The following is a 59,717-nucleotide window of genomic DNA, read 5'->3' on the forward strand; positions in this document are numbered from 1 at the left end:
GCTACTTGTGCCCTAGGGCGCCGCTGGGATGGGGCTGCATTCTGCCAGTGGCATCAAGACAGCTTCCTTGTGTAGCTCTCATCTGCTGCCCTATCCTGCTTCCCTCCTTCCCTTCTCCTAAGAGCACTTACTCAATAAGTCACCTAAAAAAGAATTTGTGCTCCAGGCATTGCTTTTAGGGAACCCAACCTAAGATGCATTGACTCAATGGACACGAGTTTGACCAAACTTCAGGACATGGTGAAGGACAGGGAATGCTGCGGTCCACGGGGTTGCAAAGAGTTGGACAAGACTGAGTGACTGAACAACCACAACAACCTAAGATGCACTGGGACCCTGGACCTTCACTCAACATGTCTATTAGCAGCTCCCTCACAGGCAATGTGAAGATGATAATACACATCTCCAAGCAAGATAATACAGCAAGACTGCTGTTCAGGTTACATGAGAAAACTAGTGTCAAAACCTTTGATCTACTGAAATGCTATTTGACTTTAAGGATTATGATGATTTACTGTAAATGTATGACAGTAGGTATGTTACTTGTCCCTTGGGTGGAGTGGAGCGGAGCTGAGTATACTTTCATGATAAAAGAGGTTCTTCACTTCACTTCTCCTTCTCCTCTTACTTCACTAGGTCCACACTGCTGGCTTCTATGTCCCAGCCCCACCTCTAAATCCAGACAGCACTGGCAGTGAGGGAAAAGCACAGGCCACCTCCTTCCATTTCGAGCACAAGATGAGGCTCTCCATATACTGAAGACTCGTCCCAGCTCTGACCTCTCTCTGGAACTCCAGACTCACATTTCCTGGTGTCTCTTTGACAGTTCCATGTGGCTGTGTGGCAGACACCTGACTTCATATGGGCAAAGCGTTACTGTGGACTCCCTATCTCTCAGCTGGCTTCCCCACTGCTGCTCACCCTCCTCAATGCTGTCAATGGATGCCTTCCAGAGAGCTGCTCAAGACAGAACTCAAGGGATTGTACTTGCTTCCTTTTTTTTTTTCACCCTCTGTGTACAATCCATCAGTAAACTCTGCCAACACTTCTTCCAAACTCCTCTTCCCTCCATTTCCACTCGCAATGATGTAATCCAAGTCCCCATCCTCTCTTACTTGGACCACTGTACACAAGACGTTCACAGCTACATCTGGGAGAGAACAAGGCCAAGCAGGACAGTTGGTCACCCTCCTACAAGGCGGAACATCTCCAGCTCCAGGGCAGGGAGCACCATGGAGGAACCTCAGGGAGGACAGGAGCATCTGAGTGGTGAGAAGACTTAGTTAGGAACCTGATGGGGCATGGTGCTAAATACAAAATGTCCTTGGACAGGCTTTAAATCTTGGTGGTCTCTCTTATTATTGTTACTTAACTTCTCAGTTTGGAGAAAGTTTCAACCAGAGAAATCAGTGAGAATAGTACAAAGAACTTCCAGACGCTTTTAACCTTGATTTGACCATTTTTAACATTTTGTCATATGTGCTGTGTTATTCTTTCATTTTTTCTGAACCATCTGAGAGCAGACTATATCTTTACGCTTCTTAATCCCTTAATATTTCAGGGAGTATGTCCAAAGACCAAGATGACACCGTTATCAAGTTTAGGACATTTAACACTGATGCAATATTTTCACTTAATCAACAGCCTATATTCCAAACAAATTGTTCCAACAATGTCCTTTATAATAAAAAAAGAAAACACTTTCATTCCAAGGTCACATTTTAGTTTTAATCTAGGTAATAAAGAAGAAAGAAAAAAAAGTGGACTTGATGAGATACTTCTCTGTAGAAGGATTTTAAGTTTAAAAATGTATACAAGGGAACCACTGTTAAAGATTTGAGGTCCATTTCTCTTATTATCTGCTTTATTTTTACTCATTGAGAAAATATGTATGAGTGCCTAGAGTGTGTCTCGAAACCTCAGCCAAGTTTCTTCTCCTACCTCAAAGTTTACAGTTTTATCTGTAAATTAAGGTTAGTAATAATATTTTCAAACAATTTTTCAGAAGATTGGACAAGAAGGATATAGATCTTTGAGCAGTTTCAAAACTAGAAAGGTTTGCACAAATATAAATCAACATCTGTGTTCTTGATAATGATATTCTTTATCAGGGCCATTCAGGTAGAACTTCAGAAAGTGACAGAAAAACCCGTGATGAGGATAACAAAATTATGATTTAAAATAGAGTTGTGTATATGATTTTTCTGCTGAACTTAACTGTGTGGAATCCCCACTGAACTAACTTTGTGAGAAAACAGGGTGTGGATATATGAGGACAGATGGAAAACATAGCAGGAAGCGTTTGACATAATGGCACTGTGGAAAGGCAAGACAACGCTGAAGATGAAGGATTTGGCTTTGAGCACATGACCATCAAAGATATTTAGAGAATAGAGGAGATAATGGTAGTGACTTCAGAGCACTTGAGTTAGATTCAACAAATGTTTGAGACAATACTTCATCAGAAGCCTTGCTGTGAGCTTGCAGACGACACATATATCTCTATAAGACCCCACAGGTTTCTTTTTCCCTGGAACTCAAGGAAAACAACCATATAACCCCCTCTCTACCTCTACACAGCATTTTGAGCCAGAAAGACCTGGGTTCAAAGTCCGACTTCCCAAGTGGCTATCTGTGTGAATGTGAGAAATATATATTACTTGTGTAAGTGGATTTTCTCATCTGTAGACTAATACCTAGCTCAGAGAGTTGTTAGAATAAAGGAACTTTCCAAGTGTGGTCACACAGGAGCAGCTGCAGGATCACCTGAGCATTTGAGATGCCAATTCTCAGACCCCCATCTGAAACCTACTGAATCAAAACCTCTGAGGGTGGGGCCCAGATGTTTGTACTTTAACAAGCCTTACAGGGGGGTACTAGGCAGGCTAGAGCTTGAGAATCACTGTTATAATGGACTAAACAATGTAATGTATTTAAATAACTCTGGCATGAAGCCAGGCAGCCACATCACAGAGTAACTGAATAAGTGTTAATGCCCTCCTCCGCCTCTCCCACCCCCCACGACTCAACCAACATACAAATGCATGCTCATGCACACACACCCCAATCGATAATGGTTTGGAATACTGTACATGAAGGAAAACACCACTGTATCAAAATTATATACACTAAGACTTGAAAGTATACCTATAAAATGATGTTTCAGGACAATTAGTAACATCAGCATTGTCATACCTTGCCTACTTGATAGTAGTAGGCCCATCAAGATAGTAGGCTTACTGGGAAAATAGTCCATCAATAAATATTTGTCAAATGTTTATCATATGTCTAACTCTGGTTGCTAGAGAGGATATAAGAAAAGTAGAAAAATTGTTGCTGCCTTCAAAGAGCTTAGTGGGGAAAAATGAAGATAATTAAAATTGATTGAACATCTACCACGTGATAGGACTGTCGTGGTAGGAAATTATCTTGATGAATTAGGAGACTCCACATACACTATCAGAAAAGCCATCCAAGAAGATAAAGAAACAGAAAAGCTCAGAGATCAAATTATAGTGTTCAAATTACAGGATTTGAGTTGACTCAAAATGTACAGTGAGAAGGAAATGGAAGGAGATAGTGAGAGAGTCAATTCCTAGGTAGGTTGATAAGAAGTCCAGGGCCCCCAAGGAGGAGAAAGGGGTGCGGAGTCCCCAAGGAGGAGAGAGGGGTCTGGGGTTCTCAAGGAGGAGAAAAGGACAAATATATTTTTTCTTTAAGCCCAGAGCTGATGATTGCACAACAAAACAACTCATCTTACTCAAGGATATATTTTCCCTTAAACTCTGTACCAATGACAACAATGTATCCTGCTTGAGGACATGTTTCTCCTTCTTGAGAACCTTATGACTAACCCTGTCATCTTAAAATGTAAAATGTGGGAGTGGGTCTAGTAAGATCTTTACAACCTTTAGACATTTTTTTGATTTATTGTAATAACCAATTATAAAAGTATATAGCTCCCTTGCTAAGACTAGAGAGGGGGGCACTCTCCATCCCCCTTCTGATGTCTATGTCAGAAGCTTTCTCTGTTCCTTTTTATACTTTAATAAAACTCTGCTACACAAAAGCTCTTGAGTGATCAAGCCTGGTCCCTGGCCCCAAAGCTAAATCTTCTTCTTCGAAGATCACAAATCCGACATTGTTCACTGTAAGCTATCAATAGACTGGGTTAATACATTTGGGATGGGGAGCAAGTGATATGGGAGGACCACAATAGCTGAATCATAGGTTATATAGAGTTTATATGTCCTGTACCTTTTGGTCACATCACCTACTGATATTGTTACAAAGATCATAGTCAAGAATGAATAAGACGACTCAGCAAATGGAACTTACTTGGAGACAACATCTTCTGGCTCTATCAATGTGATGAAAGGACAAGTATGCCTGGCCACTGCTATAATACACTGATAATCTACTGAATAGCCACTGTACTACTACACACTGTGTCTGTGTGTCTCAGAGGATATGAGAGGCCGGAACTGGTGTCACTAATGGGTGGCTGATTTAAGAAATCTACAATTCGTCTGAATATTTGGTCTGACTTGGTCCTTTTTCTCACTGTTCAACATACATGCTCTACTTACCTTATAAAGTCTAATATATCTCAACCTATTAGCAATCTACTGCTTCTCTATCTCACCTATTATCTCAATTTATCTTGTTTTCTATATAGAACATGAGAATATTCTTAAATAATGAAGCAAATACACGTTTTGGGGCACTACATATAGGAGGTTTTCACATATCTTTTCATTTAATTCTGACAGTTAAAGAGGTACAAAGACACAATGCTCTGAACAACAACAATGCTCCAGAACACTAGAATGCAATATATAGTTAATCAATGGCTTGGTAATATGGAGCTGCTGCTGCTGCTAAGTCACTTCAGTCGTGTCCGACTCTGTGCGACCCCATAGACAGCAGCCCACCAGGCTCCCCTGTCCCTGGGATTCTCCAGGCAAGAACACTGGAGTGGGTTGCCATTTCCTTCTCCAATGCATGAAAGTGAAAAGTGAAAGTGAAGGCGCTCAGTCATGTCCGACTCCTAGCGACCCCATGGACTGCAGCCTACCAGGCTTCTCCGTCCATGGGATTTTCTAGGCAGGAGTACTGGAGTGGGGTGCCATTGCCTTCTCTGGTAATATGGAGGCCACACACTAGAGATTCTAGTAAGGAAAACTGGTCTTATTCAATGAAGAGTTCATGGAAGAGTTGTTTCTGTACCTAACCTTGAAAAAAGAGAGGGACTCTATCTGAAACAGAATGTGTGGGTGTACCCAGTTGCTCAGTCATGTCTGATTCTTTGCAACCCTGTGGATTGTAGCCCACTAGGCTCCTCTGTCCATGGGATTCTCCAGGCAAGAATACTGGAGTGGGTTGCCATGCCCTCCTCCAGGGGATCTTCCCCACCTAGGGATCGCACCAACTTCTCTTATGCCTCCTTGCATTGGCAGGTGGGTTTTTTTTTTTTTTTTTTTTACCACTAGTGCCACCTGGTTGCTCAAATGGTACAGAATCTGCCTGCAATGCAGGAAACTGGGGTTTGATCCCTAGATTGGGAAGATGCCCTGGAGAAGGGAATGGCTACCCAATCCAGTATTTTTGCCTGGAGAATTCCATGGACAGAGAGCCTGGTGGGCTACAATCCATGGGATCGCAAAGAATTGGACATGACTGAGTGACTAACACTGAAACTGAACAGGGGTATGTGCATTACCAACAGAGCAAAAGTGTAAATATGGAGAAATATGAGTGATCACTGATAAGGAAACAAAGTCACATTTGACTGCAAAAAGAGGTACATCCAGCTAGGAGAAGGTGGAGCTGATAGGAGGAGGAAGCCATAATAATTCAAAGAAAAAGTTGGACTTACTCTTCTAACCCAGTGGTCTTCAAACATTTTTGATGCTGCACTCCTATTAGTAAAATATAGGGGGCACTCTTTCTGTGGTAGATTTATTACTGCTTAAAATGTTAGCTGACACTCCCTGTTTAGAATTATACATCCCTACTCTATTGGTGTCCACCTCAGCCAATAACCTTGCTTTGGCTAATGAAACTGACTGAAAATGATATCTTCCACTTTTGAAGGTTTAAGAACCACAGTGAGATTCCACCATATTGAGCTTTTTAGCAATGCCCCAGATAGGGGACGCCCCTCACTCTTGGTTCTAAAATAAAAATGGCCTGGAGGCAACAGTCACCCTAACAGGGGCAAAAAATACAAATCAGAAATATTTTTTTTTGTATGACACTGAGATTCTCAGGTTGCTCGTAACTTAGCTCACTAATGCAGCTTGCAGTTAGCATTGTTTTGGAGGTTCTGGTCAGTATCGTAAGACTAAAAACAAAAAGTCTTCTAACTGATAAGGGAAAACATGTTTCTGGGCAGGTGATTACAATTTCCTATGCAGAAAAATCAAAAGAACTTATAGATGTGCCGTTCTTAGTCGCTCAGTCGTGTCCAACTCTTTGCGACCCCAGGTGCTGTGGCCCGCTAGGCTCCTCTGTCCATGGGGATTCTCCAGGCAAGAATATTGGAGTGGGGATCTTCCCAACTCAGGGATTGAACCCAGGTCTCCTGCATTGCAGGCGAATTCTTCACCATCTGAACCACCAGGGAAGCCCAAGAATACTGGAGTGGGTAGCCTATCATTTCTCTAGGGGATCTCCCAAACCAGGCATCAAACAGGGGTCTCCTGCAGGCAGATTCTTTACCAGCTGATCTACCAGCTGGTAAAGAATTTAACTTACAGACAAATTACTAGAATTCATAAGATGGATTGGCAAGACTGCTGAATACAAACTTAAAAAAAAACAACAGATCTTCTATATCCCAGAAAAAATTAATTACAAGGCATAATTTTTTTAAAAAAGGGCTACTTAAATTAGCAGCAGAGATAAATGTTTCTAGGAAACAATCCAGCAAAAGCTGAGTAAGTCCTTTATGGGAAAATTATAATACTGTATGTGTGTGCGTGGGTGTGTGCTCAGTCACAGCTGTGTCCGACTCTGTGGAACTCCATGGACTGTAACCCACCAGGCTCCTCTGTTCATGGAATTCTCCAGGCAAGAATACTGGAATGGGCTGCCACGCCCTCATCCAGGGGATCTTCCCAACCCAAGGATTGAACATATGAAAAGAAGCCAAGTTTTGCAAATATTTGGGAAAATAGAAATTAAAGTCATAAGATACTATTTTCCATATAACAGAGTGGAGAAATCAAAACATTAGATAATAAGCAAGGTTTGACCAAAAGATGTAAAACAATGTATGCTTTCATCTGCTGCTGGTAGAAGCTCAATTTTGGTAAAGAAAATTTTAACATGCATATATCTATGATCTAGTAATTTCATCTCTATGTATATGCCCTAGAGAACTTCTTGCACATGCCCTAGGCGATGTAGAAAGAATGCTTACGGCAGTCTCATTCTTCAGTGAAACACTGAAAACAACCAGGTCTCCATCAGCAGCAGAAACATCATCAGACTGAGATATATTCATACACTGGGATGCTCTGCATCCAGTGGACATGAACGAACTACAGCCCCATGCATCAACATGAATGAGGCTGAAAGATGCAAAATTGAGTGAAAGAGCCAGATCACCAAAGAATGCAACCAGTATGAACCCAATTGTCGACCATCCCAATCATGGAAAACTAAACAACATATTGTTAAGAAATATATTCATGTGCAGCTTTAAAAAGGGAGGGACCTTCACTGGTGGTCCACTAGTTAAGAATCTGCCTTGCACAGGGAGCCCAGCCTGGTGTTCTGTGATGACCCAGAGGTGTGGGTTGTGGGGAGGGGAGGGAGGCTCCAACGGGAGGGGAAATACATATAATTATGACTGACTTGAGTTGTTGTATGGCAGAAACCAATGCAACATTGTAAAGCAATTTTCCACCAAGTTAAAAAAAGAACAAAAGAATCCACCTTGCAATGTAGGGGACATGGGTTCTCTGTTCTGGGAAGATCCCACATGGCATGAAGCAACTAAGCCCGTGTGCCACCACTACTGAGCCCACGTGCTGCAACTACTGAAGCCCGTGTGCCCTACAGCCCATGCTCCATAACAAGAGAAGCCACCACAATGAGAAGCCCTCACACCACAGCTAGAGAGTAGTTCCTGCTCGTTGAAACTAGACAAAAACCTGTGTGCAGCAACGAAGACTCACCACAGTGAAATAAAGAAATCTTAAAAAACACTCTAATCAATATATTGCGTAAAAGCTGCAGGCAAATGATGAGAAGTCACAAAGTTTTCTACAACAGGACAATCAAACTAGGAAGGAAAAAGGATAACATGCCCTTTTTGTAGTAGACCTTTCCAGTGTGAAGCATGCATCTACCTCCTACATTAACCAGACCTCCTCAGAGGAGAATATAATCAACCTTTGAGAAATATGGTCCCTTTCTTCAGATACCAGTCTTGTCATTTTAAGGTTAATATTTCTTTTTCATCCCATACAGGGGGTTGTACTGATCAAAGGCTTGCTCTGTACACACATTACTGATTAAAAAAAAAAAAAAGCTTTGATCAACTTTATGTACAATGCTAATCTGTCGATATGATACATAAATTGTCTCAAAAATGTATAAAATTGTATCTCTAACTCCCAACAAATGGAATAGTTCTTGGAGCTCCCTAGAATCTGTTCCCCAGGTTATCATCCTTAATCTGGCTCAAACAAAATTCTTTTTTCTTTCTTCTAAAGAAAAACCTATAAAGCAAATGAGCTAATTGTCAGTACAAAATCCAGGCCGCTGGTCACCTGGGGGATTAGGGACAGGATCTCCAGGGGGCTTCAAAATGTTCAGTCTGTGAAGTCGGAGGGCAGGTCCATGAATGTGTATTTTATTGGTATTATTTACTTTGCATGTGTGCATTTGACACTCTTACATGTATAATATATTTCATAATAAATTCTAAATTAATAGGCATAACCATAAATATATAAATTTTATATATAACTATGTACTCTATGTGTCAGTCACTCAGTCATGTCTGACTCTTTGCAACCCCATGGACTGTAGCCCGCCAGGCTTCTCTGACCATGGAATTCTCCAGGCAGGAATACTGGAGTGAGTTGCCATTCCCTTCTCCAGGGAATCTTCCCTACCCAGGGATTGAACCCAGGTCTCCCACATTGCCCGAGATTTTTCTTTTGTATTGCAGATTCATTACTGTTTATGTAGGAATAATAAAACACATAAAAGAGCCATTTTTAAAGGATGGGGTAAAGGTAAAACAAAACATTCTTTTAATTTTCTCCATGGTTCCCCAAAACATGTCTGTTATCAAATCGTAGAAGTCTGGCTTCATGTTCTGAATATTTAGCTTTTAATGTCTTACTAATCATGATAGCTTCATGTTAGCTAATCTTCTCAAGACTGATATACACTTAAGATGATGTATACTGTTAATGACAGTGGATGTATATTAACTTTTCAAATGGTCTTTATTTTTTTTTTTTACTACTATACACCTGTTTAATATAGATTTTAAATAGTCTAAAATATTATTCTTTCATAAAAATGTAAAGGAAACTCTAACACACTGCTGGCATATAAACAGAAATATCTTCTGGTACTTTAGATTTCATTTGGCTAATACCTGAGAAAGTTTAAGATGCCCTTCTACATGATCCCAAAACTCCACTTCCAGGTATATACCCTTGAATTGCTCATCTGTAAAAGCTTAGGAAATGGCAACCCACTCCCGTATTCTTGCCTGGAGAATCCCAGGGACAGAGGAGCCTGTTGGGCTGCTATCTACGGGGTCGCACAGAGTCGGACACGATGAAGCAACTTAGCACCAAAGGCTTAAGTACAAAAATGTTCACAAAAGAATCTCTTAGGTCAGAAAAATATGCATCAGTGTTGTGGTGAATACTGAATATGCATTAAATAGAATAGCGTGGAATGCTCCCATTGACCTCTCATTTCTCTCTGGTTCCCCAGGATAATTATGACCTTTTTCTTTCACAATATTTGACACCTAGCCTATGTATTCACAGGTCATTATCAGAAGAGATGAATATTGGTTTGAACTAAACACACATCCGTGGACATTCAGCTTTCTTCTTCCTTTCCTTCGAAGTCACCATGAATTCAGTGTATCTCCAGTCCCATGAGTGGAATTGCCTTTTGGGGAAGCTCATACTAAAGGCTTCCCAGGTGGCAATGATCCACCTGCCAAGCAGGAGACAGGGGACACAGGTTCTATTACTGGGTTGGGAAGATCCCTTGGAGGAGGAAACGGCAACCCATTCCAATATTCTGGCCCTGTTTAGGACCTAACCGCCCTCGCCTCATGTGGGCGTCCTTCCCTGGCCTCCATGGCTGGTGGCGTCTCTGGGCAGAGAAGCGCCCTCAGTCCCTGAGGGGGGAAGCTGGGCAGAGCAAGTTGCCCGTGAGGGCCGTGGAGGCGCCGGTACTCGGCGAGAGAGTGTTCTCCGGGGCCAGCTGTGGCTCTGGGTGTTGGTGGTGGTGGGCGCGAGCCCCAAGAGGGGGGCCCTTGGGGACCAGGAAAGGCAGGAGACGTCCGGGGTGCCAGGGGACCGCTCCTCTGCTCTCAAATGGTCTTTAATAATTTACAACTTTGTGGATAACTTGTTAGATTTTATAAGATTGTTACTATTGTTACTTCATAATATGACTGATGAAGACCTAGTTTTAAATGTAGGAGGAGTGTCAGCTCCTCCATTTACTTGTATTATTCTTGGTATTTTCATCCATCTCGAGAATCCATGGTAAGAATCTCTTGAAGCCTTTATCAGTGTCTCAAGAGTCCATTCAAACTCATCAGTATAATCTGTAAATCTTCTCAGCTAGGCTTACAACAATTGTAACTCTTTCTACTATCTATTGCTGTATAACTACCTTCAAAGTACAGGAACTTAAAACAATAATTTAATATTATTATTATTAAATATTAAAATGTTGTGAGTTAAGAATTTGGACAAGAGATGGTGGGAACAGTTAATGTCTGTTTCATTGTGTTCAGGACCTCAGCTGGGATAATTTGATTGTGTAGAGCCAGCCAGGCAACTCTCTCTCCATACAGCTTTTCTGTTTGGCTAGCTTGGTCTTCCTCAGAGCATGGTTGCCCCGAGGTTCTAAAAGTGCAAGGCAGAAATTATTAGTCCTTTTATAGGCTAGACCCACAACTAGCATAAAACACTACTGGTCAACTAAGTCACTAAGGGCCAGCCTAGACTCAAGTGGGAGGGCAATCAGATTCCACCTCTCAGGAGCAGAAAATAATCTGCAGCCATATTCAGTCTTGCACAGAAATATATCACCGAAAGTGAGGCACTGGAGAGCCAAATCTTTCCCCAGAAGTGGGACCTGAAGGTCTCATACATCGACCCAGAAAAAGAACCAGGATTAGGCAATTATTCAACACTAGCAAAGCTTGTTGCCTTTCTTTCTTGATAAAAATAAATACAATTAGAAATTCCTGTATTCCTATGGGGGCAACTGCTCCTTTCTAAGTAAAGACAGGCATTACGGAAGCTTGAAAGAAGCAGCGGTCACACTGAACTGAAAGATGCAAATGGGCGATTTGCTATGGCTCTACAACCCATGCCGCTGGGTTGCAGACGTTTGAACATTTTGAAGTAAATGCTCTCAATTGGCTTCCAAATGCCAGCTTCTTGTTTTCATCACACAGTGGCCCAGCTTCGTGTGCTGGACTAGCTGCTAGGTGCCGCTTTGGCAGTCCCTGTGCACCCTCTGACAGGTGGATGGGTTACTTTCACAGAGCCAGAGGCCTCACAGCTGCTAATAGTAATTATACTTGTCAGCAATGTATTCCCTTCAGGAAACTCCTGCTGCTTCATTAGGGCTAATTGCCAATAGGCAGTGCAATTTCCTAGAAGAGGAGGGGACATAAACCCACAGGGAGTTGACAGAACAGCTGTGTGAGCTCAGAGAAGCCAGATGTGGCCATGTGCCATTAAAGTGTAGCTGAGGGCTGCTGAATGCATTCAATCCAGTTCAGGGAACACAAGAATTTGGTGAGGGAGGCCAAACTCCTTTCCAGCTTGACTCTCCTACCTGCTTTCGTGGAAAATATGAACACAGGGACTTTCCTGGTGGTCCCCTGCTAATGCAGGGGAGGCGGGTTCGGTTCTTGGTCAGGGAACTAAGATCCCACATGCTGCAGGGCAACTAAGTCAGTGTGCTGGAACTACTGAGACTGTGTGCTCTAGAGCCTGTGAACTCTAGCAAGAAAAGCCCCCACACACCACAATGAAGACCCAATGCAGTCAAATTAACAAAGAGAATATGAACAATACCTCACTGGACTTCCAACTTAAAAAAATTCTATTCTGAAAACACATTTCCTAACCTTATACAGGATGTGGGGGTTGAAGAATTTCCCTATAACTGGTGTCATTAATTGATGTACCTACAATGTGTCTAGATGTATATCCACACTCATGATATAAGATGAGGTACTCTGGTGGGAGTCAGACCATATACAGGGACTTAAAAGTGAAATTAAGGACTTTCTTTAAAAAAATATTTATTTTAATTGGACTCTAATTACTATACAATATTGTAGTGGCTTTTCCCATACATTGACATGAATCAGCCACGGGTGTACATGTGTTCCCCATCCTGAACCCTCCTCCCACCTCTCTCCCCATCCCATCCCTCTCGGTCGTCCCAGTGCACCAGCCCTGAGGACTTTGGTTTTCAATATGAAATGAAAAGCAGAGAAGTGCCCTGATCTTGCATGTCAAACTATCATTCTGTTTACTCTGTTGACAACAGACTGCTAGGGCGCAAAGGTAGAAGCAAGAACACCCATGGGAAAGCAACTGCAGTCACCAGGGTGAGAGAGTTTGGGGGTTCAGACCAGGGTAGTAATGGCAAGGGAGAACACTGTGGATCTATTTGGAAGGTAGAATCAATAGAATTTCTAGAAGGGTTGGATGTGGAGTATGAAAGAAAGAAATGCAGATGATTCCAAGGCTTGGGGCAGAAATAATTCCACCAAGGGATGGAGCTGCCATCAACTGGGATGAAAAAAGGCCATGAGAAGGAGAATGGGAGGAAATCAGGAGTTCAGCTTGAAATGATGATTTTGAGATGTCTGTCTGACATACAAATGGAGCTGTCCAATAAGCAGCTGGATGTGTGTGTCTGCAGTCGAGGAGAGGGGTCTGGACTGCATGTAAATCTGGGAGTCATTGATATTTTCACAATATCTGATTATTCAAAAATGAAATGGGTTCACCGAGGGAATGAGTGTAGACAGAGGAAAGAGAATGACTGAAAACAAAGTTCCAGGACACTCCACCCCGCAAGAGCAGGGAGGAAAGGAGGTGCCGGCAATAGAGACTGGGAAGGAACAACCAGGGAGGTAGGAGGAAACCCAAGGGCAGAGTGCCTCAGAAGCCACACAGAAGGAAGTGCAGTTAGTGGATGATGGCTACTCATCTCTGTCTCATCACAATGATTGGCCAGGTAACACGAAAATTGAGAGTTGACCACTGAATTGGCGTACAGCTGCTGCTACTGCTGCTAAGTCGCTTCAGTCGTGTCTGACTCTGTGCAACCCCATATACGGCAGCCCACTAGGCTCCCCAGTCCCTGGGATTCTCCAGGGAAGAACACTGGAGTGGGTTGCCATTTCCTTCTCCAATGCATGAAAGTAAAAAGTAAAAGTGAAGGCGCTCAGTCGTGTCTGACCCTCAGCAACCCCATGGACTGCAGCCTACCAGGCTCCTCCATCCATGGGATTTTCCAGGCAAGAGTACTGGAGTGGGGTTACATTGTTTGGCATACAGAAGTCCTCAATATTTAAAATCAAAGTTTTACTACTTTTTTATCTTAATCTTTAATATCAGCAAAACTTTTACAATGCTGATTTGGAAGAGAGTATAGAGAAGGAAATGGCAATCCACTCCAGTATTCTTGCCTGGAGAATCCCATGGACAGAGGGGCCTGGCGGGCTACAGTCCATGGGGTCACAAAGAGTCAGACACGACTAAGTGACTAACACACACACACACACACACACACACACACGTCACTCCCTTACAGAGAAATCTAGTTCTACTATTCTTTTTTATCCTCCAGATTTTAAAAATCGATAAATAATAAAAGTACAGAGTAAAAGCCCCCTGTAGTACTGGGGATAAGGTATAGTAGAAGTGAGAGATGTGTGGCACGAATTAGCTGAGTCAGCAGAATGATACACTTGTGCAGCTTCTGATATAAATGTGATCACATCTCCCGATTATAATTGTCTTACAAGAGCCTCTACTTCTTCATATCTGCATAATGTCTCACTTAGCACCTCCCAATTTGTCTCAGAACCCTCAAAGCCTCCTTTTGATCCCAAGTGAAAATATTGCTTTTGGGTGAAATGTATAATCCAGGCTGAGACACTGAATTCTCAAACAGCATTGCTTGAGTTCAAATCCTAGCTCCATCTCTGTATTAGTCAGCTATCCCTAGGTTATGCCACCTAACAAATGTTAATTACAACAACAAGTATATATTTCTCCTGCATTTGACATATGGGCACCTATGGGAACCTGTGACTATGCTCCTGTCTCTGGGTCATGGTGGGGGTCTGTTCCATGTGTATTTTTTCCCCATGTGTCTTCTTAACTGAAGGAGCAATCTTCAGAAATGCCTGTTCTAGTGGAAGACAAAAGAGATGAATCCATACTATGCAAATAGTTTTAAAGATGTCACATCCATTCACGCTCCTTTGGCTAAAAGTAAGTTACATGGCATAGTTTCTACCATCAATTCTTCCCTTCCCTGTATGTGCTATTTCACATATCAAAAATTAGGACTTATTTCTAATCCTCATGAATCTAGACTTCCCTTGTGAACTTGCCTTGACCAAGCTGGTAAGAAGTGTCACTTGAGGATTTTCAAGCCCAAGTCTTAAGAAGGCTGGCCACTTCCATGTCCTCTGTCTTAGGACCCAGTCGGCATGCTGGAAGGAATTCCAGACTGGACTACAGAATGAACAGAATCAGTGTGAAGCAAAGATCTGAAAGATGAGAGGCCATCCTCGACATTCCGGTCTCAGCTAGATCCTAGGTGATATGGATGCATGGCGAGACTCCAAGTAAGACCATCAGAAGAACCTCCAGCTAAGCCTCAGCAAAACCTCTGAATCATGAGAAACAATGAAGTGGCACTTTAAGCTACTAACTTTTGGGGTAGTTAGTTGCGTAAGAACAGCTAATGGAGCGCCCTGGTCAAGTCTTAAATCAATGGAGCAGGGATGTATACTTCTCCATGAGGTTTGTACAGAGGAAAGCGAGTGTTTTTTAACAGTAGTACAATTTCACACAGCCCTTCAGTAATGCTGTTAACTGCTTCTGCACTGTGTGTTTCACCTGCTGATCTAGAAATGGGAGTTGATTTCTTAAAATTTGTTTTAAATTGGAGGATAGTTGCTTCACAATACTGTATTGGTTTCTGCCATACAACAATGTGAATCAGTCATAGGTATACATATGTCCCCTCCCTCTTGAGCCTCCTTCCCAACCCCCTAGCACATCTCACCCCTTTAGGGTGTCACAGAGCGCTGAGCTGAGTTCCCTGTATTATACAGCAAATTCCCATTGGCTATCTATTTTAGACATGGTAATGTATATGTTTCAGTGCTATTCTTTCAATTTCCCCCACCTCCTTTCCCTGCCAAGTCCAAAGTCTGTTCTCTATGTCTGTATCTATTATTGCCTTGCAAATAGGTTCACCAGTATCATTTTTCTAGATTCCATATACATGTGTTAATATAAAATATCTGTTTTTCTCTTTCTGACTTACTTCACTCTGTATAACAGGTTCTAGGTTCATCCACTTCATTAGAACTGACTCAAATGCGTTCCTTTTTATGACTGAGTAATATTCCACTGTATATATGTACCACAGCTTCTTTAGGTATCACCTCACACCAGTCATATTGAGTCACATTGAGTGCTGTACTCAATGTGCCAGCAAATTTGGAAAACTCAGCAGTGGCCACAGGACTGGAAAAGGTCAGTTTTCATTCCAATCCCAAAGAAAGGCAATGCCAAAGAATGCTCAAACTACCACACAATTACGCTCATCTCACACGCTAGCAAAGTAATGCTCAAAATTCTCCAAGCTAGGCTTCAACAGTATGTGAAGGGTGAACTTCCAGATATTCAAGCTGGATTTAGAAAAGGCAGAGGAACCAGAGATCAAATTGCCAACATCCACTGGATCATCGAAAAAGCAAGAGAGTTCCGGAAAAACATCTACTTCTGCGTTATTGATTACGCCAAAGCCTTTGACTGTGCAGATCACAACAAAGTGTAAAATTCTTCAAGAGATGGGAATACCAGACCACCTGACCTACCTCCTGAGAAATATGTATGCAGGTCAAGAAGGAACAGTTGCAACCAGACATGGAACAATAGACTGGTTCCAAATTGGGAAAGGAATACATCAGGGCTATACATTTTCACTCTGCTTATTTAATTTATATGCACAGTACATCATGTCAAATGCTGGGCTGGATGAAGCATAAGCTGGAATCAAGATTGCTGGGAGAAATATCAATAACCTCAGATACACAGATGACAACACCCTTATGGCAGAAAGTGAAGGGAACTAAAGAGCCTCTTGATGAAAGTGAAAGAGGAGAGTGAAAAAGTTGGCTTAAAACTCAACATTCAAAAAACTAAGATCATGGCATCTGGTCCCATCACTTCATGGCAAATGGGGAAACAATGGAAACAGTGAGACTTTATTTTGGGGGGCTCCAAAATTACTGCAGATGGTGACTGCAGTCATTAAATTAAAAGATCCTTGCTCCTTGGAAGAAAAACTATGACCAACCTAGATAGCATATTAAAAAGCAGAGACATTACTTTGCCAACAAAGGTCTGTCTAGACAAAGCTATGGTTTTTCCAGTAATCATGTATGGATGTGAGAGTTGGACCATAACGAAAGCTGAGTGCCAAAGAATTGATGCTTTTGAACTGTGGTGTTGGAGAAGATGCTTGAGAGTCCCTTGGACTGCAAGGAGATCCAACCAGTCCATCCTAAAGGAAATCAACTCTGAATATTCATTGGAAGGACTGATGCTGAAGCTGAAACTCCAATACTTTGGCCACCTGATGTGAAAAACTGACTCACTGGAAAAGACCCTGATGCTGGGAAAGATTGAAGGCGGGAAGAGAAGGGGACGATAGAGGATGAGATGGTTGGATGGCATCACCAACTCGATGGACATGAGTTTGAGTGGCTCTGGGAGTTGGTGATAGACAGGGAGGTCTGGTGTGCTGCAGTCCGTGGGGTTGCAAAGAATCGGACAAGACTGAGAAACTGAACTGAACTCGCACCAGTCAAAATGGCCATCTTCAAAAAATCTACAAACAATAAACACTGGAGAGGATGTGGAGAAAAGGGAACCCTTTTACACTGTTTGTGGCAATAAAAATTGATATAGCCACTACGGAGAACAGCATGAAGAATTCTTTAAAAACTAGGAATAAAAGTACCATATAACCCAGCAATCCTACTACTGGGCATATATCCTGAGAAAAATATAATTGAAAAAGACACATGTAACCCAGTGTTCATTGCAGGACTACTTACAATAGCTAGGACCAGGTGGCACAGTGGTAAAGAATCTGCCTACTAATGTAGGAAATTCAAGAGACACAGGTTTGATCCCTGGGTTGGGAAGATCTCCTGGAGAAGGAAATGGCAACCCACTCCAGTATTCTTGCCTGGAGAATCCCATGGACAGAGGAGCCTGGCGGGCTACAGTTCATGGAGTCACAAAGAGTCAGATATGACTGGGATGGTAACACACACACACAGGATGTGGAAGCAACCTAGATGTCTATGAACAGATGAACAGGAGTTAATTTTTAACGTAACCATCTCATTAGATTGTTGTGAGGGTTAAATAAGTAGATAGGGTTAAATAAAGGCATATGACACACTCAGACTTGGAATGAAATGTTAGATATTTTTTGTTCAATCCCTAACAGGCCTCTCGTTCTTGCAGGTATTGCTTCGTGGCACCCATAAAGTCACTACAAGCTGTGACCCTTACTGTAGTATAGACCTTTGCAGGCCACAGACATTCCTCAATGAAGAACAATAGCACTCTAGCCAAGGAAAAGAACAGAATGGGAAAGACTAGAGATCTCTTCAAGATAATTAGAGATACCAAGGGAACATTTCATGTAAAGATGGGCTCGATAAAGGACAGAAATGGTATGGACCTAAGAGAAGCAGAAGATATTAAGAAGAGGTGGCAAGAATACACAGAAGAACTGTACAAAAAAGATCTTCATGACCTGGATAATCACGATGGTGTGATCACTCATCTAGAGCCAGACATCCAGGAATGTGAAGTCAAGTGGGTCTCAGAAAGCATCACAATGAACAAAGCTAGTGGAAGTGACGGTATTCCAGTTGAGCTGTTTCAAATCCTGAAAGATGATGCTGTGAAAGTGTTGCACTCAATATGCCAGCACATTTGGAAAACTCAGCAGTGGCCACAGGACCGGAAAAGGTCAGTTTTCATTCCAATCCCAAAGACAGGCAATCCCAAAGAATGCTCAAACTACCACACAATTGCACTCATCTCACATGCTGGTAAAGTCATGCTCAAAATTCTCCAAGCCAGGCTTCAGCAATACATTAACTGTGAACTTCCTGATGTTCAAGCTGGTTTTAGAAAAGGCAGAGGAACCAGAGATCAAACTGCCAACATCCGCTGGATCATGGAAAAAGCAAGAGAGTTCCCGAAAAACATCTATTTCTGCTTTATTGACTATGCCAAAGCCTTTGACTGTGTGGATCACAAGAAACTGTGGAAAATTCTTCAAGAGATGGGAATACCAGACCACCTGACCTGCCTCTTGAGAAATCTGTATGCAGGCCAGGAAGCAACAGTTAGAACTGGACATGAAACAACAGACTGGTTCCAAATAGGAAAAGGAGTACGTCAAGGCTGTATATTGTCACCCTGCTTATTTAACTTACATGCAGAGTACATCATGAGAAACGCTGGACTGGAAGAAACACAAGCTGGAATCAAGATTTCCAGTATAAATATCAATAACCTCAGATATGCAGATGACACCACCCTTATGGCAGAAAGTGAAGAGGAGCTGAAAAGCCTCTTGATGAAAGTGAAAGAGGAGAGTGAAAAAGTTGGCTTAAAGCTCAACATTCAGAAAACGAAGATCATGGCATCTGGTCCCATCACTTCATGGGAAACAGATGGGGAAACAGTGGAAACAGTGTCAGACTTTATTTTGGGGGGCTCCAAAATCACTGCAGGTGGTGACTGCAGCCATGAAATTAAAAGACGCTTACTCCTTGGAAGAAAAGTTATGAGCAACCTAGATAGTATATTCAAAAGCAGAGACATTACTTTGCCAACAAAGGTCTGTCTAGTCAAGGCTATGGTTTTTCCTGTGGTCATGTATGGATGTGAGAGTTGGACTGTGAAGAAGGCTGAGCGCCAAAGAATTGATGCTTTTGAACTGTGGTGTTGGAGAAGACTCTTGAGAGTCCCTTGGACTGCAAGGAGATCCAACCAGTCCATTCTAAAGGAGATCAGCCCTGGGTGTTCTTTGGAAGGAATGATGCTAAAGCTGAAACTCCAATACTTCGGCCACCTCATGCGAAGAGTTGACTCATTGGAAAAGACTCTGATGGTGGGAGGGATTGGGGGCAGGAGGAGAAGGGGACGACAGAGGATGAGATGGCTGGATGGCATCACTGACTCAAATGGGTGTGAGTCTGAGTGAACTCCAGGAGTTGGTGATGGACAGGGAGCCTGGCGTGCTGCGATTCATGGGGTCGCAAAGAGTCGGACATGACTGAGCGACTGAACTGAATTGAACCAACTTGATATACACATGCTCAGTTATTACCCCTAAAGTATGTTTTATCAGGAAAGACCTCCAGCCTGGACTACACACACCCTGTGTCAGAAACAATCTCTCATCCACCCACATGGAGGGCCTGGTACTGGACTACGATCACTCATCAAGGCTTCTTCTCTTGTGGTAGTGAGTCCCTTTGGTGCCTTTCACGTCCTTGCCAGTGACAGAACTCCATCAGGACCATTTCAAACCATGGAAGAAGAGAGACAGGGATCACAGTCTCTTTTCTCCCAGAAGACCCTTTGGTTCCTGAGAATATTCACCCATCTCTTCCCCAGAAACAGCTCTGTGTTGTACCAAGTATTGGGAGAGACAGTTTTTCTCAGAACCTGAAATGATAATGGTAGTTATTATATGATAGAGAAATTTCATCATTTTTTTCTTTTCTTTCTCCTCTCAGAGTATTTTGGGTAGCTTTTTTCTTTTTTTTAACAATGAAAATGCATTATTTATAACTAGAAAACAATAAATCAAAGGAGAAGAAAATTTGACTGCTTTAAAAAAATTTCCCCCAGGATATAAGTACATGTATGGGTGAGTCCCTTCCCTGTTCACCTGAGACTATCACCACATTGTTAATGGGCTATACCCCAGTACAAAATGTTTTCGGTTTAAAAAAAAAATTAAAAAATCCTCTCAGTGGTGCCTCAGTATTTAAACATATAATGCTATTTAATTATACAAATGTAACATTGTTTTAACAAATTCCCTGGAATTCATGACATGTTAAGTCGATGTTGGAGTCCTGACCACTTAGTGAATTAGAAGAGAGCCCAGTTTTTTAAAACCAAACATTTCTAAGCATCTCTAGGGATGCTTATCAGCATGCTTGAATCCATCATGATCATTCTCTGTATTTTATATGCAGAATGAATCCAAATGCTCAGGCTCTTGGGCAAAAAGGGAGCCACCTGTACAGACTTCTAGTTCTCTTCCTCTGTGAAGACTTGTCCTGACCTACAGTGAACTGTTTGACAAGGTTGAGTTCAGTATTATTCAGGTGGTGTAGGTTGAGACCAAGAGACTGGGAGATGACTGCCACTGAACCCCAGAGGAAGGGCCACGTCCCACCATGCCGGGCCACACCAAGAGGAATCAGGGTTGATCAGGAAGCAGAGGGAGTAATGGGGAAATGTGGGGAGAAGCTGTTCCCATAAAGGCAGGGCAGGGTATGCTGGTTTAGGATTGGCTAGTTTGAATCATTTCTGTAAGCTCTGGGGTGGGGGGGGGGCACTGCCCTGAATGATCTGATACTCGCCCTAGGTTGATTAGGGCAGAGGAATAATCTTAGCTGGGAGTCTAAGGCCAGATTGAGGAGATGGGGTTGTGTGTGGTCTGGACTGGTTAGTTTGCTCATGAAAGGCTGTTTGCTATCCCTAGAAATGAACTGACCATGGGAAGAACAATTACCCTCTGGTCACCTGTCATCTACACCCCAGGTGTCAGAGCATCAGGAAGAGAAAAAATCAGAAAATATAGTTAAGGGCTTCCCTGGAGGTCCAGTGGTTGGAAGTCTACCTTGCAATGCAGGGGACACGGGTTTGATCCCTGGTCTGGGAAGATCCCACATGCCATGGAGCAACTAAGCCTGTGCACCACAACTACTAAGCCCATGCTCTGGAGCCCAGGAGCCACAACTACTGAGCCCAAAGGCCCTAGAATCCACATTCCACAACTGGAGAGTAGCTCCCCGTCGCTGCAACTAGAGAAAGCCCACATGCAGCAACAAAGACCCAGCATAGACAAAAATAAAGAAATACTGTTTAAGTGCATTATAATATGAAAGTATTATTTTTAAAAATAAAGAAAATACAGTTAATACATGAGCCTCTATTATGGACCATCTTTGTGCCTTAGACCAGTTTCTACATCCTTGAACCTCAAAGGTAGAGGGGTGGGGGGCATTGTCCAATTCTGCCCACAGGAAATGTAAGGACTCAAGGCTCTCAGATCATAGTGCCCCATTCCACACATTGCTTTCTTTTTAAAAGAAATATATTTCTTTTTCTGAATTAAGAACTGAATTTATACTACTATGCCATTTCTAAGCATCTTATTTGTCCTTTCTTGTCCATTTTTCTATTATTTTTTCCAGTAGATTCTAATTTCCAAGAGACAGGAACAGTGACTTCCTACTCATCATTGCATTTCCAGATGCACACAGTTCTAATTACTATTTAGATATTTATTAAATAATTTCATTAATAGGTTCAGGAAACAGGACATCTGGGGAACATATATGAGTGCAGGTGTACTATTCTCTCTCCACTATTTATGATCCTTGACATTTTACCAACCAAATTTAAAACAGGAGAAAATTGTTTCTTAAAATCAGTGCTCACTCTTTTGCCTGGACCAGGACTAATTTTTTTTAAACAACTTTACCTATAGATAACTTACATACTATACAGTCCACCCATTTTAAAGTGCACTAATTCAACAGTTTTTAGTGTATTCACAGAGTTGTGTATAGTCACCATAAACATCCCCAGAGATTCTCAGAAGCATGTGCTAAACAAACAAACAAAACCTTAGACTTCTCTTACTAACCCTCCTCTAAGGCATCCTCCCTCTCCTCTATTTTACAGTCAGAGAAATGTTTAAGTCAGAGGAGACAGGAGAGAGAGGAATAAAGGAGCAAGGGAATGCTGGAGAATAGACCACAGCAACTTCCTCTCCTGCCACCATGGTGCCATCGTTAGTTTGGGTTTCTCAGAAAGCAGAGCTTGAGACAGGGGTATAGGTCATTTATTGGGGAGGGGATTCCAAAGTGTGAGCATGAAAGGTAAAGGGGAGCCAGATGGGGAAGAAAGAGCCAGTGTAAGGATGTTTGAATCCGTTTTCAGGGACTCGATCCCACCAAGACCCCTGAATAGCCTACTGAAGACCTTCTAGCACTGTCCACCTGGCAGGCTGGTGTATTACTTATCCATGGGCTCATGATTCCCATTGCTTGAGGGTGGCCTCCAGGGACAGCAAGCCTTGGGCAGTGCCTCAGTGATCATCCAGCATGTTCCTGGTATTGGAGAAGGTCTGAGGCAGAAGGTAGTAGCAGCAGTGAGGGGTGAGTGACTGCAGTCCCTACCACTGCAGTCGAATCCAGAAGCATGCCCCTTATTTCATAACAGAGCCATATTCCATGTGTCCCCCTCACATACGATGGCCTGCTTTTAAAATTACTTTTGCTGAACTGTAATTGATATGTGATAGAAGGCACGGATGAGAAGGAGACACGGTGATGAATTTTCACAACTGTATATGCCCATGGAAATCCACTTCACATGAGATATGAAACATTTCCATCATCCCCAAAATTTCCTTGTGCCACCTGCTTGGAGCCAATCCCCATCCACACCCAACCCCGGTCCTGACCCCAGTCAACCCCTGCCCTGACTTGTATCACAAGAGATTAGATTAGGCTGTTTCAGAACTGTACATGAATGGGGACTTCCCTGGTGGTCCTGTGGCTAAGACTCCATGTTGCCAGTGCAGGGGTCCCAGGTTCGATCCCGCATGCCACAGCTAAAGATCCCGCATGCTGCAACTAAAAACTGGCATAGCCAATAAAGAAATAAGTATTTTTTTTAAAAAGAACTGCACATAAATTGAATCATATAGTATGTATTCTTAATTCTGGCTTCTTTTGCTCAACAAAATGTTCTTGAGCTTCTCACATGATGCTGCATCATCAGCAGATTCTTCCTTTTCATGGCTGAGAGGTCTTTTATTGTATGAATACGCCACAACTTCTTTATCCATTCTCCATCTGATGGAAATTTGGACCACTGCCAGTTTGGGGCTATTTAGGAGGAAAACTTATGAACATTCTTGTACAGTCTTTTGTGACCATTATAAATTTCTTATTTTATTAAGGTCTCTTTGCGTGTGTAGTCTCTTTCTAATAGTCTCTTTCTTTGCTTTATAAATCTTAGTGCAAGATGGAGAAGGAGTCAGAAAAAAAAAGAGAAGAAGGGAAGGCTCTGCTCCATTCCCTGGAAGGCCCACCACATCTCCTGGCCAAGCAGGCCATGTGTCACAGGAAATGGATTTAATACATGTGTGGAATGTTATATAAAAAGCAGTCAGAGTATCTTTTTTTAATATGCCCTTGAATATAAAAAACATGAGCAAAAGGCATCCCTAACTTCTTAATAGTACCTTTAACATACACGCCAGGTATGCAGTTTTTACTTTCTACTTGTTTGTGGTAAAATTTGAATTTCTTATGAGTATGCATTCTTTTATAATCACAGAAACAATAAAGATTTTTAAAGTCCATTCAATGTGGGTGATTCTCCAAGAATGTGTTTCCTCTCCTTGAAAAATCTCTGTTGTGGCAGAATGTAATGGTATCAAACACTATATATATATGCATATATAATATATATATAATGTATATGTATGAATATAGAGAAAAGTACGATAAATTTAAAATAAAAAAAAACTTGAACAGCCTGGAGCTGAGAATAGAGCATCAAATTATGGCCCCATTACCCTCTCTCAGAGGAAATAGCTAAAATACCTCCAAATAAGATTAGCATGATAAGGAAAGTACAAACAGCAAAGATATTTAAATCTAGAGATCAAAACTGGTTTTTATGCATCAGATGAAATCAGAGAACCTGAGGGGCAGACCTGTAAAGATCCCAGGGGCTTCTCAGCAGACATTTTGCTCATGGGTATTCTCTTCACCCCAGATGCTCTTCAAGGTGGTACAGTGGGGGACCTCACCATGAACCCTCTCCAGTCCAAGGCTCTTCATACCACTACCCCCCAATTTTTTGCCTTCAAGTCTCTGCTGCTACAGTCTCCTAGCCAGGCTGCCTCCATCAAACCCTCTGGTTCCCATGTCCCAAGTACTGATTTCTCTTGACTGCCAAGTTTCTGACTTACCATCCCCTCAGGGGACAGTTAAGACCTTCCCTCTCCCTGTGGGAAACCAGTACATTTTAGCAGTGGCCTTCCTGAGGCATGCCCTTGCCTCAGTGGTCTAACCTCAAATGCTAGCTTAAGTGGTGGGGGTTCCAGGCCCTCTAGGAAGAGGGTGTTCAGCACAGAGCTATTTAAGGGCCAGGCAGAGCTTCCAGTGAAGGCATGCACACGACCACCTCCTTCACTGATGGCTTGTCCTGCCTCCACTATTTCCCTTCAAGGATGGAGATTCTAAAGCACAAATTCATGAAGAGTAATTTTTTAGCTGCCGCTGGCACACAGCTGAGAATTGACTTGGGTCTCACTATGGAGCCAGGATGTGTCATGCTTGGAAAAGCTATTGCAGCAGTGGGGTGATCTCATTAAAGTCATAAAATAAACTAAAGCAATCAACACTGCATCCTTGGAAGGCTAGAAGCAGGTAGGAGCTCAGAAATCGCTGGGAGGCAGAAAGTTCCCTTTTCATGTTGGGGAGCAAAGATATTGGCTCCTATTCCTGGGCTAGGGTATCTGAATGCACACCTCTCTGCCTAATCACATACCTTGCTTCTTTGGCACCTACATGGACAAACTAATCCGCTGTGATATATTTAAAAAGTCAGCGTCACACAGCAATTTTTGTATTTGGTGCATACTCAACAGAAAAGCTTACCTATTTTCATGAAGAGGCCTGTGCAGGAATTTTCTTAGTGCTGGTCATGGTAGCTTACAATGGGAAGCCACAAAATCACCACCAACAGAAGAATGGATAAATTAAGACAGCAAGGAGAATGAAGGATCACATAATACAGCTGGATACCACAAGCATAATACTGAGTGAAAGAACCTGGATGCAAGAGTGCAGGCTGTAGGGTGCCATCTACATAAAGCAGGCAAGCGTTACTTTCATATGCTATTAGGAGTTACAGTGTTGACCCGCACAGGCATGTGCTGACTATGCAGGGGGCATGACGGAGCTCTTGAGGGGCTGGACCTGCTCTGATTTTTGTTCTGGGTGCTGGTTTCCAGCATGTGATCAGCTTTTGAAGCCTCACTGAGCTGTGCACTTATGATTTATGCACTTTTTGGTATGTATATTATACTAATAATTTCATGAGAACTCATTTGACAGGCACAAAGCTTCAGTTAAGCAAGATGAATAAACCCTGGAGAGCTGCTGTCAACAGTGTACTTACAGACGACAGTAATGTATCATACACTTAGAAACTTGTTAAGAGAGGAGAGCTCATGTTAAGTGCTCATACCACAACAAAGTTTTAAAAAACTGAAATCATTAGAAAAAAACTCTCAATGTCAGACTGTGACAGATGCTCAATGACTGTTAACTGCAGTGAAGGAAATCAAGAGGAGCAGAGGTGAATGGTTAAGTGGTACAAGGGTGTGAAAGTGACTGTAGTCTGCCAGGTTCCTCTGTCCATGGGATTCTCCAGGCAAGAATACTGGAGTGGGTGACCATTCCCTACTCTAGGGGATCTTCCCAGCCTGGGATGGAACCCAAGTCTCCTGCACTGCAAACAGATTCTCTACCATTTGAGCACCAGGGAAGCCTAGTACAAGGGTGTTGTTCAGTCACTAAGTCATGTCTGACTTTTTGTGACCCCATGGACTGCAGCACACCAGGCTTCCCTGTCCTTCACTATCTCCCAAAGTTTGCTCAAACTCATGTCCATTGAGTCAGTGATGCCATCCAATCAACTCAACCTCTGTCGCCCCCTTCTCCTCCAGAGTATAACGGTGTGCTCTGTGGCTAATATTTCTTGAGGAAAGAACTTCAAAAAGTAGAGAAAAGGAAGTGAGAAAGTGTGTCAAATGTCAGTATGTCCCTACTGATGGCCAAAAAGCATATGAAAAGATGCTCAACATTACTAATTATTAGAGAAATACAAAACAAAACCACGATGAGGTCTCACCTCACACAGGTCAGAATGGCCATCATGAAAAATTTACAAACAATAAATGCTGGAGAGAGTGAGGAGAAAAGGGAACCCTCTGACACTGTTGGTAGGAATGTAAATTTGTGGAATTGCTATGGAAACAGTATGGAGGTTTCTTTGAAAACTAAAAATAGATTACCATACAATCCAGCAACTCTACTCCTGGGCATATATCTGGAGAAAATCATAATTTGAAAAGATACATGCACCTAGTACACTGCCGCACTATTCACAATAGCCACAACACAGAAGCAACCTAAATGTCCATTAACAGATGAAAGGATAAACAAGTTGTGGTACATATATACAATGGAATATTACTCAGCCATAAAAAGAATGAAATAATGCCATTTACAACAACACAGATGGACCCAGAGATTATCATCCTAAACGAATTAGACAAAGACAAATATCATATCACTTATGTGTGAGATCTAAAAAATGATACAAATGGACTTATTTACAAAACAGAAATAGAAAAACTTATGGCTACCAAAGGGGAAAGGCAGAGGGAGGGATAAATTAGGAATTTGGGATAAACATATACACATTACTATATATAAAATAATCAACAAGGACCTACTGTATAGCACAGGGAACTCTACTAAATATTCTGTAATAACCTAAATGGGGAAAGAATATGAAAAACGATAGATATATGTATAAGTAAATCACTTTACCTATATGTCTTAAACTAAAAAATCATTGTGAATCAATTATATTCTAATATACTAAAAACATTTTTTTAAGTTTCAGTATGTGCCTTCTTGAAGAATCCAGAATAATTATACCAATGCAAAAAATGTCTCACACCAACAATCTTGACTTAACATATATGCAGAGTACATCATGCAAAATGCCAGGCTGAATGAAGCATAAGCTGGAATCAAGATTGCTGGGAGAAATATCAATAACCTCAGATATGTAGATGACAACACCTTTATGGCAGAAAAGGAAGAGGAACTAAAGAGCCTCTTGATGAAAGTGAAAGAGGAGAGTGAAAAAGCTGGCTTAAAACTCAACATTCAAAAAATGAAGATCATAGCTTCTGGTCTCATCACTTTATGGCAAACAGATGAGGAAACAATGAAACAGTGACAGACTTTCTTTCCTGGGCTCCAAAATCAATGCAGATGCTGAATGCAGCATGAAATTAAAAGATGCCTCCTTGTTGGAAGAAAAGCTATGACCAACCTAGACAGAGTATTAAAAAGAGACATTACTTTTCTGACAAAAGTCCATATAGTCAAAGCTATGGTTTTTCCAGTAGTCATATATGGACGTGAGAGTTGGACCATAAAGAAAACTGAGCACTGAAGAATTGATGCTTCTCAACTGTGGTGCTGGACAAGACTCTTGAGAGTCTCTTGGTCTGCAAGGAAATCAGACCAGTCAATCCTAAAGGAAATCAATCCTGAATATTCACTGGAAAGACTGATGCTAAAGCTGAAGCTCCAATATTTGGCCCCCTGATGCAAAGAGCTGACTCATTGGAAAAGACCCTGATGTTCGTAAAGGTAGAAGGCAGGAGGAGAAGGGGATGACAGAGGATGAGATGGTTGGACGGCATCACTGACTCTATGGACATGAGTCTGAGCAAGTTCTGGGAAGGTGAAGAACAGGGAGGCCTGGCATGCTGCAGTCCATGGGGTCACAGAGTCAGACATGCCAGAGAGACTGAACAAGAATAACAATCTTGACTAGCAAAAAGGTCGCATGTCAAGGCAAAAGGTAACCATCTCACGAAATTTCTTCCCTCTAGTAAAAGTCATACACATTATCAATATATTCTTTCTAAGAGGCAGTAAGAATTTTAAAGCGATTTCTCTTTGTTTCATATGTTGATAACTCTCTGGCTCCAAATCCTCAGAGCAAAACAAGACAACGTGTCCACTGCTCAACACTTAGTCACCCAGTGTTCTGGTCCTGACATGCTCATGTAAGAGTGCTCAAAAGCTAGACCAGGGCAAGTGTTCAGTCTTAAATGTCTGCTGAAGACAATTACACATCATTATATGTACACGAGATGAGATTCACATGCACAAGAGAAAAACCTTTGAGGAAATTGTCACAAAATTGATTGATGAGAATCTGCTGAATTCATTTTTCCTCCAAAGAACAAAGAACTCCCTGAGGATAAGTTGGGTACCTTTGTAGACCCCCATCTTGACACACAAGGTCCCTTTCCCCTGAAGCATCGTTTCTCACACCTTAGGGTGCTACATACCCTGGAGATCCTATTAAATTGCAGATTCCAATTTGTGGGTCTGAGCTGGGGACTGAGATTCTCCATTTCTAACAAACTCTCAAGTGAGCCTGATGTTGTTGTTCTGAGGACCACACTTTGAGTGGCACAGTCCTAAAATGGGGAGTTGTCAGTAATCATAGGAGCCTGATGAAATCCTCTTATTGATATTTTCAGGGGCTTTTCATTTTTTCGTATACACTACAAGTCTCTGGCAACAAAGCCACTATCAACAGTGATGGTAGGGGTGGACACTGATTGATGGAGGAGAGAAGTGGAGAAATACTATTCCCTACATACTATTTGTACTCTGTGATTCATGAACCACAGGAAGGTTCACTCATTCCAGAAATTAGATAAATACATTTACAAGAGGAAGAAAAAATCCCAATTCATCTATTATGTCTGGTTTGTTCCTAGCTAAGTAAAGCCAGCCCCAGTCTAATCTGTCTCAACATTCTGATTCATTCTTTAACTGGGTAAGCAAAGGTGGATCCATTGTGTGGAGATATCATTAGTATCCAGGAAGCACCAGGCTTGATCACAAGGGTCCCTCATCTTGTCCTGCAGCTGTTGATGGTGAGCCCTGTCACTAAGATTTGGGGTGGTTTCCGTGACTAATGACTGGTAGAAGGCTGCATACTTCGATGTGAGCACGTATCTAGGATATAATTCATCCACCAGATAAAGAAACCTGTTAAGGTTACAGCTCCTTCCAAGTGAAAGCTTTTCCAGCATTAAGCACAATCAAAGCAAAGCTGTTAGGATCAGGAAGAGGACTAACACACACAGGACACTCAAGTCTGAGGGGGAAAACGTACATTTTGGTGGGGGTGGGGGAGGAATCCAGCCTTTAACTGAACAATGGCCTTTCAAATACATTTTCACATACTGATTTGTTGAACTTCTGATCCATTCATAAACAGGAAAACATTTTAAAGTGTGTTTATAATTGTAGGATATTTACTGGTAAACTTTTTAATGAAGTATGGTAGGCAGAGAAAAGCATACAAATGAAAATTCACAAAAGTGAATCAATGAAATTTCACAAAGTGAACAGGGCCCAAGGAAAGGAATCAAGGCATAAAGCATCATTGGAACCCCAGAAAGCACTCACTATGCTTCCTTCCAGTTACTAACCCCTACCCCATGGTAAGCTCTATTTTGACGTCTAATAGCATAGTGGTTTTGCCCAGTTTTGAGCATTACAAGATGGAATCACGCACTGTTCTAAGATTTTAATTAGCACCTTCATGAACCCTTTTCTAATCAGTAAATTGTACATCTTCTGTCTCTATACTCAGAAAGGGTGCCAATGAATAGCTGGCTGATTAAGTTATCACAGTAGACCCCTAAACCACCGTGTGTTGTTTTTCTCAAAAGAGTTGCATGAAAGAATACTGTCCCCCAATTACAATACCTCTCTGTAAAAGGACACGTCCCAGGACAGCGTCTTCATCTCCCTTCTCTTTTCAAGTCATCGGTTTTAAATTACCAAGTGACCCAGAGGCACTGTAGATTTCAGGTCTGCAAATCTCTTCAGAGTCAGGAAAAGGAGTAGAGGAGAGGATAAATCCTCCTCCTGTCAGCAAACCCCGAAACAACAATACCCCTGTTAACCTCATTAGGGAGAAATTCCATGGCAAGGAGAGAAGATGTAGCCCTCCTGGAGTGAAATTATCGGCTCTGCTGGAGTAAGATGGGGCCAGACCAGGGGTGACTTTGTTTTAGCTTTAGCAGCTGGCTAAGCGGGATGGATGCCTGAGGGATGTCTTTTGGGTGAGGACAGTCTGGGCAGGGGAACATATATAAAGTGGCACAAAGAAGCCTTCAGAAGAAGATGTTATAAAGGCAACTGATGAAGTTGTTGACAGGACGGACAGAGACCTGGAAATCTAGTTTTGTGGTATGGATGTCAGGAATCAGGGCTATTTATGACCATACAGAGGATACTGGAAACCAAAAAGGAGAGCAGCAGCTTTACTTTCCCATTTTTTCCCCCTCAGAAAACCACTCTGGCTGAAGTCTGCCTCACTTCATGTCAAACCCAGCAAGACTGAGGGGATGATAATAGCCCTGGGGAAGAATCTGAAGACCAAGAGCCCATTTTATCATAGCAGGAGAGATGAAAGCGTCGTTCTTGGCCCAGGATCACATTGCTATGGCTCCAGAATGGAAGGACTTCATACAAAAGGTTTACCCATTTAAAGTCCTTTTATAATGTCCATAGGCCTGACATCTTGATCAGGTCACACATCCCATCGTATTTTAGGTCATCACACCTACTGGAGGTGGCACAGGGCCATGAAAGGAAACGTGGCAACTGGGAAGCTTGTGAGCAGCAAATACTCACAGGGCACCTAGTCTGCAGTTGGCACAGATGGAAGTACATTCCCTTGCCTTAGGGGATTCACCATCCTTAGAAATGCAGACTCTTGAACTCCTCCCCACTCCTGCATCAGAATCTGCATGCAATCAAGACCTCGAGGTGGTTTCCACCAATATGGAAGTTCAAGGGGCTTTGACCTGAAATGAGACTCTAGCTCAGTTATTCTAAACTCTAGTTGCATATTAGAACATTCTGGAGAGTCTGTGAAATCCTTGTTTCCTTTCCTACACTGTTGCTGGGAATGTAAGGTGGTGCAGCCATTGTGGAAAATAGTATGGAGGTTCTTCAGAAAACTAAAAGGAAAATCAGCATATGATCCAATCATCCAAGTCCTGGGCATATACCTAGACAAAACTGTAATTCAAAAAAGATACATGCACTCCTATGCACAAGACATGGAAAATACCTACATGTCCATTGAGAGATGAATGGATAAAGAAGATATGCTACACATATACAATGGAATACTATCAGCATCCCCCCCAAAAGAATGATATGCCACTTGCAAGCAACATGGCTGCAACTAGAGGTTATCATGCTAAGTGAAGTCAGTCAGAATAAGAAAGACAAATACCATATGATATCACTTATATGTGGAATCTAAACTATGACATAAATGAACCCATCTACAAACAGAAACAGAATCATGGACACAGAGAACAGACTGATGGTTCCCATTTGGATGGAGGTTGGGGTTGGCAGAGGGGTGGAGTGGGAGGCCAAGGTTAGCTGATGTGAGCTTTTACATACAGGGTGGATAAAAAGGCCCTACTGTATAGCACAGGGAGAACTGTATTCAACATCCTATGATAAATGGTGATGGAAAAGAACACATTTTTTAAAAAAGAATATATATATATATGTGTGTGTGTGTGTGTGAGTATGACTAAATCACTTTGCGGTTCAGCACTAATTAGTACAACACTGAAAATCAACTGGGCGTCCCAGGTGGCACTAGTGGCAAAGATCCACCTGCCAGTGCAGGAGACATAAGAGACCTGGGTTTGATTCCTGGGTCAGGAAGATGCCCTGGAGAAGGGCATGGCACCCCACTCCAGTACTCTTGCCTGGAGAATCCCATGGACAGAGGAACCTGGTGGGCTACAGTCCACGGGGTCGCAAAGAGACAGATATGACTGAAGTGACTTAGCACACACACACATACTTCAATTTTTTAAAAGTCCTTATTCCCAAGAGAGCAGTAAACCACAAGACCTGGGGCAGGAGCATTTCAGGCCCAGAGAAGAGCCAGGGAAAAGGTATGAGGTGGGGACAATCTTGGAGTACTTCAAGGACAACAAATAGGGCTAGTTGATGGTGAGAGTGATGGGAGTTGAGGCCAGCCAGAAAGGCCATTCCAAAGTGACCTTCAGGCGACTGGAACTAGGATCGATGAGAAGCCACTGATGACTTTTGAACAGTTAGTCAGCATTTAGTATAAAAAAATACTTCAGCCTTGAGTTAAACCATGATGTTTTTAAATAGTCGTGTGTTTTTTTTAACCACCTTACCCCATTAAAAAACAAAACAAAACCCTTGCAAAACTGAGAGTAGTGCACTAATGCAGTGTGGAAATCAAAAATTGTGTTAGGATAACAAAATTCACAGAGGAAGATAAATTAAGTAAAAACCATAGGTTGAAGTCTTCGTGCGCTGCTGCAAGATCAGTTGATCAGTGGGCGGGGTCAGGTAGAGAGCCCCTCTGCGGATTATTTACAAGGCAAAATGATAGATCAGGCCCTCTTCCCAGACTTCCTCTTGGGCTGCTTGCTCCCTCTTCCCGCACACCGCCCCCCCCCCCCCACAGCAATTCCTTGGTCTCTTTTAGCCATACTCCTGTCAGAAGTCACTTAATATCAGTTGGGCAAGCTCTTAATAAAATCTGTGCACATGGCTTGTATTCTCATCCTGAAATGGGCCTGCCTCACTTCTTCCTCAAAATCACAACTCTGGGTCCGGGGATGACGGCACAAAGTCAAACCAAGTGAGGGCTGGAGGAGGACACGGTGCAGTCTGGGAGATGAATCCCAGGAAAGACAGTCAAGTACCATCCAATCCAGTTCTCCCTAAATAGATTTGGAAACTGAGACCTAAAAAAGTGAACTTGCTTTTTTATTGGTCAGGATGCAGAGCTAATTTGTGGCCGAATCCACCCAGGCCATCAATGAAAACGCCTGCCCTCTGGGGCCTGCCAAACTCCTTCATGAGCACCGTTTGCCTCCAGAGACCCTGGTATCCCACCCCCACCTCAAGCCTGCGCATGGCTTTATGTCTTTTTCCCTGTCCTTGGAGTTTCTGGGACTATCTCCAAAATTCTCCCTAGAGTCAGGAGAAGTCCAGCAAAGATATGTAAATATCAGAGGGCCCTTAGAGACTGTGGAGTACAAAGAACTCTTCAGCTGGTGGGAAGCTCCAGGGGCTGCCCCAGCTTCAGACCTGAGCCATTCCAGCAGGAAGCCCACAGCAACCAGCATTTTAAGAGCCTTCACCAAAGTGGCTGCCAGCACTAGAAGGTCCCCTAGGACTGTGCATCATCCCGTGTGACCTAAGGTAACCCTGGACCCCATAAACAAGCCCCAGCAATCAGTGTGCCACCAATCAGCCTTCAGAAGACTTGAATGTAACGGCCCTCACGGTCAGGCACATTCTTGGCAAAAGCAGTGTGGTTGGTTGGACCTCCCATGCAGGAGTCACTCAGGACCCAGGACCTCAGCACCTACTCTAACTTTTGCTGCATAACAAGCCATTAAAATGCTGGAGAGGGTGCGGAGAAAAGGGAACCCTCTTACACTGTTGGTGGGAATGTAAACTAGGACAGCCACTATGGAGAACAGTGTGGAGAGTCCTTAAAAAACTGGAAATGGAACTGCCATACAACCCAACAATCCCACTGCTGGGCATACACACCGAGGAAACCAGAATTGAAAGAGACATGTGTACCCCAATGTTCATCGCAGCACTGTTTACAATAGCCAGGACATGGAAGCAACCTAGATGTCCATCAGCAGACGAATGGATAAGAAAGCTGTGGTACATACACAATGGAGTATTAGTCAGCCATTAAAAAGAATACATTTGAATCAGTTCTAATGAGGTGGATGAAACTGCAGCCTATTATACAGAGTGAAGTAAGCCAGAAAGAAAAACACCAATACAGTGTATTAATGGATATATATGGAATTTACAAAGATGGTAACGATGACCCTATATGTGAGACAGCAAAAGAGACACAGATGTAAAGAACAGACTTTTGGACTCTGTGGGAGAAGGTGAGGGTGGGATGATCTGAGAGAATAGCATTGAAACATGTATATTATCACATGTGAAATAGACTGCAGGTCCAGGTTCGATGCATGAGACAGGGTGCTCAGGGCTGGTGCACTGGGATGACCCTGAGGGATGGAATGGGGAGGGAGGGGGGTTCAGGAATGAGAACACATGTACACCCATGGCTGATTCATGTCAATGTATGGCAAAAACCACTACAATAAAGTAATTAGCCTTCAATTAAAATAAATAAATTAATTAATTTAAAAAAATTTAGTGGCTTGAACTAATAAGCATTGGTTCATTCTCCTGATTCTGGGTGTCAGCTGAGAGGTTCTTCCAGTCTGGGCTGCCTAGTATGGTCTCAGTCACCTGTCTAGTAGTTGGCAGGGTGGCTGGTCTCAGGGGCCACAGGTGGGATGGTTCATTTCTGTTCCATGGACTCCAGCAGGCTAGCCTGAGCTTCTTCACACAGTTAACTCAGGGTGGCAAGGAGAGGGCAGCTTCACAAGGTAGGGGCTAGTGATGATTCTCATAGAAAACAGGAAAGGTGGGGGGAGGGATAGCATAGGAGTCTGGGATTAACAAAACATACCACTATATATAAAACAGGTAATCAATAAGGACCTACTAGATAGCACAGGGAACTCTACTCAATATTCTGTAATAAACTACATGGGGAAGCATCCTGAAAAAGAGCGGATATATGTATATGGATAACTGAGTCACTTTGCTGTACAGCTGAAACGTACACACCATTGTTAATCAACTATACTCCAGTATAAAATTCACATTTTTAAAAAAGATTCTGTTGTATCCTATGGCTAAGCTCAGGTTCAAGGGGTAGGAAAATAGATGCAGGGATGGGAGGGACATCCCTGGTGGTCCAGTGGTTAAGACTCTAAGCTCCCAATACAGAGGGCCAAGGGTTGATCCCTGGTCAGGGAACTAGATCCAGGGCTTCCCTGGTGGCTCAAATGGTAAAGAATCTGCTTACAATGCAAGATACCTAGGTTCAGTTCCTGCATCGGGAAAGTCCCATGGAGAAGGGAATGGCAACCCACTCCAGTATTTTTGCCTGGAGCATTCCATGGACAGAGGATTTTGGTGGGCTACAGTCCATGGGGTCACAAATAGTCAGACACGACTGAGCAGTTAACACTTTCACTTGTGGGAGGAGCAGTAAAGTTAACTTACAAAGGATGTACAGGTAGAGGTGGGGAGTATGGGTTGTGGCCTTTTTTGCAATTAACCACTTTGTCCAGAGTCTTCCAAACACAAACCTCCTTCTTCATCCCATGAAAAATAGGGATTGTTTCTAATCCTCGCTTCCCACAGCTGCTTGCCTCTTAAGTAATTGGGTTCCAGAAAGGAGTCACACTATTCCAACCCAATAAAATTCCATATTAGCAGATGACTTATCAATTTCATCCATGCACTAACTGTTTTATTCCCAGGGTCATTCATGCAGACAACAAGTTAAGACTTTTTTAATGTATTTGTTTCTGTACTAAAGATTTTATTTTACCTGACAGTTTTACTCAGGGAGCCTGCTTGTGAGCAGTGACTTTCTGTCCAATAGCAACACTACAAATTATATTTAGCAAATCAACATGCTACAAGACAGTAGCAGACTCAACTAGAAATATAATGCTTGGCTGCTTGTTTATTGCTTATATTGTATATTTTTCACACATATAAAGGTCAAGATTGCATTTATACTTGAGCTGTCTAAAATAAGAAAGCCATAACCAGGAAATTCAACAATATATTTTCTGGCGCATGCTCTATTTTCTCTCTGGCCAAGTCCTCAAGTAGTCGGAAAACATACAACCTTATGTGCATCCTGGAGTGTGGGAGTGAGATGGTTGGTATCAAGAAGGCTGCCAATTTTTTTAATGTTGCAAGTTGCTAGGAATTATTAGGTTCTCATCGGTACCGGTGACATTCAATCTATTTAAGTTTGAAAAGATCTAATGCTGGTATTTCTGCTTGCTGTGTAGGTCTTGTGAAACAGCTCAGTCCAATCCAGCCCATTTATCCCAGTCATAAAGAGAATGGAGAAAACCAACAAGGGACTCTGTTCCAAATGCGAATCTCTTCTTATAAGTAGCTTTTCAAGCAATATGTGAATTTACTCCACTATCAAAAGCACCCATGAGATGTATTAGCTGCCTTTATGGGTCATCTATGGGAGCCCCTTTGTGTGTACATAGAGATAAGTGTATCTGTGTAGTAGATATTTTTTTCTTCAGATGTAAAGTTATATGAAGTTCCAGTCTCTTTCTAAACATGTCCTCTTTCTAGGTTTAGATATGTCCACCAGGGGCTTCCCTGGTGGCTCAGATGGTAAAGCGTCTGCCTGCAACGCAGGAGACCCGGGTTCGATCCCTGGGTGGGGAAGATCCTCTGGAGAAGGAAATTGCAACCCACTCCAGTACTCTTGCCTGGAAAATTCCATGGACAGAGGAGCCTGGTAGGCTACAGTCCATGGGGTCAGACACGACTGAGTGACTTCACTTCACCTGATGTGAAGAGCTGACTCACTGGAAAAGACCCTGATGCTGAGAAAGACTGAGGGCAGGAGGAGAAGGGGTGACAGAGGCCAAGATGGTTGGATGGCATCACTGAATGGACATGAGTCTGAGCAAGCCCCAGGAGATGGTGAAGGACATGGAAGCCTGGTGTGCTACAGCTCATGAAGTCACCAAGAGTCAGACATGACTGATGGGACTGAGTGATTGAACAATGTCATACATTGTTACAGTACAGGGGTTGCCAATTTTTTCCTATAAAGGGCCAGATAATAAATGGATTTAGTATTTTCAGACCATATAGTCTCTCCCAACTAAACTCTGCTATTGTAGCATGAAAGTCACCATAGACCATCTGTAAATGCATAGGCGTGGCTGTGTGTGAATAGAACTTTATTTATGGACACCGAACTCTTCCTATAATTGTCACATGTCATGAGTTCCCATTCTTCTAAAAAAACTTTTGCAACCATATACACAAATGTCAAAACCCCTCTTACTAGAAGGGGTGGAGGATAAATTAGGAGTTTAGGATTAACAGATACACACTGCCATATATAAAATAGATAACCAACAAAGATCTACTGTATAGTACAGGGAAATATGCTCAGTATTTTGTAATAATCTGTAACAGAAGATATATATGTATGTAGTATGCAATTACTTTGCTGTACACCTAAAAGTAACACAACATTGTAAATCAACATACTTCAACTTTTTTAAAGGGGAGGGGGAAAGAGAACATAAAAAAAAACTAACCCTCTTAGTAGTTTACAGACTCCTGACCCTAATGCATTAACTAACAGAGAACCATCTGACATGCTCTCCGATATCACTGCAGCATCTCTATTTTCTCTATGAAACCTAATTTGTTTAAAATTTTAAGCAACCTCCTTATATGTATAACTGCAGAGAAGAATCACGTCTTTGTTCCTCTGTATTTTTTAAGTAAAGATAAAAGCCACTTGATAGTGAATTAGCCTTCCCTTTCTTTGCTGCTGCTGCTAAGTCACTTCAGTCGTGTCCGACTCTGTGCGACCCCATAGATGGCAGCCCACCAGGCTCCCCGTCCCTGGGATGCTCCAGGCAAGAACACTGGAGTGGGTTGCCATTTCCTTCCCCAACGCATGAAAGTGAAAAGTGAAAGTGAAGTCGCTCAGTCATGTCCGACCCTCAGGGACCGCATGGACTGCAGCCCACCAGGCTCCTCCGTCCATGGGATTTTCCAGGCAAGAGTACTGGAGTGGGGTGCCATTGCCTTCTCCGTCCCTTTCTTTATGTGCACATAATTTTGTAAGTTTAGGTCTTTCCTTTTCATTATTCTTCACAAAGCTTCAGATTTGTCTGAGTGACGTGACAATGATCTGTGAATTGGCAACATGAGTAATAAATCACTAAGTTGTGGGACAAAACTCACTCTGATAATGGCAGCTTATTTTTCCATCCCAGAATCAGCAAATTCCATCCTTCAAGATCTTCCATTATGCATTGTAGTTCTAGCCCTATGTTGTCTTTGATTACAGCATATCATGAAGAACTGTGTGCAATCTGATCCTTTTTGATTTTCCAATTTAGATCTCAAGAAGTGAATAAAATCAATGTCAGCATTTTGACAGTGGTAGTAGTTCAGACTTCGTTCAGAATTTTTTTCCTATAACTTATGTTGTTCTATATTCTGATGATACATAGAGAATGTTTCACAGTGTTTGCATTTATCTCATTGCTTTGAATGTTTCTGTCTGATACAGACAAGGCTGGGTACCCTCCACGTCCAGATAAACTGCTCCACACTTCATCTCATTCTGGATGGATGAAGTAGGTCTAATGAATCTTATCATGTTACTTTGCCATCTGATGCCTTATGAGTTTTTTGGTAAACATATTATGCTGGATTTACTTAGTAGAAGCTTTAATGTTTTAAGTGGCTCTTTGAATACTAAACCTATTTGATTTGCTTTCCCCACAGTCAAAGTGACACAACATCGATCTATTCTGAGTTGCTGAAGGTTCCCTTTGAGGCATTTCCGCTCAGGTCCTATTTACATCTTCTTTCATTCCTGTGCATGAATCTGTATCTTTCAGTGTAAGACTCTTCCTTCTTCAGGTCAACCATGACTTCAATTCAGTGACTTTGGGAGACTTGCTGGGCCCTGAGTTTGGTGCCAGATATTGTTGTGAAAGGCACAAGTAAGAGAGGAGACATGCCTGATCTTAAGACATCAATACCTGTCCTGAAGAAGAAGCGCTCAAAAGCCAATAGCTACTAAACAGAATATATGAACTGGGTTTCAGATGATTTTAGGCAATGGAAAGATGACTTACTAAAGGTACCATAGCATCGATTTTAAGTTTCCCCTGCCATGCCTATTAAACTATTGCCTCTACTGTCCTCTCCATCTGATGAAAGGAGGTAGCCTCTTTCTGGTTAGAAGTCACACTATGAAACTTTAAATTAAAAATGCTTATTCACTACATCTACCAAATTTATGTACCATTCTTCTAGTGGAGGAGAAGCTAACAAAAAGGATGCTGTGTGAGACAGGACCAATTTTATGTTCTGACTTTATCATTTTGTGCAATCAAAAATTTGCTCATGAGCTTCCCTGGTAGTCCAGGGGTTAAGAATCTGCCTTGCAGTGCAGGGGACACAGGTTCAGTTCCTGATCCAGGAAGATCCCACAAGCTGCAGGGCAGCTAAGCCCATGCACCATAACTACTGAGCCTATGCTCTAGAGCCCACAAACCACAACTACTCATCTCCTGCGCCACAGCCACTAGAGCCCATGCACCCTACATCCCGTGCTCCACAAGAAGAGAAACCACCACAGTGAGAAGCTTGAGCAGCACGACTGGAGAAGCCCCTGCTCACCACAACTAGAGAAAGCAACAAAGACCCAGCGCAGTCAAAAATAAACAAACAAAATATCTTAAAACAAAGTTAATCACAATTAATAAAAAATTGCTCATTAACTATGAAAAAATTAAATCCATTGTATTGAAGAACTAGTGGGGCTTATTTTTTTTTAATGTAAATTGAATTGATTGTCTGGCTCAGTTCAAACTGGTCGAGCTGAAACTTAGGCTCAGCCTAGGCAGAGGCAGGGGCGGGTTAAAGGTGTGTCTAGGAATGTAGAAGGGCAGTTATTCAGGATCAGAGGTGAAGGCAGGTGACGGGTTTCAGAACTGAGAAAGCAAGCAACATTTGGCAGATCTAAGGGAATAAAATGACAGTTCAGTGGTTAAGACTCCACGTTTCTCCTACAGGGGGTGCGGGTTCAATCCCTGGTCAGGGAACTAACATCCCACATGCCGTGTGGTGCAGTAAAAAATAAAATTAAAAAAATGTGGCAAATCTGAGGTGTGATCAGGGCAAGCAGTAGCCCCAAACACTGATGGAAACATCAACCAACTATCTAAACCAGAGACCCCAAAGGAAGACATACTAAGGGACTGAAGGAAAAGAGCAATTCGGCAGGGAATAAAATCAAAGGTGAGGAAAGACCTTGATAAAAAGAATCAAAGGCTTGTCTTCACCTCAGCCTTTTTACTCTCCTCCAGCAGAACCCTGGACCAAAGCCCTGGGCTGTTCAAAGGGGTGGATGATTATGGACACCTGACTCCAATACAAGAAAAAAAAAATGAAGAGGATTGTGGTTTCCTGAAGCAGAAGCTGAAGAAAGCATTCTTTCATGTTGCTTCTTTATGACTATCACCAGAAAGATTTTTTTTTTTTAAGGCAGACATCGTTAAATAAGCACTTAACTTAGCAAGCTGTGAGGTCTATCTGGTTTAAAATTTAGCAAAGGGTGGATCCTGATACTCCTGAGAATGGCGATGAGAATAGAGTCAAAATCCAGAGCTCCAAGTTTTTAGTTCTATCTCTACAAGGACTTAAATGCCAATTCGGAACTTGAAATAGGTATAGATTTTCTTTTCCCTTTCCAAGCCAGCGCTGTTTTTCTTCCGTATAAAGGACGCGATGTGAGAGTTCTTCGATAAAAGGTACTGCTCTTATAAGAGCAGGTGCTACTGGAACACAGCCCATCATCACCCGCTCAGCCACAGAGAGTAGTATCTACGGACCCCAGTGAAATTGGAAGGAGCAGGAGTTGGCTTCATGGAGGGATGTAATGGGCCAGTAGCTGTCAGTTCATTGTTTAAATAGGTGCTGTTCCTCCATGGTATTTTTTCCTGCCTAGAAGCTGGCTCAAACAAACATATGACCCTTTTGTATGATCTATATAGACTGTTGGTTTACTGCAGAGCACTTGAAATTGAAAATACAAAAGCTTTCTTTGAGTGTTAAAACAAAACAGCTTCTGACTTGCTCTGAAAAATGCACATTGTGGAGATTCTTATCTGGATGGGCCTTTGATTTCCAGCCAAGTTTAGAGGAGGATGGTCTAATAATAAACCAGTAAAGCAATCTGAGTAGTAAATTCATGTAAGAGTTTTTCAGAGAATGTCGAGATAAAATCCAAGAGAGAATTCTCAAAACAACCCCCAAACCAATAAATTCCATTCCTCCACATCCCTCATGATGACAATGAAAGCACAGAAGAACAAGCGTCTTCATATTACTAAGATTAGGTTATTTTCTTTCTTTGTAAAAAAAAAAAAAAAGAAACACTACTTGGCTGCTTCTGATTATTTTTAAAAATACATATTGTTAGAAGAAACTTGGAAAATACTCATAATTCCACCAGTCTAAAATAACCATTTTCTTTCTGTAGACATCTATACTGTTTTTTTAAAAGAAAGCTTTATCACACTGTGTATACAATTTTATAAGTGTAAGTTACTCATGAAAAGGTAGTGAAGGTCAGCTGAATGTTTGAGAAAACATCAACTGTGAAGATTAGTTGACGACAACAGTTCTCACTTCTCTGATATACTTTCTTCCATGGCTTCTGCCAAGTGTAATACATCTGGCAGGATCAAAAGAAACAAGTGACACTTAACAAAGGAAGAGAAAAATCAGTCGCGTTAAATGCACAGAGATTTGGGGCAGAATCAAATCCTGGTCTGGGCCTTTTGATAGTTCCCAATTTGGTAGCTTCTCATTTCATCCTATTCTACCCCCAAACCAATCTAACTCCCTCTTCTCTGGACCTTCAAGTGATTATGAATTCAAAAGAACATGTGTTCTAGAAAGAGTTGGCTTAATCCAAACAAAATGTCTATGACATATGAGTATGAGTATATTTGAAGGCAAGCGTGTACATGGGCATTTATGAGTACACACATATCTGTGTGCATACATGCATTTGTAATGAACACCCCCAAATAAAGGAATTTTAGTCTCCTGAAGGGTAATACTAAATAATCATGAACTAATTGTGATAAGAATCACCATTTACTAAGTACTAAGCTCTGTGCTAGTGATGCTGCTTGCCTTATCAAAGGCAAATCAATCAATGTGATATACTACATCAACAAAAGAAAGGAAAAAACCACATGATCATCTCAACAGATGCAGAAAAGGCATTTCACAAAATTCAACATCTATTCATGATTAAAAAAACTTATTAAAGTGGGTAGAGAGGGAACATATCTCAACATAATAAACGCCATTTATGACAAACCCACAGCCAACATAACATTCAACATAATATTCAAAGCTGAAAACCTCTCTGCTAAATTCAAGAACGAGACAAGGATGCCCATTCTTCCCATTCCTAATCAACAGAGTACTGGAAGTCCTAGCCACAGCAATGAGACCCAAAATAAATAAATAAATAATATAAAAGATATCCAAAGTGGAAGGGAAGAGGTAAAACTGTCACTATTGTAGGTGACATGATATTCTATATAGAGAACCCTTAAGTTTCCACACAAAAATTATTAGAACTAGAAAACAAACAACTCAATCAAAAAACAGGCAGAAGATCTAAGTATATGTTTCTCAAAGAAAACACACAGATGGTTAAAAAGCACGTGAAAAGATGCTCAACTTCACTAATATTAGAGAAATGCAAATCAAAAAAACTACAATGAGGTATCACACTAGTGAGAATGGCCATCATCAAAAAGTCTACAAACAAATGCTGGAGAGGGTGTGGAGAAAAGGGAATCTTGCTACACTGTTGGTAGGAATGCCAACTGGAGAACAGTATCAAGTTTCTTTAAAAAACTAAAACTAGCACTACCATGTGAAAAATGAAAGTGAAGTTGCTCATTCATGTCTGACTCTTTGTGACCCCATGAACTGTAGCCCACCAGGCTCCTCCGTTCATGGGATTTTCCAGGGAAGAGTACTGGAGTGGGTTGCCAGGTCCTTCTCCAGGGGATCTTCTGGACCCAGGGATCAAACTCGGGTCTCCCACACCGCAGGAAGACTCTTTACCATATGATCCAGCAATCCCACTCTTGGGCATGTAACTGGAAAAAATCATACTTCGAAAAATACATGCACCCCAATGTTCACTACGCAAGCCATTCCAGCTTTCTTGCCTGAAGAATCCCATGGACAGAGGAAGGCTACAGTCCATGAGGTCATAAAGAGTCAGATACAACTGAGCAGCTAACACATACACATACATAATGTTCACTGCAGCACTCTTAACAATATAAAATAGCCAGGATATCAACTAGAGGTCCATCAACAGATGAATGGAGGAAGAAAATATGGTGTGTGTGTGTATATATATATGCACATAAATACATATATACAAAGGAATATTACTCAGCCAAGCCATTAAAAAGGAATGAAATAATGCCATTTGCAGCAACATGGAAAGATCTAGAGATTACCATTTTAAGTAAAGTCAGACAAAGACAAGTACCGTATAATATCACTTATATGTGGAATCTTAAAACACAATACAAATCAACTTATTTACACAACAGAAACAAACGCACAGACTTATAAAGCAAACTTATAGTTACCAAATGGGAAAAGAGGTAAGGGAAAAGGATAAATTAGGAAGCTGGGATTAACATATATGCACTACTATATATAAAACAGATAATTAGCCAGGACCTTCTATATAGCACAGGAAACTCTACTCACTACTCTGTAATAATCTACATGGGAAAAGAATCTGAAAAAGAATAGATGTATGTATATGGATAACCAAATCACTTTGCTATACACCTGAAACTAAGACAATATCATAAATCAACTATATTCCAATATAAAATTCTAAAAATAAAAATTTTTAATTAAAAAAACTACTAGAACTAATGCATCCAGGGACTTCCCTGGTGGTCCAGTGATTACAAATCTGCCTTGCAATGCAGGGGATGCAGTGTGATTCCTGGTTGGGGAACTAAGATCCTACATGCCACAGAGCAACTAAGTCCACATGCCACAACTACAGAGCCCTCATGCCACAACAAAAGATTCCACATGACACAATGAAGACCCCAGGTACTGCAATTAAGACCTGTTGCAGCCAAATATATTAATTAATTTAAAAAAAACTAATACGTTCACAAAGGTAGCAGGACACAAGATTAATATACAAAAATCTACTGCATTTCTATGGGCTTCCCAGGTAAACTCAGTGCTAAAGAATCCACCTGCCAATGCAGGAGGTACAGGTTCGATCCCTGGGTCAGGAAGATCCCCTGGAAAAGGGAATAGCAACCCACTCCATTATTCTTGTCTGGAGAATTCCGTGGACAGAGGAGCCTGGCAGGCTACAGTCCATGGGGTCGCAAAGAGTTGGACACAACTGAGTACATACAAATTGCATCTCTATACACTAATAATGAACTAGCAGAAAAAGTAAAAAAAAAAAAAAGCCCATTCAAAATTATATCAAAAATAAAATACCTAAGAATGAACTTAAGCAAGGAGCTGAAAGACCTATATATTGAAAACTATAAAACACTGATGAAAGAAATCAAAAATGAGTATACTACCCAAAAGCAATTTACAAATTCAATGCAATCCCTATCTAGCCAATAGGCAAGAATATACAATGGAGTAAAAGACAATCTCTTTAACAAGAAAAATATGAAGCAACTTCTGCAGCTCAACTCCAACGAAAATTAACAAAACACATGAAAAGATGTCAATGGAGGCAGTGGAGATTCCTTAAAATTGCAAAATAGGAATAATAAAGAAAACTGAAGGTGATTAAAAGAAATGGAAAGCTATTTCATGCTCTTGGATTGGAAGAATTAATATAGTTAAAATGGCCATTCTACCCAAAGAAATCTACAGATTTACGCAATCTCAGATATGCAGATGACACCACCCTTAAGGCAGAAAGTGAAGAACTAAAGAGCCTCTTGATGAAAGTGAAAGAGGAGAGTGAAAAAGCTGGCTTAAAACTCAACATTCAGAAAACTAAGATCATGGCATCCAGTCCCATCACTTCATGGCAAATAGATGGGGAAACAGTGGAAACAGTGTCAGACTTTATTTTGGGGGGGCTCCAAAATCACTGCAGATGGTGATTGCAGCCATGAAATTAAAAGACGCTTGCTCCTTGGAAGGAAAGTTATGACCAACCTAGATAGCATATTCAAAAGCAGAGACATTACTTTGCCAACAAAGGTCCATCTAGTCAAGGCTATGGTTTTTCCAGTAGTCATGTATAGATGTGAGAGTTGGACTATTAAGAAAGCTGAGGGCCGAAGAATTGACGCTTTTGAACTGTGGTGTTGGAGAAGACTCTTGAGAGTCCCTTGGACTGCAAGGAGATCCAACCAGTCCATCCTAAAGGAGATCAGTCCTGGGTGTTCACTGGAAGGGCTGATGTTGAGGCTGAAACTCCAATACTTTGGCCACCTGATGTGAAGAGCTGACTCATTTGAAAAGACCCTGATGCTGGGAAAGATTGAGGGCAGGAGGAGAAGGGGACCACAGAGGATGAGATGGTTGGATGGCATCACCGACTCAATGGACGTGGGTTTGGGTGGACTCCGGGAGTTGGTGATAGATGGGGAGGCCTGGCGTGCTGCTGTTCATGGGGTTGCAAAGAGTTGGACACGACTGAGTGACTGAACCGAACTGAATGCAATCGCTATAAAAATATCCATGACATTTTTCAGATAACTAGAACAAATAATACTAAAATTTATATGGAACCACAAAAGACCTGAAATTGCCAAAGAATCCTGAGGGAAAAGAACAAAGCTGGAGGTACAACCCTTCCGGACTTCAGATTATACTACAAAGCAGCATGGTACTGGCACAAATACAGACACAAAAATTAATAGAACACACACAGAGCCTAGAAGCAACCTCACATGCCTATGGTCAATTAATCTATGACAAAGGAGGCAAGAATATACAATGAAGAGAAGATAGTATCTTCAACAAGTAGTGTTGAGAAAGCCAGACAGCTATATGTAGAGGAATGAAATTGGGACTTTCCCTTACATCTTATACAAAAATAAACTCAAAAGAGTTTAAAGACCTAAATGTAAGAAATGACACACCATAAAATTCCTAGGAGAGAACATAGGAGAACATTCTTTGATATAAATTGTAGCACTGTTTTCTTACATCAGTCTCCAAAAGCAAAAGAAATAAAAGCAAAAATAAATAAATGGGGCCTAATCAAACTTAAAAGCTTTTGCACAGCAAAGGAAACCATAGACAAAACCAAAAGACAACCCAGAGATGGGAGAAAATATTTGCAAACGATGTGACCAGCAAGGACTTAATTTCCAAAATATACAAATAGCTCATACAACTCAATCACAAAAAGAAAAACCCCAAACAATGCAATAAAACAGACTGGCAAAAGACATATATTGACATTTTCCCAAAGACATGTTGTAGTCGTTTAGTCACTAAGTTGTGTCCAACTCTTTTGTGACCCCATGGACTATAGCCAGCCAGGCTCCTCTGTCCATTGAATTCTCCAGACAAGTATACTGGAGTGGGTTGCCCTTTCCTTCTCCAGGGGATCTTCCTGACCCAGGGATTGAACATGGTTCTTCTGCATTGGCAGGCAGATTCTTTATGAATAAGCCTCTAGGGAAGCCTAAAGAAGACATACAGATGGCCAAAAGCACATGAAAAGATGCTCAACATCACTAATCACAGAAATGCAAAGCAAAACTACAATAAGCTATTACCTCATGCTGGTTAGAAAGACTATCAACAAAAGCCTACAAATAATAAATGTTGGTGAGGATGTGGAGAAAACGGAATCCTCCTACACTGTTGGTGGGAATGTAAATTGGTGCAGCCACTATGGAAAACAGTATGGAGGTTCCTTAAAATGCTAAAAATAGAATTACCATATGATCCAGCAATTCCACTCCTGGGTACACATGCAGAAAATTACAGCAATGTGGATGGACTTGGAGGTACTACGCTTAGTGAAACAAGCCAGAGAAAAAAATACTTAATGATAACACATATGTAGAATCTAAAAAGTAATACAAATCTATATACAAAATGGAAACACTCACTAACATAAAAAAGCAAACTTATGCTTATCAAAGGGGAGAGGGAGGTGAGGAGGGACAAATTAAGCAGATGAGATTAACAGATACAAATTACACAAAATAGATAAGCAACAAGAATTTACTGTATAGCACTGGGCATTACAAACCCAGTATCTTATAATAAACTATAATGGAATATAATCTGCAAAAACCCCACAAAAACCCAAATCATGCTGCACATCTGAAACTAAAATACTGTAAATCTTCAATCTTCAGTACTTCAATTAAAAAAAAGAAATAAGTTCAAGACCAAAAAAAAAAAAAAAACAACTCTGAAAGAAACAGTATTGTAATAAAAAGTTGAAAGAAGCATATATTCAACTTTCACATATAAACATTAGTTCATGGGGTTCTCAAGGCGAGAATACTGAAGTGGTTTACCATTCTTTTCTCCTGCAGACTACATTTTGTCAGAACTCTCCACCATAACCCGTCTGTCTTGGGTGGCCCTACACAACACGGCTCATAGTTTCATTGAGTTAGACAAGGCTGTGGTCCATGTGATCAGATTGGTTAGTTTTCCGTGATTGTGGTTTTCATTCTGTCTACCCTCTGATGGAGAAGAATAAGAGGCTTATGGGAGCTTCCTGATGGAAGACACTGACTTGAGGGGGAAACTGAGTCTTGTTCTGATGGGCAGGGCCATGCTCAGTAAATCTTTAATCCAATTTTCTGCTGATGGGCGGGGCTGTGTTCCCTCCCTGTTGTTTGACCTGAGGCCAAACTATGGTTGAGGTAATGCAGATGATGGTGACATCCTTCAAAAGGTCCCATGCATGCACTGCTGCACTCAGTGCCCCCTACCCTACACCACCAACCCACACCTCTGCCGAAGACTCCTGGACACTCATAGGCAAGTCTGGGTCAGTCTCTTGTGGGATCACTGCTCCTTTCTCCTGGGTCCTGGTGTGCATAAGCTTTTGTTTGTACCCTCCAAGAGTTTGTTTCCCCAGTCCTGTGTAAGTTCTGGTGGCTCTATGGTGGGGTTAGTGGCGACCTCCTCCAAGAGGGTTTATGCCATACCCAGGTCTATTGCACCCAGAGCCCCTGCCCCTGCAGCAGTCCACTGCTGACCTGTACCTCCACAGGAGACACTCAAACGCAGTTCTGGCTCAGTCTCTGTGGGGTCTCTGGGTCCTGGTGTGCACAAGTTTTGTTCGAGGCCTCTGAGCATCTCTGGCGGGTATGGGGTTTGATTCTAAATGCAATTTTGCCCCTCCTACCATCTTGCTGGGGCTTCTCCTTTGCTCTTGGATGTGGTTATCTTTTTTTGGTTGGATCCAACATTCTCCTGTTGATGGTTGTTCAGCAGCAAGTTGTAATTTTGGAGTTGGTGATGGACAGGGAAGCCTGGCATGCTGCAGTCCATGGGGTTGCAAAGAGTTGGACATGACTGAGTGACTGAACTGAAACGTTAGTGCCATGCAAGTTTCTTATTATAGAATATCCCTTAAGTTTGTTAAGAATGAAAATTCATTGACTACTGCCAAGGCATTAGTGAGATACAATAAAGGTTTTGCTTGGAATGCTGGATGGAGTTAGTGGTAAAGAAGGTAGTTCAAGTATCACTTTCCAAAGACAGGAATAGGCTTCCCAGATAGCTCAGTGGTAAAGAATCTGCCTGCCAAAGCAGGAGATGTGGATTCGATCCCTAGGTTGGGAAGATCCCTGGAGGAGAAAAAAGCAACATACTCTAGTATTCTCGTCTGAAGAATTCCATGGATGCAGGAGCCTGGCAGGCTACAGACCATGGGATCGCTAAAGAGTCAGACATGATTAGCAACTAGACAGCAAAGATAGGAATGGGCTGGTATGCTAAGGACCAATTCACAGAAATAGCAACCCACTCCAGAATTCTTGCCTGGAAAATCCCATGGACAGAGAAGCCTGGTAGGCTACAGTCCTTGGGGTCACAAAGAGTTGGACACGACTGAGTGACAGTTTCACTTTCTTTCAACTCATAGAAAACATAAAGCTTGCAAAATGTTCTTCAATGCAACTTTACAGTACTAACAAACAGTTAAAATAGCAGTTTTTTTTTACACTTATACAATTTCAATATAAAGGAAATACTAAGGAAGAATTTTTTTCAACATCATTACTAAAAATAAGACTAGCCCTGCACTGTATAACTACATAGACAAATGTTTCAAGTGATAAAACACTGCCAACCAATGTGGCTGAAAGTTTAGGTTTCCAATAGAAGTAACACTATGATGGCTCAGCTGCAATTATAAGAAAATCTTCTGAGTAGTTACTCAGATTAGGATGTCCCCAGAACATAAATCAACGTGTTTACCTTCATCAAGAAAACACTGCCATGAAAATAATGTCAGTGGCACTCAACAGTCTGCTTACTGATGTAAAATCTGAGAATTACTAAAAGCTAATGTATTACATTTCAGATTATGCTCTATATTTTGTGATACCATATAAGTTGAATGTAAATAATGATTATTGCATGCTGGGTATGATGATAATCAAGAAGAAAGTTCTGCTGAGAATGTCTGAACTACAGAATAAATTCTCAGTGTTTCTGCAGGAAAAGAAAGCAGTTTGGGGACCTTCCCTGGAAGTCCAGTGTTAGGACTCCATGCTTCCACTGCAGAGGGTGTGCCTGCAATTCCACATGCTGAATGGCATGGCCAAAAAATAATAATCTTAAAAAAATTAAAACAGAAATCAGTTTAAACCAACTTTTTAAAGATACAAATTAGACAGTTTGATATTTTTGTGTTATATTTTCAGTATATTTGTAATCAAAGCTCTGTAATTACCCCATGCAAGGACACAGTACAATGTGGTTTTCAGTGACAGACAAGCTCTGAAAACTGAAAGGAAAGTTAGAACCTTGGAAGAACAAAGGTTTTACATATTTTTATGACATATTCCATAATTTAACAATTATCATTGACTTAGGCAAGGCTCTTAATATTACTAATTCTGCAAAAAGTTTTCACTGAATACCTTATCAATCTGATAGAACATTTTGCATTTTATTTTCCTTCAGAAAATTTCACACACAAGAAATTAATGAATCTTTAATCTCTCTTTCATAAAAAGATAATCTGAACTCAATTGTACTTTATAAGATTAATTATTAGAACTAGGTGCTGAGGAGAGATTGAAGACACATTCTGTAAATACAGTATCGTTAGTCCCTCAGTTGTATCAGACTCTTCGTGACCACACGGACTATAGCCCGCCAGTCTCCTCTGTCCAGGGGATTTTCCAAGCAAGAATATTGGAGTGGGTTGACATTTCCTTCTCCAGCGGATATTCCCAACCCAGGGATTAAACCTGGGTCTCCTGCATCACAGGCAGATTCTTTACTGTTCATGGCACCAGGGAAGCCCAAATACAGCATTACTTAGTTCACTTTGGATTATAATATCCTGAGCTTGCTGAAACTGCCTTAAAATAACTTGTTCTACTTTCATCACCACTTGTACATAAGACTGGTCTCTTTACTATGAGTGTTATTAAAACAAAACATAAACATTTTAGATATGCATCATGCCCCATGAGTAGTGGTCTCTAGATTACTTAACAAGCAAGAAGTGAAAACTCGTTTGTAACACTGAAAATTCAAATATTGATATACACATAATGTTCATTTAAAAATGTACATAGGCATTTAATATGAGGAATTACTTCACTCAACTTTTGGGTTTTTTGTGGAATTACAAACAGACATAATAGCAATTATATTAATCACCTATGTGCATACTTTCATAAATGTGTGGTTTCTGTAATTCTTTTGATCTTTATATTTGCTTTGATTCTATTTATTGAAACATAATTGATGGCTCTTGAATCTAATAAAACAAGCTTGGATTTTATGTCTTTATTTTCATAGTGTTTTAGTTCTATTGTAATTTTTCAAAAGTATCAATAAGCTACTGGCTGAAATTTTTTTTAATATCTGATAATTGACCACAGATAGCTTAAGAAGCACTGCCCAAACTGTCTCCAGTTCAGATGACAAAGAATCCGTCTGCAATGTGGGAGACCTGGGTTCGATCCCTGGGTTGGGAAGATCCCCTAGAGGAGGGCATGGCAACTCACTCCAGTATTCTTGCCTGGAGAATCCCCATGGACAGAGGAGCCTGGCGGGCTACAGTCCATGGGGTCACAAAGAGTTGGACACAACTGAGCGACTAAGCACACAGCACAGGGACCATCTTCCCCGCTTCATGGGTCACAGTCTTATGGCGAAGGGGCTTGTGTAACTCAGTGAAGCTATGAGCCATTCCATGCAGGGCCACCCAAAACAGATGGGTCAAAGTCAAGAGTTCTGACAAAATGTGGTCCACTGGAGGAGAGAATAACAAATTACTCCAGTATTCGTTTGCCTTGAAAACCCCACGAACAGTATGAAAATGCAAAAAGATATGACACTGGAAGATGAGCTCCCCAGGTCAAAAGGTGTCCAATTTATTACTAGGGAAGAGTGGAGGACAATTACTAACAGTTCCAGAAAGAATGGAGTGGCTGGGCCTAAGTGGAAATGACACTCACTTATAGATGTGTCTGGTGATGAAAGAAAAATCTGATGCTATAAAGAACAGTATTGCATAGGAACCTGGAATGTTAAGTCCATGAATCAAGGTAAATTGGACATGGTCAATCACGAGATGGCAAGATTGAACATCGACATTTTAGGAAATCAGTGAACTAAAATGAACAGGAATGGGGCAAATTTAATTCAGATGACTATTATATCTGCTACTGTAGGCAAGAATTCCTTAGAAGAAATGGAGTAGTCCTCATAGTCAACAAAAGAGTCTGAAATGCAATACTTGGATACAATCTCAAAAATGACAGAATGATCTAGGTTTGTTTTCAAGGCAAACCATTCAACATCACAGTAATTGAAGTGTATGGCCCAACCACTGATTCTGAAGCTGGACTTGACAGGTTCTACAGAGACCTACAACATCTTTTAGTACTAACACCAAAAGCAGATGTCCTTTTCATCATAGGGGATTGGAATGCAAAAGTAGGAAGCCAAGACATACCTGGAATAACAGGTAAGTTTGGTCTTAGACTACAAAATGAAGCAAGGCAAAGACTAACAGAGTTTTGTCCAGAGAATACACTAGTCACAGCAAACACCCTTTTCCAACAACACAAGAGACGACTCTACACATGGACATCACCAGATGGTCAATACCAAAATCAGACTGATAATGTTCCTTGCAGTCAAAGATGGAGAAGCTCTATACAGTCAGTAAAAACAAGACCTGGAGCTGACTGTGGCTCTGATCATCAGCTCCTTATTGCAAAATTCAGGCTTATATTGAAGAAAGTAGGGGAAACCACTGGGCCATTCAGGTATGACCTAAATCAAATCCCCTATGATTATACCATGGAGGTGACCAATAGATTCAAGGGATTAGATCTGGTAGACAGAGTGTGTGAAGAACTATGGACAGAAGTTCATAACACTGTACAGAAGGCAGTGACCAAAACTATCCCAAAGAAAAATAAATGCAAGAAGGCAAAGTAGTTGTCTGAGGAAGCTTTACAAATAGCCGAGGACAGAAGAGAAGCAAAAGACAAGGGAGAAAGGGAAAGATATACTTAACTGAATGCAGAGTTCCAGAGAATAGCAAGGAGAGATAGGAAAGCATTCTTAAGTGAACAATGCAAAGAAATAGAGGAAGACAACAGAATGGGAAAGACTAGAGATCTCTTAAAGAAAATTGGAGATATCAAGGGAACATTTCATACAAAGATGGGCATGAAACAGTAAGGTCCTAACAGAAGCAGAAGAGATTAAGAAGAGATGGCAACAATATACAAAAGAACTGTACAAGAAAGATCCTAATGATTCGAATAACCACAATGGTGTGATCACTCACCTAGAGCCAGACATCTTGGAGTGTGTAGTGAAGTGGGCCTTAGGAAGTATTCCTATGAACAAAGCTAGTGGAGGTGATGGAATTTCAGCTAAGCTAGTTAAAAATCCTAAAAGATGGTGCTGTTAAAGTGCTGCACTCAATATGTCAGCAAATGTGGACAACTCAGTAGTGGCCATAGGATTGGAAAAGGTCAGTTTTAATTCCTACCCCAAGAAAGGGCAATGCCAAAAAATGTTCAAACTACCATACTGTGCTCATTTCACACACTAGCAAGGTTATGCTCAAAATCCTTCAAGCTAGATTTCAGCAGTACATGAACCAAGAACTTCCAGATGTACAGCTGGGTTTAGAAAAGGCAGAGGAACCAGAGACGGAACTGCCAACATTCATTGGATCATGGAGAAAGGAAGTGACTTCAAAAAACATACACTTCTGCTTCACTGACTATGGTAAAGCCTTTGACTGTGTCGATCATAACAAACTAGAAAATTCTTAATGAGATGGGAATGCCAGATGACCTTACCTGTCTCCTGAGAAACCTGTATGTAGGTCAAGAAGTAACAGTTAGAACCAGACATGGAACAACAGACTGGTTCCAAATTGGGAAAGGAGTATGACAAGGTTGTATATTGTCACCATGCTTATTTAACTTCTATGCAGAGTACATCATGTGATATGGTAGGCTGGATGAAGTACAAGCTGGAATCAAGATTGCTGGGAGAATCATCAACAACCTCAGATATGTAGATGATACCACTCTAATGGCAGAAAGTGAAGAGGAACTAAAGAGCCTCTTGATGAGAGTGAAAGAGGAGGGTGAAAAAAACTGGCTTGAAATTTAACATTTAAAAATCTAAGATCATGGCATGTGGTCCCATCACTTAATGGCAAATAGAAGCAGAAAAAGTGGAAGTAGTGACAGATTTTCTTTTGTATGGCTCCAAAATCACCATAGACAGTGACTGCAGCCATGAAATTAAAAGACACTTGAAGGAAAGCTATGGCAAACCTAGACAGCATATTAAAAAGCAGAGACATCACTTTGCCAACAAAGGTCCATCTAGTCAAGGCTATGGTTTTCCAGTAGTCATGTATGGATGTGAGAGTTGGACCATAAAGAAGGCTGAGCACCAAAGAACTGATGCTTTCAAATCGTGGTGCTGGAGAAGACTCTTGAGAGTCACCTGGACTGCAAGGAGATCAAAGCAGTCAATCCTAAAGGAAATCAACCCTGAATATTCATTGGAAGGACTGATGCTGCAGCTGAAACTCCAATAAACTTTGTCCACTTGATGTGAAGAGCCAACTCACTGGAAAAGACCCTGATGCTGAGAAAGATTGAGGGCAAAAAGAGAAGGGGGCAGAAGAGAATGAGATGGTTAATAACATCCCTGACACAATGGACATGAATGGACATATCCCACTATGTGGGATAGTGGAGGACAGAGGAGCCTGGGGTGCTGCAGTCCATGGGGTCACAGAGAGTCGAACATGACTGGTGACTGAACAAAAACAGGCACCATCTTGGCCTACCAGGGAATCTGCATGCATCTCAGTCCTTTAGATTTGGGCTGGCCCAACTCACTCAACTGAATCCTAGAAGGTTTGGATCAAAGGATTTAGCACAAATTGTTGCCTGGGATCCATGCACTTCATCCTGTTTATACACACTCAACTGCATGACCCTCTGAACCCCCCACATCCCATCCCTGGACCCCAAACCAAAATGAAACATGCCAGAGTCATTCAGGCTGTTGAGAAATGCTGATGGAAATGCCTTTCCTTGTTTTTATTTTATTTTATTTAAAGAACACAGATGGAATGTACTGAGCTGAGGCAGAGGAGCTAAGTTGAAAATCAGGTTAACAAAGAGAAAAATGTTAAGAATAGAGCAGAAACTAATTATTTATAAGGAATCTCGCCACCAGGAAACACAAAGAGGCTAGGAACCTGTTGAGCCTTGGGAGAAAGCTTTGGCTTCTGCTTCTAGACACGACTTGCAAGGAGCCCTTCAGCATGCCCTTGGCCTCTTGGAGAAATGCTCAGAAGTGTGGGTAGATTCTCCACACTCCAAACAACATTCACAGAAAACACAAATCCCCAAGCACTGCACACATGAAACCTCTAACTTCTGTATTATTGGACATCTCTTATGAACTGGGCACTTCACAGGCATCAACTCTTTAATCCTTACAACAACCCCATGAACTCAATATTCTTAGCCCTATTTTACAGGTGAGATAAATGAGACCCAAGGAATATGAAGTTCCTTACCCTCCGGTCCACTTTCTCTTCTCTTGCTATGTCATCGTCCCACCCTGGCTGCCCCTACCACCTTTTGCCTCGATTCTGTGCATCTTTCATAACCCAGTCTAGACCTGTGGTCCTCAGCTTGGGCTTCATCTTGGAATCACTTGCAAAGCTTTAGAAAAATGTTGCTATCTGGGTGCCATGCCCAGGAAGTCTAATTTTAATTGATCCAGCACTGACCAATTAAATTGTAATTACTCAGCTTGGCTCAAGAGGGAGGGGATATGTGTGTGTGTGTGCGTGTGCATGTGTGTGTGTGTGTGTGTATATATATATATATATATATATAATATTATTACTGATTCTCACTGATGTATGGCAGAGACCACCATATCACTTTAAAGCTATTATCCTCCAATAATAAAAAAAAAATCCTACATAATTCTCATGTTCACCTAACACTGAAGACTGCTGACTTAGACACTAACAAAGCTGAGTCGAGGGCCCCTTTTCTATGAGCCTATAGCCCCTTATCTTTATTCAGTCATTCATTTTTTAAAAAAAAAGTACCTACAATCTAATTTAACCTCATGGTTTGCCCACTGCAGATGTTACATGATGGAAGGCAGGGACTTTCCTGTTCACGTTTGTTCATTCATTCATTCACTAATTTATCAAGTATCTAGTCTGAATCCCGCTCTGCGCTAGGAGGTGGAAACATAATGGGAAACAAGGGGCCACGTACACTCAGAGTTTAGTGAAGGAAACAGAAAAGAAGAAGACAATGTCTGTGTTCTTGTTTTCTCTTGCCATGTAACGAACAACCCAAACATAGCGGCCTACAGTGTGTCCCTGCCTGCAAGTTCCAGCTCTTTCCAGAGCTGTGCCAACGGCTCAGCTCCCCTCACCTAGGGGTGCACAGAGAAATGAGGCAGGCTGCCCGCAAGAAGATGCATCTGAGGAAAAGATCTGGAAGAGGAGTAAGAACACTTTAGGCAAGGGGTTCTTGGGTCCTAGATAGCCTGAGCAGGACTGGCTACACCATCCATGTGGCCCAGTGCGAAATGAAAAGCCACACAAAGCAGAAAAAAAGTGCTAAGGGTCCTAAAATATAAAGCTTGTTCCTTTTTTCCATGGTCTCTCTCAGGCACCACGGTGTTCTTTACTTGCTCTTTAATGCCATTCTAAGTAAAGAAAAATTAAAATTTACAATTCTTAGCATTAGTTTTACTATCCATCTTTATATTGTGCAAGGCCAGTTTGAAATGCAAATACAAAAGCTTTTAACGCCTATGAAGAATCACCAAAATTATGTAAGTCCTATTTTATAACCAGTATATATACATTTGTATTTCATTCTTACCAGAACAATGGAAAGCCTGTGCCAAATTAACTCAACCATTTCTATTTTGCTTCTTGACATACACACACCTTCTACCAGTACTCTCTACCTTCAGGTAGAAAAGAAAGGAGTAGGAATGACGTGTTTTTCCCTTTCCATCTATGTCTTCATTTTCAGCAACAGTAGTTTATTAATACAGGAGAATAAATGAGTAGGAAAGGATATGGGTTCCATAGGGTTCCTTGGTCACTCGTGCTTTCTTAGATGCTCCTTCTTTTCTCAAGTAGATCTAGTTTGAATGGGGAGCCTGATCTCTCCAGGATGTTTGTGCCCTTTCTTCCTTAGTCACAGATGTAAGACAGTCACCCCGTAGTTGCTTTGAGTCCCACTAAACTCCCATGCACATAGTCCCACCAGAATTCTGGGTTCATGGGGCAGTGCAAATGTTACTTGCTTGAGTGGTGGCACTGAGCAGTAGAGACAGATCATATGGGAAATACAGCCTATCTCCTCTGCCCACGTGCCCATCCACTGTCCCACCAGACTTCCTCTACCAAACACAAGGTCAAAAATCAAATTACTAAGAATTTCAAGAAAGTAACAGCAGAGCACTAAATCATGGGTGCACCTTTATTATTTATATTTTTTAAAATTTGAGGACTTGCTTGGTCCAGTGGCTAAGACTCCATGCTCCCAATGCAGGGGGCCTGGGTTTGATCCCTCATCAGGGAACTAATCTCACATGTATCAGTGAAAAGTTCACAGGCTGTAACTAAAGATCCTGCATGCTAAAACTCAAAGATCCTGCACAAGGCAGCGAAGATTCTGCATGCCCCAGCTAAGACCTGATGCAGCCAAATTAATAGTTTTTAAAAATAATAAAATATATTTTCAAGTATAGTTGATTTACAATGTTGTATAAACAAAGTGATTCAGTTATACGTGTGTGTGTGTGTGTGTGTGTGTGTGTGTGTGTACATACACACATTCTTTTTCACATTCTTTTCCATCATGGTTTGTCACAGGATACTGAATATAGTTCCCTGTGTAGTGTGGACCTCTCTGAGCACAGCGCCCTGTATGACTGCACAGGGGGCAGGCCTATGAAATTGGCCCTGATTCAGAGTTTGGTCTAGAAGGCTAGGGGAATGGGCTCTCAATGGACACAAGCTTTTTTTTTTTATGTAACATTACATATTTAAAAACAAAAACATTCAGAATAATAATATAAAATATGCAGTTGGTATATTAAATGGACTTTATTCAATGGACACAAGCTTTCAAGAGACTGAGCTTCTCAGCGGGTAGATCTCCTTGGTCCCATGAACTCCTCACCTTCTGGTGAGTGCTATGACCAAAAGAGGACCCAAGTGGGACTCTCCAGAGGGCAGCTTTCAGGGGATGGAAGCCTGTTCTTTGGGCCCAAGTCTAAAAGCAAAACAGATGGCGACTTCCACTCTAAAAGAAAAGATGGTGAGAGTGACAAATTTGGTGCTAAGAGAACAGTTACTGTGCCCTTGACCAAACATACTATCCAGATTTAATACACATTCATGAATAAATGAATGTATATACAGCAAACATGTGTGGCTGTGCATTGGAAGAGATGAGTGTGTGTGTTTTGAGGAAATGATGCCTGACTTACACAGGGAATGCAGGCCTGCACTGAAAGCCAACCCTTCCTGTTCGTTAGAATGTGACTTTACATGGGCCCTAACTGTATACCATTCATCCTATGCTATAACACCACAAAAAGAACCACCAAAGCACCATCTTTCATCTTGCTCTTTACATAAATAATTTTTTAATTACGCTATCTAACAAAATACTGAGCTCTATGCTTTCTTGCCTCAATTATGGTTTTCATCATTATATTTATTCTTGCTTCAATCTTGAGATTTACTTTTCTTCGGTTGCATTCCCCACATTTGGGTTACAAACCATTCTGCTGCTCATATAAAGAATATGTATTGTGATAAGGAAATGTGCATTTTAATTCTCTAAAACCCAGGCAGTATTTGACCAAACAAATCACTTGGCCATTCAAAAATCACTTTTTTCATTGAGTAGATTCATACAGAACTGGTGAGAAGTCAACACTAAGAAAGAAAATATTACCTGTATTTTGTCGTTGGTGGTGGTGAACTGGGCTGAAATATTTGAATCCTATTGTATTCAGTTTTTTCGTTTAGGTAGGACAAGGAATCTGCCTAAAAGGTACCACCACCAAATAAAAATATTCATACATTTGCTGAAAGAAAATAACCCACTAATGAACTCTGAACTTTAAGAAGAATGAGACTTACCTTCCCTGTTCCCTCTCATAGATCTAAGAGGTTGAATAAATATTGCCTCTAGTTTCTCTTTCTGTTTTGATTAGTGTTTTAACCAGGTACTTTGTACTTGGTCTCGAAAATCTCAGTGCATGCCTGAGTACCTAACCTTTATAAAGATAACATTATTTCCCACTCTACTTTGAAACCTTCAGAAACTCTGGCTTCACTTTCATGACTGAATTCTCTCAACCTTGGACTTTTTTCTTCAAAAAGGTTAGTCTTGGTTCACAGACCTAACTCCTGTCAAGTTCACATATGTAATTTCCA

At 41.5% G+C, this 59,717-nt stretch overlaps 1 non-coding gene across 1 annotated transcript; it reads left to right on the forward strand.

The window, feature by feature from the left end:
• The first annotated feature begins 37,036 nt into the window (after positions 1–37,036).
• On the forward strand, positions 37,037–37,108 carry TRNAC-GCA (transfer RNA cysteine (anticodon GCA)). The gene has a single exon. It is a non-coding gene; the product is annotated as a tRNA-Cys (tRNA).
• The last annotated feature ends 22,609 nt before the right edge of the window (positions 37,109–59,717 follow it).

The sequence above is a fragment of the Ovis aries genome, chromosome X (assembly GCF_016772045.2).
Source record: "Ovis aries strain OAR_USU_Benz2616 breed Rambouillet chromosome X, ARS-UI_Ramb_v3.0, whole genome shotgun sequence".
In the NCBI taxonomy this organism is placed as follows: Eukaryota; Metazoa; Chordata; class Mammalia; order Artiodactyla; family Bovidae; genus Ovis; species Ovis aries.